General features: G+C 32.8%; 5 protein-coding genes and 1 long non-coding RNA gene across 13 annotated transcripts; 4 read left to right on the forward strand and 2 right to left on the reverse strand.

The window, feature by feature from the left end:
* The first annotated feature begins 9,208 nt into the window (after positions 1–9,208).
* LOC118031292 (MADS-box transcription factor 23) lies at positions 9,209–31,236 on the forward strand. 4 transcript variants are annotated; one of them, XR_004684505.2, is made up of 10 exons: positions 9,209–9,355; positions 9,529–9,731; positions 26,003–26,081; positions 27,778–27,839; positions 28,712–28,811; positions 28,903–28,944; positions 29,027–29,068; positions 29,244–29,392; positions 29,487–29,598; positions 30,512–31,236. XR_004684505.2 is itself a non-coding variant. In XM_035035657.2 (9 exons), exons 2-9 carry the CDS (start codon positions 9,550–9,552, stop codon positions 29,503–29,505), a joined length of 675 nt encoding a protein of 224 aa, XP_034891548.1. In that variant the 5' UTR covers positions 9,209–9,355; positions 9,529–9,549; the 3' UTR covers positions 29,506–29,746. The 4 variants fall into 4 exon arrangements, 3 of the variants coding, with proteins under 3 accessions (XP_034891548.1, XP_034891549.1, XP_034891547.1); XM_035035657.2 differs by lacking the exon at positions 30,512–31,236 and having other exon boundaries at positions 29,487–29,746; XM_035035658.2 differs by lacking the exon at positions 30,512–31,236 and having other exon boundaries at positions 29,490–29,746.
* On the reverse strand, positions 19,556–43,429 carry LOC118031293 (uncharacterized). 3 transcript variants are annotated; one of them, XR_012171278.1, is made up of 6 exons: positions 43,058–43,429; positions 38,750–42,710; positions 37,558–37,721; positions 28,075–28,598; positions 20,039–27,416; positions 19,556–19,955 (listed from the first exon to the last, which is right to left on the reverse strand). It is a non-coding gene; the product is annotated as an uncharacterized lncRNA (long non-coding RNA). The 3 variants fall into 3 exon arrangements; XR_012171277.1 differs by having other exon boundaries at positions 19,557–20,287; positions 20,927–27,416; positions 43,058–43,428; XR_012171279.1 differs by having other exon boundaries at positions 19,559–21,103; positions 23,488–27,416; positions 43,058–43,427.
* Positions 43,430–50,704: 7,275 nt separating this feature from the next.
* On the forward strand, positions 50,705–53,077 carry LOC118031294 (uncharacterized). Its single transcript, XM_073412725.1, has one exon. It carries the CDS (start codon positions 50,977–50,979, stop codon positions 52,750–52,752), a length of 1,776 nt encoding a protein of 591 aa, XP_073268826.1. The 5' UTR covers positions 50,705–50,976; the 3' UTR covers positions 52,753–53,077.
* A 4,799-nt stretch (positions 53,078–57,876) lies between these two features.
* LOC118031296 (oligopeptide transporter 2) lies at positions 57,877–61,405 on the reverse strand. 2 transcript variants are annotated; one of them, XM_073412523.1, is made up of 7 exons: positions 61,186–61,405; positions 60,814–61,068; positions 60,635–60,732; positions 59,532–60,095; positions 59,187–59,439; positions 58,824–59,006; positions 57,877–58,720 (listed from the first exon to the last, which is right to left on the reverse strand). In XM_073412523.1, the coding sequence occupies exons 1-7, from the start codon at positions 61,315–61,317 to the stop codon at positions 58,106–58,108; spliced, it is 2,100 nt and encodes a 699-aa protein (XP_073268624.1). In that variant the 5' UTR covers positions 61,318–61,405; the 3' UTR covers positions 57,877–58,105. The 2 variants fall into 2 exon arrangements, with proteins under 2 accessions (XP_073268624.1, XP_034891551.1); XM_035035660.1 differs by having other exon boundaries at positions 60,814–61,405.
* A 2,009-nt stretch (positions 61,406–63,414) lies between these two features.
* On the forward strand, positions 63,415–69,125 carry LOC118031297 (serine hydroxymethyltransferase, mitochondrial). 2 transcript variants are annotated; one of them, XM_035035662.2, is made up of 16 exons: positions 63,415–63,618; positions 63,712–63,762; positions 63,869–63,955; positions 64,033–64,154; positions 64,299–64,375; positions 65,121–65,245; positions 65,566–65,658; positions 66,352–66,444; positions 66,589–66,786; positions 66,987–67,091; positions 67,225–67,290; positions 67,423–67,500; positions 67,982–68,093; positions 68,190–68,300; positions 68,420–68,585; positions 68,872–69,125. In XM_035035662.2, exons 1-15 carry the CDS (start codon positions 63,532–63,534, stop codon positions 68,563–68,565), a joined length of 1,551 nt encoding a protein of 516 aa, XP_034891553.1. In that variant the 5' UTR covers positions 63,415–63,531; the 3' UTR covers positions 68,566–68,585; positions 68,872–69,125. The 2 variants fall into 2 exon arrangements, with proteins under 2 accessions (XP_034891553.1, XP_034891552.1); XM_035035661.2 differs by lacking the exon at positions 68,872–69,125 and having other exon boundaries at positions 68,420–68,839.
* Positions 69,126–70,299: 1,174 nt separating this feature from the next.
* On the forward strand, positions 70,300–71,770 carry LOC118031488 (putative pentatricopeptide repeat-containing protein At5g52630). The gene is made up of 2 exons (XM_035035921.1): positions 70,300–70,676; positions 71,329–71,770. The coding sequence occupies exons 1-2, from the start codon at positions 70,300–70,302 to the stop codon at positions 71,768–71,770; spliced, it is 819 nt and encodes a 272-aa protein (XP_034891812.1).
* Positions 71,771–72,089: the final 319 nt, after the last annotated feature.

The raw sequence follows: 72,089 nt of genomic DNA on the forward strand, positions 1-72,089 counted from the left end.
TTTTATGTATTGATGTTAAAAATAATTTTTAAAAAAAAATATTTCAATATATTTTCGAGTAAAAAACACTTTATAATACAAAATGAACTCTTAATTATAATGAATTATTAAGTGAAGTTAGTGGACTAACCAATTATAAAGAGGATAATATTATTATATTAAAAAATAGTAAGAATTAATTGATTTTCTCTCTCCTTATAATAATAATAGTAGTAGTATTAGTAACTATATTTTTTTTTATTTATGAGTCTTAAATTAAATCATAAACAACATCTATTAGTTATATATTTGTAAACCTAGTGCCCCTGCCCCTCCATCAAAGCCAGAACCTTGATTTTTATTTTACTAAAATTCAATACACAAATTTAGAGTGTTTATTTAATTTTTATCAAGACCTCCATTTGTAATTTAAAACGTTGCAGTGGTATTTGATATTGGACTTAGTATAGTTTTATATAGATGGAATTAACATATATTCTATTTTTCTTAGATAAATGATAATCACTATTAAAAAAAAGGGTTTATTTTTCAAGAAAAGAAAATATAAATGTAATTTGACATTTTAAATCAGATTATTAATAATTAATCAATTAATTACAAAATTTATTAATTTAGCTTTATATGTCAAAACCATTAACATTTATTAAGTTAATTCTTATCATATAACATAGACAAATATTAACATATATCATAATTAAAACTCAATTAAGTATTTATTAGGTTAAATCCCCACGTTCATAGTTTCAATATGACTTGAAGGGTTCCAACAACAACAATAACTATCAAAGTACAATCATATAAAATTCACAAACAACACTACTCCATTATCTTAAAATTTCATCTTTTATTATAAATAAAAATTTGAGGACTATCAATCACTGTCATGGAAGAAAAATATAACAAACATGTGATTTTCATGGTTATAGTCTCTCTTCTTTTTTTCGTTCTCATTTTCCACGTCTGTATTGTATGCATATATATATATATATATATATAAAGGAAATGATGGAGTTCTCACATGTATTTTTCTAAACAGGCAAAGTCAAGTAAGAAATTAAGAGAAATGGAAAACTGACATGGTTTTTTATAGAGCGGAGGGGGTAATATAGACATCAATGAGACTTATTACTTATAATGTATTTTTTAGAGTGGATAAATTGCTCCCTGAAAAAAGACAACACAGCTAATATCCAGGGGTGTTTTTTATTTTTTATATTTCTTGTACGATGTAATTACCGTGTAACTCCTAGGACCTATTTTTTTTTTTTTTTCTAAGGTCAAGGGGCATTTTAGGTTTTTTAAATTTCAGTTTTATTAGAATTATCTTATTGAGTCAGAGGTGCTCTAGTCTTCTTAAATTTTTTTTTTTTAAATTTGGTACCTCTCATGGCTTTTTGTAGTTTTTCACAATAACATCTAAAGCATCACACCACCTTTTACATAGTAGGCTAGTGTGTGTTGGCTTTTATGACACGGAGAAGCTTCTAATATATTTCTACTTCATCCCTTACTTTTTTCTCTCCTCCACCTCAAAACATATGCTGACCTTACAAAGTTGTAAAGTGACCCTCAATCATTTAATTATATCGAATTTAATTTATTATTTTTTTTAATTTTACCTCTTAATATTTGATTTTTTATATTTTTTTATCAAATTTGATCCTTATCATTTTGATTCTTGTTTATTTTTTATTTAATTTCTTTTATTGGATTTTATTTTTTGATTTAATCTCTAATTTTTTTATTTGAATTATTTTTTAAAAATTTGATCTCTATTCTTATAATTACAATTCTTTTTTATTTTGAGCTCTCTTCTTGATGCTTTTTTTTTTATCATGTTTTTAAAACCTAGCCCGAGAGTCAACCCCTATCATGTCCCAGGTCATAGGCTGGGTCGGAGAATCTGGGTTACTGAGGTTAATTGAATTTTTTATTGTGAAGGAAATAAAAATGACATTATTGTAATAAAAATAACGGCAAAAAACAATCAATAAGTGTTGACATGATTTATCATTAGTTAATCGCTTGATTTTTTATTTAGCTAAAATAAAATTGGTATTATTTTGATAAAAAAAATCAATGTAGAGAAAAAAAATACAATTATGATCCTTTTTTTTATTGGCCTTTCTTTGTTTTGGATTGTTTTTTTAGATTTTTTTTTCAATTTCATCCATTTCCATTTGATTTTGTTTTGTTTTTATATTAAATATGATACTCATTTTCTTGATTGTTGCTTTTTTATCCTTTTATTGTTTTTTTTTCCTTTCAATTTTTCCCCTCAATATTTTATTTCATTTCTCTCTCTCTCTCTCTCTTTTTCTAGATTTAGTTCTTATTTTTTAATTGCTCATTTTTAGCTATTTTCTTAATTTTTTTTATCTTTCAATTTTATTTGCAACATTTTCTACTATTTTTGTTTCTTTAATCTTAAAATAGTAATAAGATGATACTCTTATTAAAATAATGTATTAATATGCTTTATAGGAATAGTAAAGCACTGTACTCATTCTTTAACATTGCAGGCTAATGTGTAGTAAATATTAAGATGTATATCTTTTATTTCTTTAAATAAAAACAAGATTTTTAAAACATAACATCCCATCATCAAACGTTACTTCCACTAAAAATACTTTTAATTCACAACGCAGCATAATAATCAAAATACAGGACAACACATCGCAATACTGCTAAAATACTCTTTTAAGCTAGCAGCACACAATATTATCCAGGCGGTCCCGCCAACCCACCAAAACGGGACAGTGGGAGGAGACATGTTAGCAGTGGATTACTTTACTTATCCCATTCCATAGATATAAAAGAGAAGGTAAGAATGTCTTTTTGTTGAAAGGTTCGTTTCCTGATCTCACCACTCTTCCATCTCATAAAGGCCCCGAAGATGTGATTTTAAATTTTTCAGGAGGAAAGTTCCCAGGTTCGGGGGTATACGATAGCATGGTGTGTGATAATATAGCAGTAATTGTTTTTTGGAATAATTTTTGTTTGAAAATATATTTAAAAAAATTTATTTTTAATTTTAGTATATCAAAATATCTGAAAAATATATATATAAAAATATTAATTTAAATTAAAAAATACAAAAATAATCACAGCCCGAAGTAAGAATATTTTCCACAGCCGGGGCGATAAAGTAATGGAAGTCAGTGAGGGGAAGATCAACATTCTTTTTCTTGGTCTATGCACTGATATCATTTGGCTGATGATTGACACTTGTCCTCACTTTTAGTTGGAGGAATGGAAGCTCGTGTTTTTTTTATTCAGTAACCTCGATTATGGGCTAGTTAATCACAGGGACCCATTATTTTTTTAATTTCCTAGTACGGTTCAACCTCGTTGGCTGCTTCATCTTTATTCACGTGGGCTCGTCCAATGGGAAGCTTGGTTCAAGAACATGCAATCCCAAATCCCAGGCAACGTGATCTGTGTTTAATTAGACAGTTCACCAATTAATAACCCCACAAATAATATGCATTAGATTCTTAATCATTAAAGCGCTCGCTAATGATTCTCTTTCGAGTTAAGGAGAAATTAAAGAGAGATTCTGATGTTGCCATGGAGATCATAGCCACACACGATTTTGGGCGTTGGTCTCAAGCTGTTTGCCATTGGACAAAGGCGTGCGAAGAGAGCCCTCGATTGGCTAATGAATTTTGTCGCCTTCACGTGCGTGTTCCATCTAAGCAAATCAAATCTTGACAGCTGCTTGCTGGACTCTCGTGCGCCTGGAGGATTGCAAGATTTGCAGATTCAACATCGACGTCGATCAATTACACGTATTATTTATCCCAACTTAGAACTGTGCTCTGCAATTCTGCTTATCTAATTACCACCATCAGATTTCAGATAAAAAAAAAAAAAAAAACGAAATAGCCATGTGTTCTTGGCTTCGTGTGACTCTTTAAATCTGAACCATTGATGTATCCACGTGTTACGAACACAGCAGATCTTAATCTACTTGCAGCTGCATTGATGATATGCGCCCGGTCGTTTTTGAAAATTAGGACTAAAAACTTACACTACTGGATAGTAGTTATTATTTTTAAAACATTAATTTTTTTAAAAATAAAATAAAATTGATAACACTTTGTTATCGGGCATTGGACTGTTGACCAACTGTATCAAAATTAGAAATTAGTTGGACCACAATTTTTAGTAATAAATTAAAAAATTATTTTGGATATACTGTATTTCTCGGATTTTGAGAGACAGGGCCAATATCCTTCTCGTATTTTGCAAAATATAACCAAGAAATATTCAAATCCACACAAAAACTTGCTATGAGCCTACCAATCCATCATAAGTGGTATGCAGGCTCTGGTTCTATCTCGATTTAGCTTGATTTGAAATGCATACGAAGATTTGAAATCTTGCCATTCAAATTCGAATCACCTGCAGGCACTCGATGTCAATACTTTCACGAGAACGAAGAGGGATGTAAGATAATGTTCCTCCTCCTCCTCCTCCTCTTCTTTTTCTTTCTGGCCAATAACCTAGCTGGGGATTGTGGAAGTTATCTAATTATAAGACTAAAAAATATAATCTTGTTATATATCACTTATCTATTGGGGGTGAGTGAGTTTTAAATAAATATTTATTTACTCACAAGACTCCACTTTTCAGAGTTGTTTAAGTACTGATATTTTTTTTGAAAAATGCAGTGTACATCATGTTTCATGAAATTTAAATAAAAATTTTTTTTGCTTAAATTTATTTATTTTTACATTTTCATGTCGTTTAAATGTGCTAATGTCAAAAATAATTTTTTAAAAAAAATATCATTTTAATATATTTTTAAATAAAAAAATATTTTAAAAAAACAATCATTATTATATTTTTAAACATCCTTATATAAAAGACAATTATGTTTTCTTAAGTTAATGAGGAAAAGCGTTGACAAGTCTTGATTTATTATCAATAACTAAACAAGGATAAAAAATGATTATCAGAATGTGAAATCCAATGTTATTTTATTGTTTTTTTTTTAAAAAAATATATTCACATGATTTCTTTTAACTTATCAATCATAACTATAAAGGAACTTCCGGGAAAAAAAAAAAAAACTACAAGGGAGAGACGTTATGTGATTAGAATATAAATAGAAAAAAAAAGAAAAAGAAATAACTTCCAATATACAATGTTTAACTTGAGAAAGTTTCTTTCTCTGCCGGAAAGGAAAGTCGTTATGATAGCTGAGATGTACATTTAAGAAAAAGAATAGTTATTACGAGTTAATAATTTTAAAAATCTTTATGTTTAAATTTTAATAAATTCTTCTGAATATGTTAATATGAGGCGTGGTTTTAAAATTGTTCAAAGAAATAATTTCAATTGACCTCTAAATTATTCCAAATATACCTACCCTCCCAGCGAGAAAAAGTTCAGGCGTTGAAGGCTAAAATATATTTGATGGGCTTCAGATAACTTGAAAATTGGGTTGTCAGAACTACGATAGACAGAGAGAAAAAAAGAAAAAAAAACAAGAACACAGAGAATCAGCAATTTATATCTCTAATAATTCTTAGTTCTTACCAAAAAGAGAAGATCAGGTACCTTGGCTACATCAATTTTTGCTTGCACCTGCAGGCCACACGGTCTCCGATTTCTTAATTTGGAAAACCTCAAGAACAAGAGAAAAGGAAATCACTTTTTTCCTCTGCTCGTCGTCGCTTTTCACTGTCTAGATTTCCTGTCGACACGTGGTGACCCGACCGTAACTCCTCGTCAAAAAGATAAGCAGGGCCTTCAGCTTTTTTTTTTTTTTTTAAATGACGAGGATGTCCTGGCCCTACTAAAGGACATTGAGGAGGCTCAGTTGTCTTACCAGAGGAAAACATCATGTGTCATCTGAACAGTGTCCTTTATACGCGGCTTGTCTGGACTTGAATTGATGACTGTTTACTCACACTTGCACTGTACTGCAGGTTTGATTTCGAATTCTTTTGAATGTGTTTTTTTTTAAAAATAACTAACATGCAGCGAGTCGCTTGCTATACCCGAGACAAGAACGCGTCGGCTGCAATACTCTACTCCGCATTCAACCACCAATATCAAAATCCAGGGCGGAACCAGGGGAGGCAAGCAGGCGGGCCCTGCAAAATATTTTAATTTTTTATTTAATATTTAAATATAAAATGATATAATATTTTTATTTTAAATAAATAAATTTTTTAATAATATATTTTGTTATGTTAATTTTGACCTTTTCTATTAAATGCTACCAACTTCACCTCTATCAATATGATAATTAAAAATTCAGGAGGTAGAGTTTTTAAATTATTTTCATTAAAAACACTTAATAAATACTTTCAAAGCTTTTTAAAATCTTTCACTAACTTTAAAATATTCTAAAATCAATTAAATCTAAAAAATCAAAATGAAACTTGATTTTTTTTCATATATATTTACATGAAAACTTATAAACATCAAATTTTTTTATGAAATGGAACCTGTTGATATCAAGTTCGATCATTTTTATTGTTGGTATTGCAACAACCAATAATTTTTTTGTTTTTACTGTTTTTCCTTAATTTTCTCTCATTTGTTTTAAATTTTAAAACTAAAAATAAATCATATAAACTTTTAAATTAAAATAAAAATTATTATGGGGTTAGGGTTAATTATGTATTTTGAATATACATGAACGTTATTTAAATACTTTGCATTCAATAGAATGGATATATATAAGAAATAGGATTGTCACATGTGTTCGTAGCTATATCCTATATTCCTACATGCATTAATTTTAAGTTCCCGTTTGTTTACTGGAAAATAGTTTTATTTTAAAAAGTGAATTATTTTTTTGATATTTGATAGTATAATGAAAAATAAATTAGAAAACATTTTTCAGTATTTGGTTATGTCATGGAAAATAAGCTAGAAAATAACTTATTAATATTTTATTTTTTTCAAGTTTATTAAAATAATAATGAACAAATCTTACAAATTAAAAAGTTGAATGAGAATGAAATTGAAAAAATATATAACTTCACAAATTATTTTTAATAAAATAAAATAACAATCAAAATAATAGAGATCAAATATAAAAAATAAAAAAATAAAAAGATGAAGAAATTCAAAAAATAATAATTAACATTTCATAAATTATTTCAAATAAAACAAGTAACAATCAAAAGAATGAGGATCAAATTTGATAGATAAAAAATTTCAATTAAAAAATAATAAGGGAAAAGCAAATAACAATTATAAAAATGAGGACCAAAATTAATATAAGAATTAAATTTCAAGGGATGAAATTAAAAAATAAATATTCAAAACAAAATATATATAGTAATCAAAAGTTTGAGGATCAAATTTGATATAATCAATAAATAATATGATATTTTTAAATTTTTCACAACTTCCAGAAAGTGTTTTCTACTTAAAATAAAATGAAAACACTTTTCTTGAAACCAAGCCAATTTTTTTTACTGGAAATTATTTTTCATTGACTAACTTTTCTAATAACAAATAAACATAAAAAAATTTTAAAAATAATTTTTTAAAAAACTACTTTTTCAAAAACAAACACGGTCTAGGATTGATCAATACCGTGCCTGTAAAAATCTAACTCAATAACATTAACCAGGTATGAGATCAAAATAAATCACACACGTATTTTGTTTTGTAGTTATGTAAACCTTATTAAATATTTATTTGGTAATACAGGGTAATGATATTTTTTAACTAAAAATATATTAAAATAATATTTATTTATTTGTAACATAAACGCAAGAAACACAATAAAAATCTCTCTCTCTCTCTCTCTCTATATATATATATATATATATATATATTCAACATGAAAATAAACACTCCCTGTAGCTGTTAATTTTAGTGGGAGGTTGAAATCTTTATTTTAACATTATCCCTGTCAAGATAAAAGAAATAGCAGGGTGACAGCAAAAGTCACTGCTAGTAGCATAATAAGTGATTCTAAAACACTTTACTCGTCGTGTATCTATATAATACAGGATTTAAACTGTAATAGTCAATGAGAGAGCATCATTCAGCTGAATTTAATGAGTCCTAGCTAAAATTTTATAGCGTCTAAAGTGTGTCAAATCAAAATCATATAAAATTAGAACATAACTTATAAAAACTATAATTGTTTTAAAATTCCAATCTATTTACTGAAAAAGTAAATACATATGTGTGTGTGTATATAACAAATTTATCCTTATTTTTTATATATATGAACACGCATACGCACATATAATATAGTAATTAAAAGCTGATATTCAATGCGGTACATATTCCCAAGATAACGAATGTAATTTGTGAATTAATTTGAAGTCCTTGTTCAAATTCCCAACTTAATAGATTCTCTCTATTGTTTGTGGAAACATTAACATTTCCATTTGTTTATTGCAAGTGGCTACATTATTCACAGCTTAATTAAGAAATACTAGTAGCTCTTTATCTTTTTAATCCCCACGCAAAACATGATTAGTCACAATTTGGCAGCGAGTGAGCTGGTCCTACCTGTGGACAGTGACAGCCTCCTGTTACTCTAGCACCCCCCTCTCCAAAACCTTAAAAAAGCCACTTTGGGAATTTGGGGGACACAGTGGCCATTCCATAAATACAAAGGACAAGTTAATTTCCACTCCCACCAGGTGGTTTTAGATGACGAGCAAATTAACTTAATTATGACACGAAATTAATTCATTTGAACAACTTTTAAAATTTATTAAATCTTGTTTATTTTTTATTTAAAAAAAATCAATTTGTTTTTGTTTTCAAAATTAAAAAAAAAATATCAATTGCAAAATTAGACTCAGCTAACTAAAAAAACCTTACTATAAATTAAAAGTTTTCAAAACCAGCTAAAAGTTCATTAATTTATATTTGATTTATTTAGTTTTAGAAATTCTAAAATTGAACTGAACTGAATTAATCCATTTAATTTTTTAATTCAATTTAATTTGATTTAATTTTTTTTAAAAATTAATTTAATTAAGTTTTTTTAATTTAAATTAAATAATTTAAACCGATGCTGACCCCTCCTTTTATTTTAAAGAAAAACAACAAAAAAAACTCCCAAAATAGGATCCATGTATCCGTATGCAACACACGTCAATGATCCATACGTTAGACGGCTCTATTTTTTATTTCTTTTCTGAAGTCTCTCAGCTTCTAACTGGAACACGTGACCCAACAAAAAGAAAATGAAAATACCACTACCTGTCTTGTACACAAAACCAGTGGTATTTTAGGTCTTTAAATCAGCTTCCTGAAATAACTTTCCTTATATAGCCTCTTTGCTGATGTGCTCCCCTTCCCAAAACGACGTCTCTGAAACCTTACTTTGTCTCCATCAACACCCTCTCTTCTCCTAGTAAGATTTTCTTCTTCTTTCCTTTCCTTTTTATCCTCTCCTCTCTTCAAAGCTTTTTATTTTTTTCTATTTTTTGCTAAGACAAAACACACATATACGAAGAAAAAAAATTAAACGGATCGCTATCTTTCTTTTTGTCGTTGTTGATTATTGTACAATGATTTTAATATTAGGATCTTTTGGAAGTGAAGAAAATGGGGAGGGGGAAGATAGTGATAAGAAGGATTGACAACTCGACAAGCAGGCAAGTGACCTTCTCAAAGAGGAGGAATGGATTGTTGAAGAAAGCGAAAGAGCTGGCGATCCTTTGCGACGCAGAAGTTGGAGTCATGATCTTCTCTAGCACCGGCAAGCTCCATGATTTCTCCAGCTCCAGGTCAGATTTCAAGATCTCTTTGATATAAATATATATGTATATATTTGCTGTCTACTCTTACCACTTTTTTAATATTGTTTTTTTCGCGATAATGCAATGGTATTATCATCATCTGTATCTTTGATTTGTGTTTCTGATCAAGTTAGCTACTTAGGATTGTGATTTTATGAAGCTGCTTGTCGATTGATCCAAAAGTAGTTTTGTTAACCTGTGTCATCATGCGTTTTGTGATGTGTGCAACAGTGCTTTTATCTGTTTCCGAGTTTCCTTCTGTGGTTTTTTTTTTTTAGGAATATACATGTGCGACCATGAGAGATGTTAATGTTACTCAAATAGCACACTGCTCGGATAGCACTAGAAAATTGGAAATATTTTTAGTTCAAAGTTTCATGAGAAAAAAAAAATAATGATCATCACCTTCGTATCGAGGGTTTTATAATTGGCATTAACTGCTGTATTTGCCTTAAGTTAGACATATGAATCAACCTCTTCCCGTGTCAAAAGTTGCCGTGCTCGTCCGTTTAGGCTCTCAAGTTCGAAGTTCAAATCCGAGTTCTTGAGAGGATTGTGCGACTTGAAGGTTTTTCTTCCGAGGATTTGCTAAATGTTAATAAGCTTTATTCATGAATGTGCAACTAGAAAATAACTTTCTTTGCCAACTAGCGAACTAAGAGTTTATAGGCTCAATTAGTTTCTTAGCAATACCATAAGTTTTGGGATATTAACAATTACTTAAACTACTCGACCGTGCCTCCCCAGCTAACTCTACATCCCACCTTTCTTGATCAAGAAATTAGCTGTCTAAGCTTTTCCTAGTGAGAATAACATATATAAGATAAAGGAGATAAAGAATATTGTCAATCAATTTAGCTCCAAATGGCGAGATTATATAACCTTGCTAGCGGCATTAAGTGTAAATCTCGGAGAGATTTGGATTAACTAATCTAACGCGACTATCAACGAAGAAAAGCAATATATCATTGAATGGCGTCATGAGAAACAAATTTGAAAGTTCGAATTAAGTGAGAAAAGGGATACGCTGCTTTAGACTCTGGTTGTAGTACTTATTTTCTAGTCAAATGGACCTCTCCTCGTATGGAAATTTCGTAAGACCTCGTACAAAGGATCCTATTTTACAGAATAAAAGCACAATCCCCTAACAAAACTACGAATGGAGTGTTATGAGGCGTGCCCATTAAATGATTGTTGAGCCAAATGCTCGTGGTTCATTTGTGATGTAAGTGTAGTAGTTTGGATATACAAGTGATGTTGTCTCGAATGAAGTGTTGCTATATTGAGGTTAGCTCTTGGCAAATTTTCGTTTGATGTGTAGTATTTGATAAACAAATTTTCACCCGTGGTTTGATGGTGGTTCACGAGATGATGGTTGGCAATATAAAGAGTTGAAGAATCGACTTTGAAAATGGTTTTTCGCTCGAATGAACTTGACCAAAAGTGGAGATTATATGAAGTTTGTTGGCTTTATGTTATATTCTTATGAGATTTTTATTAGACTAGTCTTATTTTGAACACTGAAAAAGAGAAATATAAAAAAATATTTGTTTTTGTATTTTAAAAGTGTTTTTTAATTTTTTTTGTTTAAAATTATTTTTTACATCATTTTGATGTACTGATATTAAAAATAATCTTTTAAAAAATAAAAAATATATTATTTTAATACATTTTCAAATAAAAAAATATTTAAAAAAACAATTATAATCACATTTCTAACCCCCTAAAAGAAGAGAAAGGGATAACATGCAGTCATGCATTATATAAATGAATACTTGAGGCACACACATGAGTAGAATTTTTGGAATCTATAAAGAATAAATGTAGTATAGTGTTCATATGTATAATGGTCCCAAAAATTAAGATTGTTTGTTCAAGATTGTACATATCCATATATATAAACCCTTGCTTTCGAACCTCCGTGGTGCAAATATTCACGATGAGTGGTAGTAGAGTACTTGACAATTTGGCTGGAATAAATAGTGGCTTTGCATGGTTAGCTCCTATAGCTATCCAGTACATAACAATTTGAGAAGTAAGAGCAAAAGACGTTACGTTCCTTACCATAGTTTTTAAACCCGACCCGGAGAGTGACCCTGTCAAGAGACCGGATTCCGGGTTTCATGGGTCAACCCGGGTCAACCCCGAGTGGGTCTGTGTAGTTCAAAATAAAAAATAGAAAAGGGAGGCAATAATGAAAGGGTGGAGTGGGACCGGCAGAGCGTGGGAGAGGAATAAATCAACGACACTCTCACCTGATATGTTTTTCTTTATCTGCTCAAACCCGTGAGGAGCTTTAGAAACCACCGAGTTCTGCCCAGAAATCTTGACCCCGTGTTTTCTGCAAACCGTTCTAATTTGTGCCAGTATGGACTCTGGGCTGGACAGGGACTCTTGAGGCTGATGTTTATCCGACAAATCCATTCCTAGCAAGATCATTTTGCATGAATTCCTTGCAAACATCCCTGCAACTGCTTCATAGCCATCTCTATTGACATTGTTATTGAAGCCGGCTGTTAGTTCAGAAGGGTGCGAGCGTGTTTTGTACCATGAATGCATGAGAGGGATTTTGCCATGGACAGTTACAAAGGTGTCGCTGAAAGAAGTAGAGGCAAGAGAAAGAAGACGATCTCCATGAGACAGGAGCTCGCTTGAATACCAGGAAAGGAAGAAATCACCATATGGGGAGTCCCAAGACCCATATGGATTGGTTAAATATTGAAACTCTCCGACTCCAAGGATATTGCCATGACTTGCAAGCTGGCGATGAGAAGGAGATCACCAACGCCTACCCTCGAGATCTCCAAACTCAGATCGCGGACCCAACTCCAACCGGGTCTCGTCCGGGTTTGCCCGGGTCGCCTGGGTTTTGCCGAGTTGTTGCCTCAGACGGTTTTTTAGTAAACCCGGACCGGTCTAGCCACCAGGTCGACCCGCCGGGCCGGTCCGGGTTTAAAAACTATGTTCCTTACTATAATTAATGTATTGTTGGTTTCCGATTAATTCTAAAACACGTAATAAACAAGAAAAAGTAACTTTTTTAGGTTAGAACTATTGAGATGAGGATTAAGAGCAGCGAGAGGTGAAGGAACGTAAAATGCCTTTTGATTTTCCGTTCCTTCACTTTCTTATTTATATCAGTCGTTTGCCCACGTTATGGAGATAACAAGATTTTAGTTTTCAATTATTCATATATAATCAGAACATTTTTTTTCGTAAAAGAAGTGTACAAATCCACTGTTAATAAATTGTTTCGTAATTTTACTATATTATCTTAACTTTCTTTGTGTATTATCATAGTCTTTATATAATTATGTATATTTGAATAAAAATATCATTAGATCTCGCAGTTATAAAGATATTTAACCCAAAACATGTATAATATTTTTATAAGGTTTTTTCTATAGTTTTTAAACCCGACCCGGGGAGTGACCCGGCCAAGAGACTGGGTTCCGGGTTTCATGGGTCAACCCCGGGTGGGTCTGTGTAGTTCAAAATAAAAAATAGAAAAGGGAGCTAGGCAATAATGAAGGGGTGGAGTGGGACCGGCAGAGCGTGGGAGAGGAATAAATCAACGACACTCTCACCTGATATGTTTTTCTTTATCTGCTCAAACCCGTGAAGAGCTTTAGAAACCACCGAGTTTTGCCCAGAAATCTCAACCTCGTGTTTTCTGCAAACCGTTCTAATTTGTGCCAGTATAGACTCTGGGCTGGACAGGGACTTTTGAGGCTGATGTTTATCCGACAAATCCATTCCTGGCAAGATCATTTTGCATGAATTCCTTGCAAACATCTCTGCAACTGCTTCATAGCCATCTCTATTGACATTGTTATTGAAGCCGGCTGTTAGTTCAGAAGGGTGCAAGCGTGTTTTGTACCATGAATGCATGAGAGGGATTTTGCCATGGACAGTTACAAAGGTGTCGCTGAAAGAAGTAGAGGCAAGAGAGAGAAGACGATCTCCATGAGACAGGAGCTCGCTTGAATACCAGGAAAGGAAGAAATCACCATATGGGGAGTCCCAAGACCCATATGGATTGGTTAAATATTGAAACTCTCCGACTCCAAGGATATTGCCATGACTTGCAAGCTGGCGATGAGAAGGAGATCACTAACGCCTACCCTCGAGATCTCCAAACTCAGATCGCGGACCCGACTCCAACCGGGTCGCCCGGGTCATGGGTCGACCCGCCGGGTCGACCGAGTTTTGCCGGGTTGTTGCCTCAGATGGTTTTTTAGTAAACCCGGACCGGTCCAGCCACCGGGTCGACCCGCCGGGCCAGTCCGGGTTTAAAAACTATGGTTTTTTCCCCATACTTTGTATCAATTTCAAAATCTCATTTTATTGATTGAAATTAAGTTTATAAAATTTTTTATCCTGAAACAAAAATCAAAGGGTAATGATCTTTTAATAACTATATAATATATTTTATTTTCTCCATGCATACCAAATTTAAATTCTTAGTCGTTCTTAATTTTTTAAGGAAACACTATTATATCATTTAATTTCATAGTCTTATTAAAAAAGGAGCTTAGATAAAAAATATGAAGGAATTAAATAATAGTAAACTCCTATGTCATCACAAATTCTTTAACAACTTGAAGGGCCTTGATATAGATTGATCTTGGTTATGAAATAGATGAGTTTTTTCATTTTTTTTTAAATTTTATATTTTACCAAAAAATATTCAACATGCATCTTAAATGAAAGGTACGAGTTTTATATTTATTTAAGAAAAAAGAATGTACAATAAACCTATATTATGATATTATGATTAAAAGCAAAGTTGTTAGAATTACGAGTTAACTTGTAAAATCGAGTCAATATGTATTTACCATGTAAAATCATTTTAAAAATTCAAAAAATTGATAAAGTTAGATTGAAATTGTTCGATAAAATCGATGAATTTGTGATTTTAATACCAATTTTATGTTTTAATTGAAAATATCATTATAGATCTAGAAACAAATTCCACATCCTTTCCTCCTCCGCTGCCTGTATATATCTTTGCCCTGCCTTCATGGAACCAACCAAGCTCACACACCATCACAATGACCTCAGAGAAGAAGTTACAAACCCAATAAGGGAAATCATGGTCCAAAAGTTGGTCCTCAACATCTCCGTCGGTCAAAGTGGAGATAGTCTCACTTGTGCCACCAAGGTGCTCGAACAACTCAGTGGCCAAACCTCTTTTTTCTCCAAAGTTAGGTATACTGCATGCGAGATCTTTTTCGGATTAGGCGTAATGAGAAGATTGCTTGATATGTGACTCTGAGGGGAAACAAGGCTATGCAGCTGCTTAAGAGTGGGTTGAAGGTGAAGGCGTACGAGCTTTTGAGGTGGAGCTTTAGTGACACTAGTTGCTTCGGTTTCGACATCCAAGAGCACATTAATCGATCTTGGCATCAAGTATGAACCTTCCACGGGTATATATGCCGGTCTTGACTTCTATGTGGTTTTGGAATGTCCATCCTTAAATAATAATAAAAAAAAAAACACTTTAAGATATTTGATAATATACTAAACTGTGTTTTTTTTATTGTAGAATTCACTAAAAAATTGAGTTTAAAATATAATTTTAAAAAAAATAGTTTTTACATGCTTTTGTAATTAAATTTCGTAAAACTTTGTTTGTTTTTGCGTTTCAAAAGCGCTTTAAAAAATATATTTTTTTAACTTTAAATTAATATTTCTTTTGTGTTTTCAGATCATTTAATGTGTTGATATCAAAAATAATTTTTTTTAAAAAAAAATATTTTGATGCATTTTTAAGTAAAAAACACTTTGAAAAGCAACTACAACCACATCACTTCTAAATATTTTATATATGTTTTTTGATATACATAAACTTCAACCATAATTTATACCAAACACATATCTAAATCCAACTAATCACACATAACTTTATTTTTTGTAAGACCAAAAGTACAAAAATTACATCAAAAACAAACTCACTAGTCACGTTATGATGCCATATCTCTCTCTTATCTATAGAACGAAGAGGCTGGATGGGGACTGGATTTGGCTCTTAAAACACGTGCAGAATCATGAAAACTCTGATCATATTGCATGTGGATGGCGTCTAAAAAATTATCCACTTGAAATGAACTAACCATTATTAGTTAAGAAAGAATGTCAGGCCTCGAACCTCAATTTACAGGCCAAGTTGATACATTTGTTAACAGGTATATAGCACAAAGTCATTGTCTCAGTAAATTTGCAGTGTACAATGATCTCAATAAATAATCATTTATTTTTGTGTTTAAATAGTGTTTTTTATTTTTCAAATTAGGTTTTTTTTATAATTTTATATTGTTTTAATTTGCTGATTTAAAAAATATTTGTAAAAATAACAAGTTAGGAAATTTCTTCCATTCTCTTTCTTTAATTGTCAAGGATCTATCTAAAAGAGCAATCCATTAAAAAATACAGTCACCCGAATTTCCAAATGATGACGTTTGGGGAAGTTCAATAGCCATGTGTTTTACATGGCGTCTTTTTAATAGGATAAATCCAGTTATGTTTTTCAGACATTTTCACCCGTTGATGTAAATCTGAAATAATGATAAAACTAAAACTAGGTTTTTTTCAAGAAGGGTGTGGTGAGAGATTTTTGGAAAAACACAAGGACAAATTGACATACTCTTAAAAATGTTTTTCAAGATAAATATACTTTCAAAAAGCAATTAAAAGCATCAACTTACTCGCAAATTATCTAATCTGAGTTAAGGCAGAATTGTCTATGATTGAGTAAAAGTAGACTTGGTCAATTCTGGTCAATCACGCGACTCAAGAAGAGTACTGCTCTGCTGTTAGGAGAGGGGTAGGATACAAAGATAAGGTTATGTATGCATCCATACATTTAATAAAATTTCCTAAATAAATGTAATTAATTAAAACATGTTCTAATGGCAGCTAAACCATTTCCTCAAAGGGAGTTCTTGAGTTCCAATCTGGAATCTCGAAGCCTCTTAATTGACAGCCATTTCTTACATTGAACTCTCCCTTTCCTTTTCTTTCATTTCTTTTTACTTTCCTGCAATTTTAACATTTGCGATCATTTAATTGAATCTTCTTCTCTCTCGAGAATGCATTGCTGCATGCCATCTTATTATCTGGTGATTTTCCTTGAATGCAGCAAAATCTCAATAAATGTTCTTCATGTGAAGAATAATTAATCGTTATGCTGGTCTGCTACAAAGAGATGGATATATAGATTATAATATAGTGGACCCTTTGATCTTTGTTCAGTGACTTTAAGATTTTCAAATTGTTAATGCAAATATTGTTGAATGTTGCACTGTGAGCTAACAATTATATATATATATATATATTCTTCTCTCTTTTTTTTCATTTTTTTTTTTTTTTGTCTTGGAACCATTTTTCGGTTGGCCGGGAGAACAATATTAGCGTGTTGCGAATTCCAATTTTTTAGTGTACAATTTTAGTCCACGCCAGCCGACTTGGTCGCCTTGCTAATGTTTTCTTAACATAGATACGTATACATACACACACACACATACATACATATATACAAGCAACCATTTAAAAAGGTTGGAAACCATTACCAAAAAAGAAAAAGGAAAGCAACCAATATGATCATCCTCACAAGAAAACATTGTAATTAACAAGAGTTCTTTTATATATATGAAAATGGTTAGAAAGTGAACTGAAAACAGTATAAATATTATTTTAATATATTTTTAAATAAAAAATATTTTAAAAAATTATTATATTAAACACTATCAAATCTAATCAAATGTGATGAACAGCTAGACACGGATTTTGTCAAATGTAAGATAGCAGCAAGTTAGTAATTTGCAAAGAGAGTGAAGAATTAGAATAGACGAAAAATGAATCATTTACTATATCGGTATTCAACTAGCTAAAACCAAAGGAAGATAGGAATACATACAAAGAATGTAATATATATATATATATATAGCAGTGTTTTTTCCCCTCAGAAAGCAATGTGTTTTTTATTTAAATGCAAATGATGAGAAAGAAATTAAATGCCCGTACATTATTACCACTTGGGATGCCGACCTCCACCAAGGAAGCCCTAGCTCCTCACCATCACGGCCCAGTGTCATATTCACTAAACCTAGACCTAGTCTTATAATAGATGTTATGAAGTCTTATGAGAGATGATATTTGAAAGCTCTTTAGATGGGATTAGACTCCTCTCTCTTAAGTTAGGAGTGACATGACATATGATGGAAAAACCCGAATCATTGGTTTGAATTTCAATAATTAGGATTTGATACTATTTCCTCACCATTTTACCATTTTTCTTTTCGGTTCTCCCTTTATTTTTTTACTCCTTTGATACTTACCATACATTAATTAGTTAGAGTCGAACATTTTATAAGCTTTAACCACAATCTTTCTCAAAAAAGTCTTCTACGAAAATTCTCACCGAGTACAAGGACAAAAAAAAAAAATTAAGTTCCGCATGTAACAATTCCTTTTGAGGTACAAATTATACAACAATCATATAAGTAATCGTCTTTTGAGAAAAATAAATTTTTATTTACTTTTTATTTTGAAAATATAAAAATTTATTTTAAAACTATTCAAAAATACATTTATTATATGTTTATATTTTTATTTTTTCAACTAAATAAATTTTATCTATGAGATATTTATTTTATGTGCAAATAGTATGTGTGAGAATCTAAAATTTTATTTAGTGAATTTTTATCTTTACAAAACAAGAAGCATAAAAAGATATCCTCCTTATTGTTATTATCTATATATCTTTTATATATCAAAACAATAATCAATCGTTAACATAAACCTAACATTATTGGTGGCATACTTATAAGAACATGATTTGTGTGCTAACGGCTCCGAGTTACTCAATTACATACCAATGACTCTACAATGGTAAGTATTTATCTTATAAGTCTTGGGGTTTTAGGGTGTCAAAGAGTGTAATAACGGTTACTTTTTAAAATATTTTTCACTTGAAAATACATCAAAATCATATTTATTTTTATTTAAAAAAATTATTTTTAATATCAATACATTAAAACGATCTAAAAACATAAAAAAATATTAAACAAAAACAAATTTCAAATTTTACTCAACCATTATTTGGAATGCAATACCAAACAAGTACTTAATCTCTTTAAAACAAAAGGCATGTTATGGCCAAAACTCACAAAACCTATAGGCCAAAATCAAGGACTTGACGTAGAACAATACATTTTATAAGGAGACATCCTTTGTAAACAAACTAACAAAACCTCTAAGCATCATCCTACTAGCGAATATCTCAATATTAGGTAGTTAATTCTTTAAAATCTTGAGTTTTTACCCTTAGAATATTTCAGATACCTTCACGACTACTTGATTAAGTATAAAGTGTCCACTAATTGACGTGTATTCTCAAGATATTTTTCTAGAGACCACCATGGGAGTCATAGTTAAAATCATAATATTATCATTAATATAAATTAATATATCTAGCAATTGGAGCGAAATCTTAGAATTAAAAGAAAAAATATACTTAATTTCCACTTTAATCTTAGGATTTGAAATCAAACTTTTCGACTAGCAACCCATAAAAATAAATATCTTTTCGCTTTCACTCAATTGAGAAATACAGAGCTTTAGTAAGTGTCAAGACACCATTAATACAAGCTTTCGCCTAGAAAATGTTTTATTACCCTCTATCAACATGATATTGTATTGTCTTTTTATAATAAGTTTTTATTTACTAACAACTCTAAGTCATTTAATGTTGTTAGAAATTAAGGATTGATCAATGAAATCAAAGTGATTCCCCCCCCCGCAACATATTTCATTGATCAATTCTTAATTTTAAACAACAGAGAGTTGGTAAAAAATAAAAATTTACAATGCTGTATTATATTAGCAGAGGGATCCAATAAACATTTTCTACTAATAGAGATAAGAATTATATCAAAATCCCTTTATTAATATCACAATAGAAATACTCGTCAAGACTATTTTGCATTATTTCAAGGTTGTCAACTCACGAGTTAACTCGTTTTACATCCAATTTTACGAGTTAACTTGTATATACCATGTACAATCGGGTTAGAAACTCGAAAATCAGCAAACTCGATCAAACTCGCTCAACTCGATAAACTCAAACCGAGTTTGAGCTTGACAAACTCTTCAACGTTCTGTTGATCTCTGTGTTCATCTTAAACTCTTCTCCATCCTCAGCCATGCACTCTGCTATAGACCCTTTGTTATAGATCTCTTGAAAAGTAATATACACAAACATCAATTAAGAATGCAAGACAGAAGAAAAACACCTTGAAGCTCCAAAGAAGATCACTGGAAGCAACACGATTCCAGCTATCAGAGATGACGATGCATCGTGCCACGCTGTGTGCATCGAGGTTGTTCAAAACCCTCAACATCAAGTCCCTACCAAGCAGATGCAATGGGTCTTGACAAAAGGGAAGACCTCCTTCCTCTCTCATCTTCTTTCTTTTCCTTTCCCATTCCTTTCCCTTGTCCATTTCCTTACTTTGGTTCTCCTATAATTCTTGATTGTTGGTCTGTGCCATCGAAGTGGAAGAAGAAAAAGAAGAAGGAATGTGAATCATATTTGTATTTTTTCTTTCTAGTAAGGTTTTATGTTTTTTTTGTTATCATGTTGTGAGATTGGGATTCTGCCCAATCTCGGTGATTTACATTGCTTTGTAAATAAAAACATCAATTAGGAAGGAAAGACAGAAGAAAAATACTGTGGATTGACTTTGTGAGTAAAGTCATAGAAATTGATCCTTAATTATTTTTTAAGTTTTAATCAATTTTTTAAAATTGTTTTAATGTATTGTTATTAAAAATATATTTTAAAAAATAAAAAATATATATTATTTTAATACATTTCAAAGTTAAACACTTTAAAAAATAATATTTATCATATTATTAAATAATCGCTAAACCCCACACTAAGTTATTATTTATTACTTGACTGAAATTGTTAATATATAATTAATTAAAATATTTTATTTATGATTTTATGATTCGAGTTTAAAATCCGAATTTATATTATATATTCCGTGTCATATTAAAAAAGTATTTTGACAACCTTGTATTATTTTACAATTTGATAACACAGAAAAATCAGCCAGTCAGAAATGTTTTTCCTATCAATTTGTGAATTTAGTTACTCTTGAGAAAAGTAGTTTCACCTTATGGGAATGGAGAGTATTTTATAAGGAGATTCAAATGTCTTGTTAACACCACCCATCCATTTCCTTGCCATCATCACCACTGTTATGGCCTCCAATGTCACTGACTCTTCAATTCACTAGGTATCCTGCAAGCATGCTACCATTGCCTCCTTGTCATCGTGCTTGTTGCAATTGCTGCAGTAATTACTATTACTATTATCACTACCTTCTCATCGAAACCAAACCAATACTAATATCGCCACCATCACCTTCATCTCACCAAAATTCATTAGCTAATTATGGTACTTCAAACCCGATGTTTGAATTGTCAAGCAGTCAATTTGTAATTGGTCTAAATCAAACCTCTATGGCATCTCTTTGCTTGAAGTCCCTCTGGCCCTTTAAAATTGTGTTTCGGGATGGAAAACTTGAAAACATAAATTATGAACTATTTAAAAGCATGATGTTCCCACTTATTCGTAAGCTTAGAACACATAGATTAAAGTTTAAAGTTTAAACATGCACTATAAATCAGTAATTATTACATGAAGAGATTTACACAAAGGTTTCACAAGCCTTGACACCTTAAGACCTTGCTTGTAACCAACTAACAGAATAAGGTTTATTGTCAGTGCTCTCAAAATATGCACGATATCATGATAATAGAGGTAAAGTCAGAAAAAACAGAACACAAATTATGTCGTCAACTATGATAGGTAAAGTCAGAAAATACGGAACGCAAATGATGTCGTCAACAATAATGAGATGAAAAATGTTAAGGAAATCAATCTATTCGTATACAACTAAAGGTCTGCCAATAACGACAACTCTTTTTTCGATTCTTTGGTGCTCATTAAACCTGGAGTTACTCAGCATGGGTCGCCATATCTACCTAAGTGTGAGCAAGATTAGAATGCAGTTCATTTGTTACTATGCTCGGTAACTTTAGGATGAAAAAGAGTTTTAAGGAAAATTATTTATTTCCTTAGTTATTTTTATTCATATTAGTATTTTTATTATTTTGCCTACTTAGTTTAGAAATTTTGATTTTTTATTCGGTTTAAACTTAAAACTAGTATAAATAAAGTTTCTTAGCTTGTATTTCAATAGCCTACTTGGTATAGTGAATTATTGAAAAATATAAATTTTGAATTAGAGTTTTAATTTACTTTAGTTGAAATTGTGTGTTGTTAAACAATCATGATGGTTGAAAAAGATGATCACAGAATATGACATGTTTGTGTAGAAGGGGATGAGATCCATCTTTGAAAAAAAGACTTTTCAGGAACTAGTAGTAACTAGTAGTAGAAGAAGACATGTAGAGATAAATTACAAAATTAACTCGTTGATTGGCAATGATAAAGTTGCATAAGCAAATTGAAGAATTATACCGTTAATTAGAGAAGATGAAGAAGAAAAAACTAGGAGATCAAGAGGAGAGTGATCATGAATCTATCCAATTTTGAGAACCTATTTCATATACGAGAGTAAAGGAGGCAACCTTTTTATCGTGATGGATATTTTGGAGATTTTGATGATCAAGTTTATAATAAGATAGATGTGGATTGATATTCTCTAGTAATTTATGATGTTTAATTTAAGAATTATATAAATAATAATAGCACAAATAATGACGGTAATGGCGGCAATGATATCATCAATGGTGTCTTATTGATAAGTTAGAGGTTGGTAGCAAAGAAAACATAGAAAATGCTTTAAAAAGCAATTGTTGATTTAGGTTATGTTGATTCTTTTGATTATAAGTTTCTTATTATCACAAAAATAAATTTGTTCAAGAGTTATACAATCTCAATACATGTTGATGAAGCAAATTTGAGATAATGCATATGCAACTCATTAATTGAGAAGCTAATGGAAGATAAATAATTTATCAATTGTTGTTTTTAATACAAATTTTAACAAGAACGGATTGATGTTGATACCTAAAATGGTTATGCATTTGAAATGAAAAAAGAAACGAGGTTGGGGAATCTTTATTGGATGTTCATAAGATTGAAGTAAAAACAATTTGAACTCGAAAATAAATTCTTTCCATTTCAGGAAAGCAGATGCAAGAATATTTTTTGGAAAAAATATTTGGTATTCAGTTTAGGCTTAATACTAGTAGTATAAATATGGCCACTTAGCTTGTATTTCAATAAACTAAGTGATTGTGAATGAGAAGATTTTTAGACTTATAGTTGTTTGTTTGGAACAGAACGAGAGAGTTAATTGGTTTTCCCAAAACCACTTGATTAAAGTAGACGTGATTAATTTCGGGTAAGAGCGAGGACTAAACTGCAAATCTAGAGCTAGGGTACCTTAAAACTGCAAATCTAGAAAATATAGTTACTACTGTACCTCGTCTGGTAGGATAGGACCCAAAAAAAAGGCAATTATAAAACAATTAACACGTTTATCAACGCATAGCATATACAGCTTTCATATGAACTTAGATTTTGGGCCCTAATTTTAACGCAACTAATATTCATCCAAAAAATATGATCAGATGCAGTCACTGCCTGCAAGAACATTTGGCAGGAAAAGAAAGCAAAACTAGAAACAAAGAATAGACGCACCTTTGCATGAGATCAGACAATTTCTCATGCTTTATATAGACATTTGAAGAGAATGGCTTAATTGTCTTCTATCCATTTTCCTGTCACTAAGAAAACTGGAAGATAAGATGATAACATGTTATAGGACATGCATGGCAAACAGCTTGAAATTCAAGGTTTTGTGAATGTTCCTTTGTAACCCTGATCCTGATGTTAAAATTCAGTCAAAGGTCCTTTGTTTACAAATACTCAACTGCAAGTCCATACATAATGCATGACAAAACTGTTACAACTGAAACATTCATGCATGATGCATTAGAGAAACAAATGTGTTATGACCAGCCATCTACTTGCCTGATAATAAATGCCAGTTTTCTACATAGTACATACTGTGTGCGAAATGAATTTTCCTATTAAAATGTAATACAGATAAGGTTCTAACACGGAAACAAAAAGCATCGAGCTGGGATTAAGTTCCTTTCACCAAATTATCAATAAAAAAACATACCTATTCTAACAAACCAAAAGGTAGGGCTAGTGTAACATCTTCAAATGAATATGGGAAGCCAACGTGTTTTTGATAAGTTTAAGATAGCAGAAGCTAACAGCACGTTTAGACAGACTGAAAATCCTGTGGACAGCTGCAACCTCTCCAGAAATAAATAGTTGCAACCCAGCATCAACCACTAGACTATTCACTACAGCTTTGGTGACTTGGCACCTTTACTTTGGAGGTTATTTGACTTCTTACTTTGTAATCCTGTCTTACTAATACAGTCTAATTTAATTCTGTTTATTTATCCAGCCCCAAGTTTCTCACCTGTGTCTTCATCCACTACTGGTTTGGCCTTGGACTTAATTCAGGGAATATTATAGATATAAGATGACATGCTATAGTTGCACCTATGCATCACTATGATCTAACAAACAAGATGAGATTACAGATTACTACTTTTACCTTGGTTTTGTGGGTGGGTGGTGTCATTCATTAGATTCACGGATCACTTCTGTTACCATTTCTCAGTCACATCTGACACTTTTGCTCAACTCAAAACTATCAAGACCTGATAGAAAATCATTTCAGCCTCATATATAGTGGTTTATCGATCACCTTGATGAAGGCATCAATCATCCTGATAAAGATTGCTGGTAAGGGTATTAAAGATTGACCAGAAAGTTGTTTTAAGACATCAATCACCCTGATGAAGACATTTCAAGGGGAAGCAATATATAGAACTGATGCTAAGATAATTTCGTTATCATGAAGCAACAAAATTGTCACGAAGGGATCGGTACTCTAAATGAAGCTCCAGAAACTTTTCAGATGCAGTTGTGGCAGCGTTTGGGAACAAAGCCTCCTACTACTTTGGAAAAAGCTCAGGAATAGCTTTTAGCAGGAAGCAAAATGAGTGTTGCCCAAAAAACCCTGCTGTTTTACTGTGAAAGCAGCAAAAATTCATAACCTCGTGCATCCCCGCAAAGGAGTGAAAGCTGCCCATTATTAAGCAGTTTGAAAGATGACCTTTCTTCTTGTGAATGGGTGAAGTGAACAGTTCAAAAAGTTGAAAACTTGGAATTCTATCTATTGTTTATGTGTCAAAAAATGATAGATGCACATTTTCAGATGTCAGTTCCATACCGTCTGCCAACAGATATTTCCTTCTTTCATCTCTCCTTAAAATTGTCTCGCACCAGCCCTACATCTCACAAAAGCCCTATAAATTTTATTGCACCAAAACCCACCTGATTCGAACTCCTAAAGATGTCGCAGCTTTTCCAAGTAAGGTAGAGAACCATAAACTTCTGACTTTCACCCAAGTAACATGCAAAAGATTAGAATTTAAGTTCCAAACTTACCAAGAATTGCACGTTTATGCTTTCTGCACAACCATATGAAGAATAATTCCAGGTAGTTTGTTATAACTCATTCAGGCATGATTCGCAATGGTGTCAGTTGAACACGATTCTCAATAGTGTCGGATGAAGGAAAAATAATGAGGGAAGACAATGCCATAGGAAGTGAGCTTCCTTTTCACATCCCAGTAAAGAATGCATGGTTAAAAGTGACTTTATATCTCCCAACATGAAATATCATAAAGATTGAAAACTTATCTTCGAGACCCTGCATCAAATAAAATAAAGATTGGAAACTTATATTTGAGATGGTGCTCCACTGAAAAACATTCTCATTCTGCCGGAGAATGTAATATGATTCTCAAGAATGTAATATCATTTAAGAAACTCAATCTGAAGGTAAGTTTTCAATCCTTATGATATTTCAAGTTGAGAGATCTAACGTCTTGCGGACTTGAGTTTCTTAAATGATATTACATTTGCAGCTTAAACTCCTATAGTCAGGACAACTCAAATGACTTCTGGAAAAGATATAAATGATATAGTTTAAATGTGTGCATTCTGTTTCATTGAGAAACTATCCTTTTAGTGATTCCATGCATTTTGTTCTTAAATGTTATCAGAAAGCATTCACATAGAGCATGACACACATCCCTGATGCAATATGAACCTTCTCTTGCAGCATGAAATCAGTCATTGAAAGATACAACAAATCAAAAGACGAGCATCATCAAATGGGCAACCCAACCTCTGAAGTCAAGGTATTTCAGAAACCCATTTTCATTTTATTTTGCGACTTTGGGAAAAATTTGATTTGTCGTATTATTTTTCCACATTTGCATATAAAATTTAGTTATACATCAAAACGAACATGTTAAATTAAATTTACTACTTGTAGTGGAACAGCTTACACATCTCTAGTTTTTAAAGCATTGCATTTTTGTCAAAGATAGCTCCAGATACCTTACTAGGAATCACCATGTGGAACTTTGCCTTTTCTGCTTTAAACAATGCTGTTACACGAGCAGCATGGATTTTTTTGGCGCTTGTTACAGCTAAAAGATACTGCATCTAACAATTCTGCATTTCAGCTAAAAGTTTCCACCTATTGGACGAGCTATACTTACTAACATAACATTATGACACCGAAGGGTTGAGATATTTTGTTTTATAAAATGTGTGTTAATAACGTAAGAAAATCTTAATGTTTCTGATCATTTACCAGCAGGATGTGCTAATAAACATGGACTTATGAATGGAAATCTAACTAAATAAATTATCCGGCATAATGTGGCAATAAAGAAGGGAAATGAAGATACAATTTGTACAGACTACAGATAAGCTGTGCCACATCTAGGACTTGGCCTTTAATATGAATTCAGAAAGGCATAAGAGCCCCTTGAACATGCAAGTATAAAATTGGTATGGCAAAATGTTGCAAATGACAAAACCAGTATAATTCCTAATTCTAATACTGCTGAAGGAAATGGCATATCAAGTGTTTGAATCCACAATGATTTAGGAATGAGAAACAGAAACCAATTAATATTCCTTGACTGGATTCTGATATTTAAAGCACATGATAAATATAAAAAGTTAGACAACGGCAATGGTTCTGCCAGTTAATAGCTGAATGAAAATCCTATCTACTATAGATATCCTCAAATTCAAAAGCAGCAGATAATGACTGGCAAGATTGTGCAACACAATTAACAAATTACTTGCATTTGAAGCAACATAATAACACATATCATAGGTTAATAAGAGAGCATGCATAATGAAGTTGTTTCTACCACAGAAATGTATTTCATTAAGCTTCAAAGTGTAGACAGGAAATCATCTGTGTTATTGTTCTAAATTAGCAGGATAAACTGAAACTAAAAAAACAAATATATGTCAACTAACATGTCATGTCTTCAGGATCCAGCAAAGCACGGCCCAATTGAATAAATAAATACGCATATTATAAAGCATAAGAACTCAACACAACCAAGCCTTATTGATTCATTCAAGCTTTAAGGTGTAGCATCATATCTTACACTGGACCTCTGCTAACCGCAACTGTCCTCCTTTATCTGCAATGGGATTGGGACCATCTGTGTGCAGATAAAATTCACAAGACATTTTATCAGTAGCAAGAAAATACATGTCGTCTTGAAGCACATCATAGTCTACTAAAAATGCTTTCTAGTTTTGTCAAGATAAAAGTAGAGCTACATGGAGATTAGAGAGGGGGTGGTATTCAGACATGAAAAAGAAAAAATATGGTGTATTGAATCATAATCACTATATGGCGATTAGACAGTGGTTATCAGAATGAAAAGGATGATTTTTTTTATCCCTTTTTCTTCAGACGTGTTCTCATAACAGCAGAAGGCAATTACTCTTCATTTTAGTGAATGCATGTTAACCACGAAAGTTAGTAATTCCACTAAATTGTGCATTATATTTTGCTAGTTCTGGCAAAGGGAGGCAGCAGTGTTGAGACAGCAACTGCAAACCTTGCAAGAAAATCATCGGTATGATCCATTCCCTTCAAACAATAGTGTTTTATATGAGAAAAATGAACATAAAGACTGAAAATAGAATAATTGCGACAGATCAAATATAAAAAACTGAAACTTTCAAAGGAGCATGCTATTATTTAAGTCAGACACTTGCAGGTGGTACTAGTGTCCATGTGATCACTAACAATTTAGACACAAACACAAAAAAAATCAATTGTGTCGCACTGGAAAAGTTCATCTCGGTCACCTCTAAGAAATGTCAGCATTGTGCATCAGGAGCAAAAGGGGCCACAAGAAGGCAGCAACCATACACCCTCTCCTAAAAGTATTCCAGTAGTGCTAGTCAGGTTTATGACCCCAAGAAATTTATCGCAGAGTTAACCCAAAGACTTTCAAGCCAAGTCACATTTACAAGCATTTTTTAAATTCTTGTTATCGAACAAGATTAAAGCATCTGCATGAACACATACCTATAAATACCTCTAGTATCACGTCTACAGTTGAACAAGTCATTTCTCCAATTATCTTTTGCCCATCTATTTCTTCCTATTAATATCTTCTTTTTTCATCAGGAAAAGAATGAAAAGCATTCTAGAGTCATTTCTCCAATGTGAATAAACTACCTCTAGCCATCGATACCCCAAAACTAAGGGTCACTCCAAAATATATATACAACTAAAAACAAAGACTAACAGTAAATCTTACCAGAACATAAAAGGAAGCATCCAAGATAGCTAATGCTGTTGGAAAAAATCCTTAAGGAACAGAATACTGTAAAAAGATTAAATGGATCATTGCTTCTCAGTATAAGCGTCACTGGCAAAGTTTACAATGTCCTAGACAAAAGTTTAAAACCTAACTGCATTTCCATGTGATGATAACAGGCAAATGATGGGCGAACAACTTTCTGGCTTAAGCATAACAGATTTGCAGAATTTGGAGAACCAATTGGAAATGAGTCTTCAGGGTGTTCGCATGAAAAAGGTTTGAAATTCGTACAACCACACTGTGCAGTCTTTCAATTTCCATAAAGTGGAACACATCCATCTCACTGAACTGATATTGACTTCATCAGGACCAAATTTTAATGGATCAAATACAAGAACTAAATAGAAAGGTAAACCTGTAAATAAAGGCTACCGACTTGCTTTGTAAAGTTTTTTAATTCAAATAGCTAAACTTTGATATATCTGTTGCAGGGCAACCTCATTCACCAAGAAAATGTTGAACTCTATCAGAAGGTAAACTATTTCGTCACGAAAATCAAGAATTGTATAAATTAGAAGTTTGAGTAAGCAGTAACTTATAAGATCCTTGCAACTTATTGATTCAAACCGTCACTACCTTAGTCCTGAATCAAATTGCAAGGCGTTTCATTCCACCCTCGTGTACCCTCAACTTATTTTCACATCCCAGGTCTATGGAACAAGGGACGTAAACAGAGCAAACAGAATTTCCCTTCTCACAAATGGTCTGGCCATCGGAGAGGAATCACATGTACCTGTCCATCTCCAGCTTAGCCAGCCACAACAACAAAACCATGATACACCAGCTACAAAGTTGGGGTACAATTTCCTCCACATCACAAGTATTTAAATATGATTATCAATTACTTTACCAGAGTCTTTGATGCCAAACTTTTGTCCCCCATAACTGCAGCAGACTACAACTGCATTAGCGAAGATGAGGGATGCATCCTCACTGGGAATGGATGTTGTGTCATTTTGATGACCCATAAATTACAAGATCATGCTTCTATTATTGCATTATGGTATGTAAGCCTAACCATTCAAGAAACATACTTTGGTTTGACATTACCAATGGTAAAAACTTTCACACTGCTTGATGATCAAGACAGCTATTATGTAAAAAATGAGATAATGGTAATAAAGAGAAGTGACATTGTGCTGCATTTTTAACACATTTTTTAAAAAGATCTTAAATCTTAAAAAAATGGGTGAGTAGAATAAGAAGTCAAACATAATACCATAAGCAATCGCATGTAGGATATCATTTGGTGGCACTCCAAATAACAATACTACCATGCATGTACTTCAGGAAAAATAGCAATATGCTGACAGAAAAGCAAAACTATAGAAGCATATTTAAAAAAATACTTCAGAAATATACGGACATATACTGCATACTAATTTTGATTTCAACTAAGTTTTAATTTAAAAAATCAAAGACTGGAATTGTATGTATAATAGTCCACCTTCTTCATTTCCTATGCTTGTTGTATACAGAATTGAAAGAACTGATAAAAGCATATTGCTTGTGTTAGTATGTTTAACAAGTATTTAACAAGCATATACAATTTAAAGAACTGATCACAACACAACTCACTTTCTATAGAATAAAAAGGTTCCAGACAGATTACCACAACGCATTCAAAGACAAAATACGCTTTGTTGGTCAAAGAAACATACAGAGGAGAAAATAAAAGGAACGTGTCAACAAGCCCATGATAACAGGAAGGAGGGGGCGCAGGCGATGCATCAATGCACATTTCTAATATTAAAAGTAGTGCTACTGCAACTAGACTAGATAAAACCTAGGAAGTTTTTGTGAGCCATTAATAGCAAAACTAAATCGTACAGTTAAATGTGGAAAAAAAATATATGCTGTTTGTTATTCCTAAAATAAAGCATTCTGTACAATACTAACTACACTTACGGTGCCAGTGTCAATGACAGAAAAATTCAAAGCGATTCCAAGATACCAAAACCCTCAAATGTGACAGGATATGCACCTCGATTATATGCCTGGTTTTGGACATACAAAACCCATATGACCACTGTGGAAGGAGCATTAATTGGTCAGCTAGAAGAAGTCTTTCGAGTTGGAATCTGATGCATGCCAAATATGAAAGAGCAGCTGGAGCCTGGCTAGTTGGAATCTGATGCGTGCAGTTCAGTTTTTTAAGAAAGTTTGCAGCAGAGAAAACAGGTTTTCCTTCCAAATGACCTACAACTGTGCATGAACATCCAGTTCTTGGAATAAATAGGAAAATAAGATTTCAAAAACAACTTGATGGTAGTTAACTCCCTTGTGAACAGGTATTAAAGATTCAGGTCTGTTCTCATCCAGGACAAAAATGAATTTAAGAATAAGAGTGTGAGCTCTTGATTTCTAGACCTTAATTTTTAAAGGGTCTTTATTATTTTTATAAGTATTCTTCACTTCAAAATATTTCAGCAGTTCATTCTCAAAAAATCTATATCGATGGATATCCAAAATTTTCCATGCAACTAACAAATAATGGTCTAAAAATAGTTATTTGGAAGGTTTACATCCTATTCATCTCTAAACAATGAAAAGGAGAAATAAAATAGAGACACAAAGATCGTTAGAGTTGCATTTGGCCAGAAAACGTGCTAATACCTGGAGGGAAAATTTTTGAGAAAGAGTTGATGAAATTGAATGCATGTTAAATCACCTTCTGATAAGAAATCAGAAAATTATCTGGCACGGCAAGAAATTTTTCACTATTCACTGTACAATAATTATACTTTTATGTTAAAAACTTGGTGAACTCTCAGAAAAAATCAACAGATTAAGAAAATAAAAAATCGATAAGTCCCAATATACAATAGATGATGAATTTTGGTGTAAAGAGAGAGTATTTGTAATGGGAACTATAAAAGGCTAGTGAGAACAAGAAGAAGAATGCAAGAGTTGGATACTAGGAGCATAAGAGAACAGGTGGAGGATAGGAAAACAAAACTGTGTCAATATTTATGATTATGGTTTTGTGGCTGGTTTCATATACGGTGATGATTGTAAAATGCAATACAGTCAAGAATCTATCACTTAATATGCGCCTGGTTATGTATGTACAAGTATTTCTCTCTATAAAATAAATTTAAAATTTCTCAATATAGAAACAATAAATAATTAGTGGATAATAAAATCCATCTATTAGCACATGTTTTTCAAAATTGGGAGACTATATCCGTGCTTGACATTCATAGCATCTTGGACTCCAATATATTTCATAAAATTCCTTCACTTTATCCAAGACTTGAAGTTTCCAAGCATCACGCTAGTGTTAGTGTCAAACATTTGATTCTTTACTCGATAGAAAATAAGAAGACAAAGTAACATAAGATATCAATTGTTTGAGAATGCAACAATCTGTGAACATTTGTCAAAACTTTTCAAGTTGAGGGGGATCATACTTGGCTTTATCCCTAAAAAAGATTAAAACAACATTTTGAGGTGTTTGCTTAAATGTATACAATCACATGGTGGTTTCTGGACTTTTGGAACAAACAGCTAAACAAACAATTCCAAGAATCCAATTTACTTCAATAAAATTAAAAAGAAAAACATTTACATAGGAAAGGTAGTTAACTGTGATGTTGTGTTGTGTAACAAAGCAATGAAAAGTGTTCGGTAAAAATTGTGATGTTGTGTTATGAATAAATTTATTATTTGTACTATTTGAATTAAAATGAATATAAAAGACATAAACATATTATAAGGTTTTTTTAGTAGCTAAATTAATAAAAAGAAAATCGACACTGTCATTTTAAAGTTGAAATATCATTTAATATAATTTTTACACATGTATCCATTTCAATTTATTATTCTTATAAAATGAATTTATTTATATATGTTTAAGATAAAATAAAATAAAATCTAAGTTGCTTTAATTGAAAATCATAGCACTTATAGTTATGGATATAAGTAGGGGTAAGCAAAAAAACCGGAAAACCGATTTAACCGAGAAAACCAAACCGAACTGGTAAAAAAAACCGATTGAACCGGTTAAAATATTTAGGAAAATGTCCAGTTCGGTTCGGTTTAGGAATGAAAAAAAAAAATCAAGCGCTCCAAGCCGCGGCCTGTCTCCTCCCCTTACTTTCCCCTCTTAGCTGACCATTTATTTGCTTTCCCTTTCACAATTCACACAGCCGCCCCCTCCTTTCCAACCTTTTCAATTTTAATTCACATTGACACAATCACCCCCTCCGATCACCCCGACTGCCATTAACAGCCGCCTCCTCTTCACCAGTCAACAAGCTTAGGCTATTCTCGGACGACCATTCTTCGCATCTCGAAAAGAATGGCAAACTTAAGCAAAACCTTAGAAAAAGGGGAGAGGATTGTGACTCCCAGCAGATGACCTAACAGTACCCATAAAAAATTCATTCAGATTTGGGCTGGTTATACCCCCCAAGACGAAGTCGCTGTCTACCAATCCAAAGGGGACCTGATATGCTCTTCTTTGATATGGAGAATCATGGGTTTGGTTCCATTCTCTTAAATTTTTTGCTATGTGTGTATGTGGATGAAGAAAGATTGATATGGGTTGGTTTTTTTTATTATAATGTGTGACACAGTGGAGAAAGGAAATGCAGACTCAGGAAGATCTTCCGAGTTATGATCATGTTGTTCCTACAAAGCCAAAAACTAATTTTGTTGAAAAGAATGAAAGAAAGAAGAAAAAGTGGCTTTAGAAAAATAACCATAGGTTTTTCCGGTTTTGGATCTCAAAAACCGGACCCAAACCGAACCGAAACCGGTCGGTTTGGACCAGTTCTGGTTCGGTTTGGGTCCCTTTTTTTTTCCTTCTGGTTTGGTTGTTTTTTAAGGGTAAAAACCGAATCGAACCGAAAATGATCACCCATAAATATAAGATTGAGAATGTGAAATAATAATACTTAAAACAAAATATGGACTCTTGATGATTTGGTAATTTAAAAATAATTTAAGGTTATTTTTATCTTTTTCAAAAAACAAAGGACCTTCCATCTCAAAAAGCATTTTCCCATGCTTTTTAAAGATTCTTTTGAGATAGAATCAAATATACATTATAAGTGGAATCACCTTCTACTCCCTAAAGTTAAATAATGAAAGTTATTTATTTGTTTGAAACTTTTAACTAGGGTAAAAGCTACAAATAGCAGCCAAACAAGCTATTTATCTTCAAGATGAGGCAATGAGAGTGTAGTACAATTCATTGATATACCTTATTATGGCTTTAATTGGGATAAAGGAAAGAAAAGATGAGGAATGTTTTAAGAGCAAGAGAAGAGAAAACAAGTGAAGGTAGCAACATGTTCGTGCTTCATCCCTTTGTTTGGATTCATGGGCGAGGAAAATGGATAATACATCTTCCCCTTATTTGGTTATAAAATTATAGTTTGCACCCTTTGATCGAGAGGGTCAAGGAGATTGTAAAATGATGGAAAAAAACCCTTTTCTTTTCACCGTCAAATAATTGCCTTTCATTCCCTTATAAAAAAGCATCCAAGATTTTTATTAAAAAAAAAATCCTAAAAACCGTCAAAGATTTTGCCACTCTCCCCTTGAGAGCCTTCTTTTATAACCATAATGTTGCATAAACCAATAACAGAATCAAAGCTAAAACAGGAATTGTTGTAGTTAGAAGGAAGGCCTTAAATAACCCTAAATGGGTGAACCTTATATAAGTTGACTTCACAACATAATAAGTTCTAAAAGAGTTTGAAAATAAATTTGATAATATAAAAGAAATGTTAACTATATCCAATTCAAAGGAAGACATTGAGTTTCATACTCAAAACTAAGCCCTAAACAAAATTAGGCCCATATACTATAAAATATCAATAACCAAAAGTAAATAAAATGTCTTAAAAACAAGGTCAAAGCTATTTACTCATTTAAGATTTTATGCACAATTCATTAAAAAAATGAATAGGAATAAAACGGTAAATTGGTAAGATTAAATTAATTTTATAAAGTAATTATATTTTTTTATATTGAGTTAAATTTTCAGGTCAATCGGGGTTCAAGAAGGTCTTGCAATACAGGTTAGCAAATACAATATGAATTTTGTTATTTGTTACCTTTTGACCTGTAATTTTTCTATTTGGAGATGATTTTTTTCTTCATAATGCAAGAATGTTCAGCGGCTTATTTTTTGGAGTTTCTTAGTTCTACAATGATCTTTTGATGGGCAATAACATAGTTTCCAAGTGTGACCAAAATTTCTTAATGTTTCAAAATCTTTTTCTTATAAAAATTCCTTATTTATCCTAGCTATATAAGAAAACGAGGGCTGAAGTATTTAATGTTAGTCAAATATGGGCTAGCATTATTTAAAGCCATATTAATTATAGGATTCCCATTATATACTAATTATATAGTTGTATATATGGTTTCCATATTTAGCTAGGTTGGAGCTGGAAATCAGCCTTGTAATAAGGGATGTATTGTGTGCTATTTGGTTTTATATAAAGGAAAGGATTCTTTATTAAGAGGCATTCAGGCAAAACTCATTGTTTATGTCTTGGTATCAAAGCCTAAACATTCAAATTAAGGTTGTCTTATTCTATAGTTACTGTAAAGAGGATTGGAATTGTTGAGTTTTTGCTATGGGAGTGGTCTGGGATCATGCCATTACTCTATTTTGGCTTTCGGCAAATTTTGTAGCCTTTTTTAGTTGTCGATGCAATCTTAGAAGGTTTTGTTGTTGGTATCTAGTGTCAAAGTGGTTTTGGCTTTTTCAGGTTGTTATCTACTATGTTTGAACTTAATTTTATTTTGGTGATTTGTTGTTGTTTTGGTGATTTAGACTTGCTGTTTAATTACTAGACTTTGGACTTGTTATTTTTTGTATCACGACCACTAGTAATTAAGAGTCTTTTAGGGTGAAATTTACAAGCAAGAATTATTTTGCCTGTGAATTCCAATTTCATTTTTAATTTGTTATGGGAAAAGAGTTATGAGACCACATAGATGGAGGTGATATGACTCCTACTGAAGATTTAAAGTCGATTTAGTGAAAAATCAAAGATGCTTGAATCATGACTAGGATGTTAGCCTTTGTTGACCTATTGATTATTCTAAATTTGAGGTTGTATAAGACTACTAAAAGTATGTGAGAATATATGAAGAAAGTCTATAGTCAAAACAAATTTCATACCATTAAAATCTTGGCTTGTTGATTTTGATGCATCTAATCATATGACTAGTTTTGCTAGCTTTTCACAATATTCAACCATTTACAGGATCATTATAAATTATAATTTCTAATGATAATCGGCTATTAATTCATGATGTTGGAGATGTTAATTCCTCTGTTAGAGATGTATTTATATCTTGTGAACTTTCCACTAATCTTATATCAGTAGGCCAGTTGGTTGATGATGATTGATATTTTTTTTCTTGTTATGATTGTCATGTGCAGGATCAGGTGTCAGAGAAGATACTCGTGAAGGGGGCCTAAAGTTGGACGATTGTTTTTTCTACACTTTTCCATTCCTCCAATTATTTCTATTGCATGTATTATTATAAACTAAAAGTGAAATATAGACGTCTAGGTCATCCTAACTATGTTGCCTTATCTCAATTAATAAACTTTGGTTTTTTAGGCAATAAAGATCAATTTTAATCCCATATTTCTCTTGATTGTCGAAGTAGATAAACAACCAAAGAAAGTTGAAATTCAAGTTTGGATAGAAACCTTGATCAATAGATAACTTTGAATCTAAAAACTGAAGGTATTAAAAAATAAACTTGAATCCGTTGATTCTAAAGAATTAAAAACCCAAAGTATGCGAAAACACCACAAGGTTAGTTATACCTTAATAAGTAAAATTTGTTCTTTGTCACAATAAATAGAAGTGTTGCATTACGCAAAACACAAGTTTATTCAAAACATCATGGTTGTTGAATCTTTTACATAAAAAAATAATTTATCCTTCTAAATAACCATAATGGACTATAAATTCAAGGCTCAAACCAAAGCCCAACAAAAACTAAAGCTTATAACACTTATTAAATCCTAAACAATTACTAATGAGCTGTCTGAACCAAAATTATAGTAAAAGTTTAAACTAAAACAAAAATAAGACCAAAATAATGAAAATAACACAAAACTTAATAATAAATATAGTTCTTCATAAAACGAGCTTAAATAGCCCAAAGCAAACAAAGTAATCTGCTATTAAATGATAAAAAACAATGAGTTTTGTCTGAATGCTTCTTAATAGAACCAAATAGCATAATACATCCCTACTTATAAGGTTGATTTTCAGCTCAGACTTGGATAAATATGGAAACTAGATGTACAACTATATAATTAGTATACAATTAGAATTATATAATTAATGTGATCTTAAATAATGCTAACCCATATCCAACTGGATTTGCCTCTTAAATTGTTGTTGGTCAATCAAGAATATCATTTTGCCAACCAAAAATTGATGACATTGTCGGGTTATAATCTTGGTAAATATATCAGCAAGTTAAAGATCAGTGGAAACATGTGAAAGAGTGATGATTCAGGTATCTACGACTTCCTGAATAGAATGACAGTCCACTTCATTATGCTTCGTACGTTAATGAAAAACAGGATTGGCCACAATCTAAATGACACTCATTTTGTCTCCATGAATTGGAGGGGTTGAGCTAAGAGAAGCCAAACTTAGCTAGCAAACCTTTTAGAACAAGCAGCAAACATAACACGATATTCGAGTTATGTAAGGGATTTGGATATGTGTGCCTACTTCTTACTATTTCAAGAGATCAAGTAATCATCAAGAAACATACATCATCCAGTAACAGAGCGATAAGTATCAGGACATTCAACCTAATCAAGATCACCGAACGATGCAAGGCGTGGAGAAGTACCGATAAGAAAGAACAACCCACGACTAGATGAGCCTTTAAGATATCAAATGATATGACAAACAACAATTAGATGTAGATGACATGAAGATTGCATAAACTGACTAACCTGTTAAATCGTAAAAGAGATATCAGGTTATGTTATTGTCAAATAATTCATGCTCCCAACGAGTTGTCGAAACATGGTAGGATCAGAAAAGAGGTTACATTCCTCACGATGATATTTCATGTTAACCTCCAAAGAAGTATCCACGGAGGAAGTTTCCTGAAGACCTGCCAAAGTAATCAAATACCGCGTATATTTATGTTGATTTAGGAATATACTGGAGGGATCGGTGTGAACCTTTAACCTCAAGAAGTATATAAGCGGACAAAGATCCTTCATATGAAACGAGGCCTAAAGATGCCGCTATAGTCGGGTTTTCAAAGACAAAATTTGTTCCAATAATAACAATATCATCAACATAGACAGAGAAAAACAATACTCGTAGATGTCTTGCAAATAAATAAGGACGAGTCATACTTGCTTTGCTGAAAAGAAAACTAAAGCAAGGTGGCTTGAAATTTGTCAAACCATGCTCGAGAAACCTGTTTCAGTTCATATAAAGAGTGGTTCAACTTACAGATATCCGAGGAAGTGTTGGAGAGCAAACCAAAAGGTAGTGTCATATAAACTTTCTTTTTTAGATCACCATGAGAAAGGTGTTTTTGACATTCATTTGATGAAGCGACTAACATTCAGAAGTAGCATTTGAAATAACATTTCGTACGATAACTGTCTTAACAACTTAAGAAAAAAATCTCCTTATAGTTCACCCAATACTCATTTTTGTAAACAAGAACTAGTCGTGCTTTATATCAATCCAAAGTCCCATCCAATCGAAGTTTGATAGAGTAAACCCACTTAGAACTGTAGGGTGTTTGAGAGTGTGGTTGTTGTTGCTTTTCAAAGTGCTTTTCACTTAGAAAAGCATGCCAATAATATTTTTTTTATTTTTTTAAAATTATTTTTGAGATCAGCATATCAAAATGATTTGAAAACATCAAAAACATATTAATTTAAAGTAAAATAAAAAATAAAAAATTTTTAAATTTTTTCAGAAGTACTTTTGAAAAGCACTCCCAAACAGGCTAGCTTCAATGAACAACATCCTAGGTATGATTGTCCTTAAAAGCGTGAAGCTCATCTACCATGGTCTCTTGCCAACATTATGCTTAATTGCCTCGGAATAACATGTAGGAATTGGAATAGATGAAAAAGTAGCATAAAAGGATATAATGATATAGGAGAAAATCAATACCGATTAGAAGGATGAGAGAATGACAAGGAATAAGGATAGAATCCAGCTCAATCACGAAAAGCATTGTCTGAACAAGATTAAATGTTGAGTCGAGATCATGAAGAGACAAAATTAGGCATCGTTGTTCATGCACAAATCTAGGCATGAATTGTTTAGGAGTAGAAAAAAAGTCATCAAAGCATGGAAAAACAAGCATCCCAAGCACAAATGCAACATGAGTGGAAAATAAATATTGATTTTCAAAGAAAACCATATGACGAGATATAGAAAATCTATTAAAGCATGAATCATAGCAAACATAACCTTTGTGGAAAATACTGTAACCTATAAAAGCACATCTAATAGATTGGGCATACAGTTTATTGCGTTTATGAGAAGACAAATGAACAAACCAAACACAATCAAAGGTATCCATGTCAAGATAACGAGGATGTTGCTAATTAAAAATGATAATAAGGAGTCTAATTTAAAAATAATAGAGGGTATTTTATTAATTAGATGGATTGTCGTGGATAAAGCTTCAACCTAAAATTTAGGAAGAATAAAAGATTCAAGAATTAAATGTACAGGTAACATTTAGCATATGATGAATTTTATGTTTAACAACACCATTTTATTAAGGTGTAGAAGGACATGAATGTTCGAAGACATTGTTTTTTGGTTAAGAAACTCATGAAATTCATAAGACATATTCCCCACTAAATTAGACCTTAATCAACAAGAATTGAAGTGTTATATCACTTCTAAATCTTCAAGAAGTCACTGAAGAGAAGAGATTTAATTGGTTGACTCTTATCCTAGTTCATCACAAAAGCCTATAACTATGACCCAAACTATTAAAATATAGTTTGATTATTAACAATATACTAAAAGGCGTGGGCAAAGCACTGTAGCTTCCCCACGCCTTTCACTTATTAATATATTATTATATTATAATTATATATTATAATTATAATTATATTATATAACTTTTTTTATTTTTTTTTAATGAATTTTTTTTGTTTGATTTAGTTTAATAATGTTAAATTTTTTTTATTTAGTTATCAGATTTTCATAATACGAATCCCGGGTTTAATGAGTTAACCTGGTTTGACGAGTTAACCCATATTTTTTTTAATTAATTTTTTTCATTTAGTTTAGTTTGTTAATGTTAAATTTCTATTTATTTAATTATTAGACTTTCATGACACGTATCCTAGGCTTGATGGGTTAACTTTGTTTGATGGTTTAATCCAGTTAATTATGGGTAAACCCGTTAATTTTTTTTTTTTATTTAGTTATCAAACTTTCATGGCACAAATTCCAGGTTTTACGGATAACCTGATTTAAAGAATTAACCTAATTAATTCATTTTTTTTTCTTTTTCTTCATTAGTTTTTTTCTTTTTTTTTTTTCTTTTTAATTATCATATTTTTATGACACGACCTTATAGCCAAATCCACATCCAATATTCTTGGGTCCGGTGTTGCAGCTAGGCTCACTTAAATTTGGGTCATGCAAGTTTAATGTTATTATTAATATTACTCTTAGGTCAGATATTGTAACCAAACCCAAGACTCTTGGGTATAGCTTTGTAGAAAAACCCAAGACTTTTAAATCTTAATTTTTTTTTTATATTTTTTATGCAAAAAAAAATGACCCGCGGCATCGCGCGAGTCATGTAACTAGTATATATATATATATATATATATATATATATATATAGAGAGAGAGAGAGAGAGAGAAGAAGATGACATTAAAAAATAGTAATCGTGGTGGTATAATAACTAAAATATTAACAAAATTGAAGTTGAAACAAAAGAAAATTAAGCTTCAGAAAATTTGATAGGTTGATAAAAAATAAAAAAAAAATTTTAAAAAATAACTATAACATCTTGTTATATTATTTAAAACCTTAAATCCTTGTAAAAAACAGGATGGGTATTGGCTTGAAAAGCCCAAACCCAAAAACTAGTTTTATTCGAACTCAGCTTATTCAAGCCCACCTCTCAAGGGGTTTAGGCTCAGGTCAACCCCTTGGAAACCCACCAACTCGAGTCCATAATAACTCAAGGCTAAGCTTAGTCCTTAAACACACTTTATCTTTGTGTATTCGATTTAGCTTGCCCATGCTTACTTTATCTAAAAACGCATTTAAAACATTTATCCTGCATTTCATCTTCTACATTTAATACATACCACACATAGTTTTAAAGTTACATCCCTCTTATATTTGTTCTAATTTAAATATTAAAGATCCTCTAGAATACATAAAAGACTTGTTTTACAAGATTTCATGAATGATTGGTCCAATTTTTCAACTCCAGCCTATAAAGCCCATCAACTAGCTCTTAATCCTTTGAAGTTTGCTTCAAACTTCATAAAAAAAGATTCACTTCACATTACTTTTAATAAATTAAATACTCAACATTAATGTAAATAGATGAAAATAAACTACTTTTAAAGGTGAATTGTGCATCAATTATACTATATTTTATACTCTTGCACGCATCGGAACTCCTCGTTTTGAGCATCCTAGGTACGCTTTACATGTTTTTGGTCTTCACGTTTGGTCTCGTACCATACATAATGAAAGATCAAAAAATTTATACACCTTGTAATCTTGAACACAATTAGTACGTCATAAAAAACAAGATTGGTTTGCACTTTCATATTATTATTATATTCTGGTTTAAGGTTCGTTATTAGGGTGTGATAGTCATAGTTATTTTTATTTTGAGAAAGATGGGACGTTTAAAATAGTAAAATAGTTATACAGTTAAAGGAAATAAAAAACATATGTTATGGCAAGGGAAGCATAAAAAAAGCAATACAAATTCATAATAAAAAGATTGGCTAGTTATCCAAAATACTAATAAATTTATACTATTTACCACACTTATAAAATTAATTGCTTAATGTCAAAGAACCATCTCAACTCAATAGTTTAAGCTGTTAGGTGAGGCTCAATATATGATTTATATTATTCTCTAACACACACCCTCAAGTAAAAGCCCTTTGGGCTTGAAACTTGCACAGGCCCACATTACCTTGTGCTTAATTTTATCAAATAAATGGGAATGGTGAGATTCGAACTCCTAACCGCTTGGTCATTAAAGCTCTGATACCATGTCAAAGAACCATAAACTATTAGGTTGAGATAGTTCTTTGACATGGTATCAGAGCTTTAATGACCAAGCGGTCATGAGTTTGAATCTCACCATCACCATTTATTTGATAAAATTAAGCACAAGGTAATGTGGGTCTGTGCAAGTTTCAAGCCCAAAAGGCTTTCACTTGAGGGGTGTGTTAGAGAATAATATAAATAATATCTTGAGCCTCACCTAACACTTAAGAGACTGTTTTATAGTTTCAAAAATTAATTGGTTTGATATGCTAATATTAAAAATAAATTTTAAAAAATAAAATAATATTATTTCAATTAATTTTCAAACAAAAAAGAATTAAAAAAATAACTATTATTACAATAACAAACAAACAAACAGAATCTAAAAATAATAATGTAGACCTATTAACTTTACACCTCAAACATTTTAGTAGAACGCAAAAACAGAAGGGAACAACTGTCTAAGACTGTATTTTATGTGATTTCCATTACAAACTTGATAGTAAGGAATCAAATATTACCTTACGGAATTGACCATTCATAAACACACCGATTATCCAGCAAATTAGAAGTCATAAAATAAAGTAAAACGATAAGACATCCGATGAAGCTAACAACCATGTCCAAATTAACTTTTTACACTATGAAATGGATACATCTCAATGGTACAGAATCAATCATTTATAAAAACTATAATCAAATTAAAGCAGCAACACAACAGTTCAAACTTCAAAAGTGAACTTTGCTAAACACTGTACGAACACCGGCAAAAAGAACATAATTCTTGAGTACTTACCTCAAAGCGAAAAGCATCAGGCGCTTCCATCCAGCTCCGTTGCTACTCTAAAATATCTTCTGCAAATGTTCCAAAATATCAAAAAATAAAATAAAAATAAAGGGTATGCACCAGTCAAAACGCAAAATGCTACTCGATTATGGTGAAAAAAAGATGAAACAAAATCATAATTTTTCGTTTAACTGCCGATATAATATCATCAGAAACGAAAACACAAACTTAGGGTTTGCAATGCGTATGTAATTAATGGTGTCAATAGTTTAGGTCTTTTGCTTATATTGCTTGGAGTTTCTCATCAACCAAACGGATCGACACATTCTGTTGATCCGATACAACATATACCGAAGGCAACATTGAAAAATCACAGATAAGAACAAAATTAATAATAATTTAAACGGCAACTTACTTTGAAGAAAGCAGCATTTAATCGTAAATGTAAAGCTTACAAAGGCTACAGATAGTTTAGAAAAGCCAACTGAACAGTCTAGATTGGAAGAGGAAAGATATTAAAATCAGAAGAAAAAAAAAAAGATTAAAGGCAAATCTGTGGGAGAATCGGAGGGAAACAATTAAGAGAAACATGAAGGAGATTCTAAGAAATCTGCTTCGTTTAAGGAGACATGAGAATTTGTGTGGAAGAAGAGTGAGGACCCTAGAGAGAAACGTTAGTAGCGAGAGAGAGAGAGAGAGAGAGAGAGATGGGAGGAGCAGGGGGGAGCACGAAAATATCTGTGGAATAAGAAAACATTTTATAGTGTGAGGTAATAGTAGAGTAGATTAGGGATGCCCCCACCCGATCTGTCATGTAATCAAATAATCCGGTACTATTTACATTCTTTTTTTTTCTTCTAAAAATAAAAATAAAATAAAAACAAATTCAAATATATTAAGGTTCGGATGCTCCTAGGCTTTTTTTTTTTTTTTTTTTAACTGTGACCAGCGCATTGGTTTGCTATTCAGTCCGCTTCTCTTCTCGGCGCCTTATATGATGTGCACGAGGCGAGGTATAATCCAATGTAATCAAATATTATTTTATTTTTTGTGATGATTTGAAAACTTGCGTTATTAAACTGAGATTATAAGAAATTTAAGTGATAAATTAATTTTTAACGAGAATATTTATATTTTAATAGAAACTTGAATACAAAATTACATAAAATAAAGGTGTTTAAATCAATAGTTTGAGATAAATTTAAAATATATGATGATTCAATAAAAGATTAACAAATGATATAAATAACTAAATAAGTATATGCTGTTTTTATTAAGTACTTTTACAGGACATTACAATTAGTTTTGATTCAAAACTATTAATAAATTAAATATTTGTTTATCGATTACACAAAAGAAACTCAAGGCATATGAAAATCTTATTTATATTAAATTTCAACATTATTGTATATATTTGATATACTAAATTTTCAATTTTTTATATGAAAAAATTGATTTTATTTTTATTATTTGAGTGTGGGAAATTTTAAATCTTTTTATTTAATTTTTTTAGATTTAAATATTTTTTAAAAAAAATCACACAATCAAACATATAATAATTAAATACACGTGGAAGTGAGATTGAAAGATGATGAATACACATAATATTTTGAATAGTTAAAGAATGGATTAAAAATTATATTTTTTCATTAATTTCTTTTCTAATTTTGAATTATAAGATAATTTTGAGTATTTTTTTTTAGAGTTAAAAAATCATTATAGACTTGGAATTTATATTTTTAAATAGAAAATTAAAAAAATACTTTATTTCTAGATTCTATGAAAATTTTCTAATCGTGCTTCCCTTTCTGAATATAGGATTAAAAAAATGAATTTTTTATTTGTAGGATCAAAAACATTAAAAGAAAAGAAAGATAAAAAATGCAAGCCAACGCCAACAGTCAAGAGCCTTAACTATGAAGCCGCTGTTTTCAAGCCGTTTAGAGAAGCGTGTAGCTGACGCAGGTAGGCAATTCAAGTGCCAAAGCGAAAGATAAATGGGCAAACAACCGAAATTACGTGTCACGCTTGTAATCAGCCACGATGATCAAGTACATCTCATGAAGGATTAGGTCGTACAGTGTCTCTCTGAACTAATAAAAAAAGAACACGTTGCTGTCCTAACCTCTAATTTAGTTTTTTAAAAAATTCGAATCTTATAGGCTCATGTTTCCATTCTTTCTTTTGTAGGTATCGGGCACTCTACCGCCTGTCACAGACACGTGTCCACCAGTATACTTTTGTTCTATTATTCGACCTTATTTTTTGCATTAAAATATCCTAAAGGGCATGAGATATTTTGTGATTCGAGCAAAGTGAGGTTACTCCCTGTACCCCGTAGTCCAGATGTTTTGCAAGGATGAAGTGAAAAGAAGGGTGCTTTTTTTCTTTCTTCTAGAGAAACCTGTCATCCATTAAAAAAGATAAGGACAGGTACGTGTATATCATATTTATTTTTGTCACGTGAATATCAAAATATACTGCAACTACCTATTTCATCTTATCTCCGTTTGAATATTTTGTTTTTTTAAAAAAAAATACAGGTTTTTTCAATATTTTTTTAAATCCTAATTATATATATATATATATATATAATTAAATAAATAAATTGAGAGTTATTTGTGCTTATAAATAATAATAATAATAATAATAATAATAATAATAATAATAATCATTAATGATAACTAAAAAAAATCAAAAAAAAATCAAGAAATAGATGTAAATTAAGATGTATGAACTAAAAACACATGTTATTTGTTATTTTGTGTTTAATAATTTTGTTTTTATAATTAATTTTTATTTAATCAAATGATAATAAAAATAGATACACGTATAAAATTGATTAAATAAAATAAAAATATATATATATTATATAAGATTGCGCATATTAGAAAAACAATATTATTTTATAGAAAAACTAAATGATATTTAACCAAATAATAAAATAAAAAATTAAGAGATAAATATAAATGCGAATATTTGATCTTAAATTCAATTATATTTAATAACATTGTTTATTAGAACAAATATTTTATTTAACAAAGCAACAATAAAAAAAAAATCCATAAAAAGAGTGAGTTAATAAAATTAAAGAGAGAACAAAATTTAGGTTTCACATAAAAAATGCCTTCTGAATCATGGAAAAAAAAATGTATTGGTAAACTAAATAAAAATTAAAATATATTTTATTTTATTAAAAAAATCTCAAAAAAAAAAATCAATGAGAATCCAACACTTAAAGATGAAGTTAGAAAGGAAAAAAAAACCAAAGAAACAAAAAAAAAACTAGAAAAAGTTTTCTAGGGGGCTAAAATTTTGAGTTTGACTAAATTTGCCCATAAAATTTAAATTTTACTAGTTTTATAGGGGTGTATTGTAACATATATATATATATATATATATATATATATATATATATATATATATTAAAGGCATGAGTGGTTCATGTACAAGAACTTAAAAAATGTTAAATAAATAGTTAAAAAATCAAGAAAATAGGTATTACTTTAAATAAATATTAAAAAAGATATTAATAAAAAAAAAAAGGGTTAGACATTGTTAAGCCTGACTCATTTTGTAGGGACAGGTCCGCACACGTGTGCCCTTATATTTTTATTTGGTAATGGGACAAACAACATTTCATTCACCTTTAAATTTTTTGAATAAAAAAAAACACACATAGAAGGTGTGTCACTTGTTTTTTCCCCAAATTTCAAACAAAAAGTTTATATATGGCTCCAAGCTCGTATATGGCCTAAAAAATAAAAAATAAAAACTAAAATCAACCCAAAATTATAAAAATATCTTGAGATCAAATCTACCATATAAGGTAAATTGAATGGCTAAGAAAAACTCCCCTCTTTAAATGGAACTTGTTGACACCAAAATTAATTTTTTTATGGTAAAAAACTTTATCTCTATCATCAAAATCTATCCACTTTATCTCTCCTCACTCAAATTATAGACTAAAAAATAAGAAAAATAAAATTTTGAACTAAAAGTATGTTTTTAAAAAATCAAAGGACCGAAACTTTATAATATGAAAAATATGAGGACTAGAGTGAACTGTTTATGCCACCTTTTAATTGCCCTCCATCTCCTTCATGTTTTTTCACTTTAACCTTGTTTCTTTCAATATTTTCCTTGTTCAACAAATTTGAAGTAATTAGGCTTCAATTTAGCCCCCAACAATTGCAATTAGTTAAAAATAAATTTTAAGGACTAAAATGAAAAGAAAAAAAATGATCAAGTGGGTCCAAAGTGAAATGCAATAGTGTGAATAATGTTTTTTTTATTTTTTACAGTAAAAAAATTAGTAAACCACTACAACCCAAAAAAAAATACTTCAAACAATTTTAAACCCCTAACCTCAATTCCCTCTCTCTCCTTGTAGCTATCATTCACACCCACCATTTTCAATAGCCATTCCCCTACCCCTCAATCTTAAAACACCTACACATCAACCAGGAGACCACTCACCTTATTTTCCATTGTTAGTTAGGTGTTTTTTCCTCTACCCGTAGGTCTTTCACCAAGATTTGATCATTATCGCCACAACCAATCACCATCGTTACCCATATTCAACACTTAGATGTGTATTACACATTTACTTTCTGTCAATTTAATATAATTTGTGTTAGTTATTGATTTAAAAAATATTAGAGTTTGGAATTAGGGATTTTTAATTAACTATCAAATATATTGATTTGAGTTTTAATTATGTTGTTTTTAAAGAAAATCAATTATTTTATGTTGTTTTCAAATGTCAATTAAGGTTATAGTTAGGGTTTTTAAATTAGGAGTTTGGTTGAGTTAAATATAAAATATGTTATTTAGCTATGAAATACATCAAGTGGGTTGATAAATTTGTTATTATATTTTTATTTATAGGTTTTCAATGATTATGTTATCACTAAGGTTTTGTTGATAAATTATATGTCTTGATTAACCATATACTATTTTGATAATTTAGGATTGAGTTTTGTTGTGGTGTTTGACAAAATGTTTAACAATATTTAAATGCTATGCTTCTATGGTGGTACCATTATCAATATCAATAATGGTAGCACTTATAATGAAGAAAGTATTGAGTTCTTAATTGTTATATTAGATATGTCTCTTAACAAGCTATATAGAATATTATGTGATTGATTCAGTTGGAATATGTTGGGAATTGAAGTTGAGATTACTTAGAGGATAAGGCAAATCAGGTTTAGTTTATCTTGTTATGTCGGTGTACCCATTAATAATGGTTAAAGTGTGAATTGAATGTTTGGGTTTTCAAGTATTAATGAAGAATATGCAAGAGCTCTACTTTAATAATATACATATATGAGGAATGTTATCTAGTATGGAGTTGACTTAGGTTCCAAATAACATTCAAGGAACCACAAAAATATCACGGGCAATTGATCTATCTATATTAGGTGGTAATGAAAAGAACCAAACGTCGACATAATAAATTGTTAATATAGAACCCTAGTTGAATATAAAATCTGCTTCATGTTATTATGAAGATTTTGAATAAAGTATGAATGAAGATGACCATCACATTAATATAGATGGGGAAGAGGGTAAAATGAGAATGTTGTGGTAGTTGAGCCACTAAATTAATTTGTGACCCCTAATACTCTTGAATTCAAGGTTGTGAGTGGACATATCCAATATGGATATAATAACTAGGTTATAAGTCATATGCATTCATGCTTATCGGGTGATGAATTAAAGATTGGACAAACATTCATAGACAAATATGAATGTATTGTTAAGATGATATTTTAAGAATTTATTGTAGTACAAGGCTCACCATTCAATTAAAACTTATATGCAGTTGCAATGCATTTAAGAACCAACATGTAGATAATATTTACATAGAAAATATCATCAAATGTCTAATTAATAAGGGATATCAAAGTTGAAAAAACTATAAACATATAGAAACCTACTTGTTTTACAATGTTATCGTCAGTTTGACTCGTATCTTAAAACTAAGATGATGTTAATAATTGTAAAAGCTAATATAAGCATAAGGGTTACACATATTGAAGTTATTATAGAGATATTGTAAACTCCGTATAAAAGTACTAAAATAAATAATAATAGAGGAGTGAAAATTAATTTGATTGGCTAAGTTAACTTTGAATTAAATGAAAGGAAACTTGTGACTGTCAATGTTCAAATAATGAGGACTTGGGCTAATAATGTAATAAGTGAAAAATTGATAAAATAAATAGAATAATTAACATTTCTAAGGCCACGGTGGCCGGCCAAACGAGGGAAGAGGAAAAAAGGAAAAATTATGAGAAAAACCGTGAAAAAATCTTCCCACGAACATAAAACATAAAAGAGAGCTAAATTAATTGATCAATGCGTGTTAGAAGGAGACTGGGCAAGTAAAATTGAATAACAAGAAGGAATTCTTCCTAGGAGGTCACGACATTGAGGAGAAAAATAAGGAAGAAATAGGAGGGTTTTCTAAGCTTTTAATCCTTCATTTTCTTTATATAGGAAGGTAATAAACTCGCCTAAATTGCTTACTTTGTGAGGTTTTGTGTGGGGTGAAATATTGATAATGATTTTTATATTAGGGTGTTTGAATTGTGGATGATTAATGATGATAAACATGAATAATTAAGGGGTAAGAGTTTAATTTTATAAATTAATAGAAGATGTTAATCATACCATGGTTAGTACTATAAACCAATGCATATAAAAATAGTGTTATGGATAATTGAGATGTATCAAGTGTATTTTGTGGAATTGTGTTGATTGGATTGAATGATAAAAGAAATATGATTAATTTGAGTTATTATAAAAGAAAAGAAAAAATCCATCCATTTATGTATAATCACGTGCTTATTCTCTTTATCTCCCATCCATCTCTCTTTTTTTTATTATTTCATATAGGGGTTATTATTTTCAATTCGATTTAATTTTTATTAAAAATAAGAAATCAAATCGATTTTTTTTTAAAAAAAACCGAAACGGGTTTAAACCAACCGGTTTCAGTTTAATTTTTTAGGACAAAAACCGGTTCAAACCGGTTTGGTTTGGCTTTTTCGATTTGGCTTGGTTTTTTCCAGCTTGGCTCGAGTTTTTTCAGTTTGGATTCAGTTCGGTTTTTTCGATTTCAATCTTATAAAACCCAAACCGAACTGAATCGGTCGATTCTTCAAAATATTAATTAGTTTAATCAGTTTTTTTTTCATGATTTAGTTTTTGCGATTTTTTTTTTTATTTTCTCAGTTTAATCGATTTTTTAGTTTTTTGGCCCAACCCTAACTTCATGCTAGGATTACATTGTACTCTTTATAACTATAACTTTAAACATTAATTTTCTTCTTCCTTTTCTATCAATTTTTTTTTCTAGTGTTGATTTTCTTTGAATATATAACGTGTCTTTCAAAAATAGTAATTCAAGTGCTTGTTCTCTCTACCCTCGCCATCTTTCACTCATTTCTTGCTTTATGTGATAAATTACATCATACTCGTTATAACTATAACTGTAAACATTATTTTTCCCTTTTCTAGCATTGTTTTTTTCCTTTTTCTAGTGTTAATTTTATTTGTATATATTGCTGTTGCTGCCGTCTTTTCATATTCTTTTTTTTAATGAAATTATGTTATTTTTTATTACTTTGTAATGTAATTTATTAACGTGGACCGATATTTATTTGTCATGTGCTCGCTTTGAATTTATTGTACGCAAGCACTCTTCGCTCAATTATCATCTGTCACCTCATTAACCAATAAAATATTGACAAACTACTTTAATTCAAATTTGATGTTTCAAGTTAACGGATTTGGATGGAAAGGCCGATTCTCCGAGCCCAAACCTTGAGGACCCGATTGCCTTAATCAGAATCATTGGGTTACACGTGCCAAAGATGCAATTCCTCATGGACTAGGAGAAATGCCGTTAAACCGAAGAAGATAAACACGTTAAAATGACGGGCTGTAACCCGCAGGCCTGCCATCCTTTTTCATTGGACCCTTGAAAATCCGGAACCCTTTTTCTCTTATCCCAATCCACCTAAATAAATTCCAGGCCTAATAAGACGACGAAAAACATTTTCCATCTTTCACACGCATATTCGCATGCGGAACCCAGAAGAAGACACAAACTGGATAAGCAGCAACAAGCGGCGGACACAAAACCTTCTTACCAAAAACATTGTAACTCTCGCGGTAAGCTCCTTATCGTCTCATTCCAAATTCGCCTCAACCTTTGAAAGCACTGTATAAAGTTCATTTTTATCTGGGTTCTCGAACTTGTTTTGTTCGTAGCATGAGTTTTTGAGTTTTATTGGTTGTTCTATACTAGTAGTTCAGGTTATGGATTTGATAGTACCTACAAGTCATACCCATGAAGGGCTTCGCTCATTTCAGTACTTCAATAGATACACCACTAGAAGAAGTAGCTTCGCTGGAGCTAGAATTAGGGGTAATGATGGTTCAAGCAGGAAAGTCCATGTGGGGTTTAGAAAGTTAAGGAAGAGTAGGGTTTTTGCCGTTTCGGGAGTCGAAACTTTTCGTTGCAATGGTAAATTGCAAAATCTCGACAAGCCTTTAAACGGGCATATGGGAAATGGACACGTTTCTTCGAGTTCTATTGAGGAATTTGAGAGCAATAATCATCTTCGTAAATTGGTCAGAAATGGGGAATTAGAAGAGGGTTTTAGGTTTCTTGAAAACATGGTCTATCGTGGGGAGATTCCGGATATAATTGCTTCCACGAGCCTAATTCGAGGATTTTGTAAGATTGGAAAGACTAGGAAGGCGACTCGGATCATGGAGATAATAGAGGATTCTGGAGCGGTTCCAGATGTTATAACTTATAATGTATTGATTAGTGGGTATTGCAAGGCGGGGGAGATTGATAATGCTTTAAGGGTTTTGGACCGGATGAGTGTTGCCCCAGATGTTGTTACATATAATACGATCTTGCGTACCTTGTGTGATAGTGGGAAGTTGAAGCAAGCAATGGAAGTTCTTGATCGACAGCTGGAAAAGGAGTGTTATCCAGATGTGATTACATACACTATACTGATTGAGGCGACTTGTGCAGAAAGTGGGGTTGGACAGGCCATGAAGCTCTTAGATGAGATGCGAAGCAGAGGATGCAAACCGGATGTGGTTACATATAATGTTCTTGTCAATGGGATGTGCAAGGAAGGGAGATTGGACGAAGCTATCAAGTTCTTAAACAGCATGCCATCATATGGATCCCAGCCTAATGTCATTACTCATAATATTATTTTGCGTAGCATGTGTAGCACAGGCAGGTGGATGGATGCAGAGAAACTACTGACTGAAATGGTTCGTAAAGGTTGTTCTCCCAGTGTTGTTACTTTCAATATCTTAATTAATTTCTTGTGCCGTAAGGGTTTACTAGGTCGAGCAATTGACATATTGGAGAAGATGCCAACGCATGGATGCACTCCAAATTCCTTAAGCTACAATCCGTTGCTCCATGGCTTTTGCAAAGAAAAGAAGATGGACAGGGCAATTCAGTATTTGGAGATAATGGTGTCTAGAGGCTGCTATCCTGATATTGTGACCTATAATACTATGCTCACAGCTTTATGTAAAGATGGGAAGGTTGATGCTGCAGTTGAGCTACTTAATCAGCTAAGTAGTAAAGGGTGCTCACCTGTTTTAATCACCTACAATACTGTGATTGATGGGCTCTCAAAGGTGGGGAAAACAGATCAAGCTGTAGAACTACTGCATGAGATGCGTGGAAAGGGTTTGAAGCCTGATGTCATCACTTATTCCTCACTTATTGCTGGGCTTAGTAGAGAAGGAAAGGTTGAAGAAGCAATCAAGTTTTTTCATGATGTGGAAGGATTTGGGGTCAAACCCAATGCTTTCACCTACAACTCTATCATGTTTGGACTTTGCAAGGCTCAACAGACTGATCGTGCAATTGACTTCCTGGCTTATATGATATCTAAGGGATGTAAACCCACTGAAGTTTCATACACCATTCTCATTGAAGGCATAGCTAATGAAGGTTTAGCTAAGGAGGCTTTGGAGTTGTTAAACGAGCTGTGCTCAAGAGGAGTTGTCAAGAAAAGCTCAGCAGAACAGGTGGTAGTCAGGCTGTAGCTTGCAATTTGTGTCATCTGTTGCACTGGATGACTGGTCTCTAATGTTACCTTGATTTCATGAGCCTCACTCTTTCTCAATTAATTATTTTCAGGAGCTCATCTCTTGCTTGAATTTGCAATTCACAATAAGCAAATCCAAGTTCAGTTTTGTTAGTCTCTGTAGCCCTTGTCCCCCAGTTCATTTGGTCTTGGGTGTGCTCCATGATTCTGATGAATGTTCAGTCTATCCTTGTTTGAGCTGCAAGTAATACTTATTCGAGCTTGCTCTCTTCTTCAGCTTGCACTTGAAATCTTTTATTAATATGATGGTGTTTTTCATAGTATTAACTTGTGAGATGCATCTCTCCCCTTTTGTCTGGAGATAGAGGGATGATGAGTTCTGGGTAAAAAAGTTCCAGAAAAAACTGAGATTGTGGTGATTATGAATGCATCACGATTGAACTTCGTACACGATTGAAGTTGAACAATGGGCTTGCATGATTGTTCAAACTGATCATGCTGCCATCAGCTTTCATATACAGTTATACCGACAAATCTCCTTTTGCTTAATTCTTATAATCTGTTTATTTATACGTGGGCATTATCATTTTGGTTCTTCACATGATTTTGTGGTTTTTGCCTCTCCTGTAAAACCGTAATGTTACTTCCTTTTGAAACATCCGAGCATGAAAAATCTTTGGACCATACGCTTCCCAAAACACCGACATTGTTTGCAAAGGTGAAGTCATTACGCAACGGGGAATTAGATATTTGCCTTTCGTTGGTGCTCTCCGTGGCCATTGAAGATGGTTGGGATTTTTTGCCCATTCTTATCGCCTTGCTGTTTGCAAGTAATCAGCAGCAGTGCATTTGACTTCAAACAGCTTCTGGCACTCTTTGTTACGAAAATGGATCTTTCCATAAGATTACTCGCACATCTTATGATTCTGGACATTCCTGCTACACTCAAGAACAACCAGAGCCATCATCATGATAAAGTGAGTGTTTGAGAGCCATCATGATAAATTGCGAGTGTTTGAAAATATGGTTGTATTTATTTTTTATTTTTTAATTAAAAATTAATTTTTTTTTTATGTTTTGTATCGTTTTAATACACAGATCTCAAAATTAATTTTTTTAAAAATAAAAAAACATCATTTTAATATAATATAAAAAACACTTTAAAAAACCAACTATAATTATTAGTTGGCTGTATCGCAAAAACACACTTTAATTGAGTGCGGTTTGTATCTTTTGGATCGTTTTGATATGCTGATATCAAAAATGATTTTTAAAAAATAAAAAAATATTATTTACATGCTTTTCGACACGAAAAGCTATTTGAAAAGCAACCGCTATCACACTTCCCAAACACAATGATCAGAAATAAGCTTTTTAATATGGAATAAAGTGGTCCTTCAGCAGGATGGAAAGGGGAAACAGATTTTTAAAACAAAAACAAGGCGGTGAGGAACCAATGGATGGTGATAGGACAGGTGCCTGCTAAGAGGACGAGCCTGACGTGTGCTGTAGTTGTATATGCCGTCTGAATCCCACATAAAAAGATAATCACCAGAAAAATTAAAAAAGAAGAATAAAAAAGAAGCAAGATAATAACAAGAATTGAAAGGAGCAGAATTGTTAGGGCAAGTGATTTCAGTAATGCATCCTGAATATTTCTTTACATAAGCTTCCGATATTCCTGCTCCATCGAACAATCTCGTGGCCTGCACAAACAGAGTTCCAAAAACAAAAAATAATCTTACATAACATTCTTGCGGAATAGACATATAGAAAAACATCAACCATTTTTGACTTTTGATTAAAAAAAATCATTAGAAATAACTTCTGACTCGTGTCATGATACGATTCCCTGTTGAAAATATAAATCTTCAGAGAATCACGGTTCACAGGTTTAAGCAAAGAGGCAGTAGGTAGGGAAATTGTCAGGAATAACTGCCAATTATAACTTACAATATATAAGTTGGTAGATTTCATTTAATTTGTCCTGCAAATTTTTGCCCATACTATATATAGCTTCTTCCCGCACAGGGTCTCAGAAATTTATAACTAGAAATCAAGTCATATTGACAAATCGTTTCTTGATCCTCCAACATCAACCCTTCCCTTCTTTATGCTATTGTTTCCACTTTTTCCCTTAAAAACAAAAGGAAACTTGTTCACACGATCTTGTGAAATCTTCTCCACCACACACACAAAATCCCTAACAAAAAAAGTGGAGAGAGGGGAGGACACGGACACGCAAAAGAACAGAGCCCACAATCATTCAGAAAGAATAATATTAATTTCATCGTCGTTTCGAAGGAAGAAAAGCTGCACTGATGGAGAGGACTTTGTCTCCTAGAAATATAGAAGAAGAAGGGCCGCTGTCATGTTGGGGTCGTCTCAAGTACCTGAAGTATCCATGGACTAAAAGAAGAATAACCAGCAACACCACAACGTCTCCAGGACAGAAGAGTAGTGCTATAGGTTGCAATATAACAGCAACTCTCACGAGAAACAAAAGAAAACCAAAAGTCCCAGCTGGAAGGCGTTTTAGGTACTCCCCCTTAAGCTATGCTCAAAATTTTGACGATGGTAGCTGGGACAATGATGATATCGAAGATGATGAATATCCCGGGTTCTCTTCAAGGTTTGCTCCGCCTCCATCAAGATCACTTGAAGAAGATAAAAGACAGAGCGCTGGTTGACAGAATTTCTTCCGAGAAAGTTGGTGTACTGGTATTATGCTGAATAAGCCTAATTCTTCTTGAACGATGTTTTAAACTCTTTTTTTATTCAGTAAAGAAAATAGCATTATACAACTAACCTTCATATTTCATTAGAGTATCCGTCTGCATTGATATAACATAGTACATGGACTGGATACAGTTTTTTGTATATTTGAAGGAAACGGAGATGATGCCACTTAACGAATATGCCTTCAAGTTTTTGGACTCTTAACATCTCTGCATTCAAGTTATTGCTTTTTGATGCTAAAAAAAATTGATGGTATTGATTTATTTTGTGTGGAAGTTTCGTTCAGAGATGTGCATTTATTTTTGTAAGCTGTCGGGATAAATAGACATCAGTTCTGGCTTTCATATTCAAATCGGTAAATTGTTCTTCCGAGACTAAGCTTAGGTTAATGGCTGAAGTTGAATTCGAACTCTGGGATGGGCCTGTCCTCACCAAATTGATCCTGTAAAGACCAAGAAAGAGAGGAATCCCGACTGTTCTCCTATGCAAAGTCTACCTCGGACCCGTTAATTAGTCGTTGGGCTGCTTGGCCTAATTGAGATTTTAGAAGGAACTTGGAAAAGGTGGAGTTATGTATCCGTCTGTCCGCCTGGCTGTAGTTTGGTACAAAATCTTTAACTATTAAGTAAAGGGTGTCAAAAACATATTTTTAGCATGATATGAAAATATAAAATAAAATCGGATCATAAAAATAGATTATAAAATTATAAAATTATATATAAAAAAAAATTATATATAATTTAAGCATCTTAAAATACATGGTTCAAATAAAAATTTATATATAATTTAAGCATTTTAAAATACATGATTCAAATAAAAATCATACATAATTTAAGTAATTTGTCATTAACTAATAATTAAAATACACAATCCATTTTTATAATCCGATTTTATTTTGTATTTTATGTGCCATGTTAAAAATGCATTTTTGACAACTAGATTCTAGTAGTTAGCTAAATTATTCAATTTTCTTATAACGGTAATTCAATATAATCAACTCAAAACTTAACAAAAGAATAAAAAGTCTTCAGTTAGATTGCTAGAAAAATCCAAAACCAAAGCAATAATAATCATAAGACTTGCAGCACCAAACCTAGCTAGTTTTAGAATTATATAGTCTACTTTTAATAAACTGTATGATGATCAGCAACCAGCATTCTGGTTTCTGCAATACCATTTAAACCTCCTCGGTAGTTGTTATTTGATGATCAGCTAGAGATAGAACTTATGAGCTCTACTAAAGAATAACCATCTATAGATAGCACAACCAAACGTTTTAAGTTTGGAACCAAGTCACGCAACACCATTTAAAAACTCTTTTAAGACCTAAGTTGAACACGATCCTGTGAAAAAATAAGGGGAAAAGCTCTTTTTCAAAAAACCCAACCAAGTTCCAGAAAAACACAATTCCTTCACACAAACACAGAAAACAACATGGTCTTCCATACAAGCCATATTACCCCCAACCTTAGCTACCATCCATCACCTTAAACACTCAGACTTTAACAAACTAACCTGGTTTTCACCTATAATGTTACTTTGAAAACTTCTCAAGTTGGGTCGATTACCATAAGGTCGAAGACCGTTTCAGAAAACAGGGCAAAGTTATTAAGTTGTTTGTTTTCCAGAAAACAAATCAAGCAGGAAAGCATTTTGGCTTTGCCACCATCCTCTCGAATCTGTCAGACAAAACTCTGCTAAAATGTTTAAATGATATATGGTTTGACTCCTACAAACATGTGGCTAAGCACAGAAGAAAAGATGAAGTGATGAAACAGAAACCAGTGGGAACATGGAAACAAATATCCAAGCATAACAGATTTGAGAGACTCGAGACTGGAGGCCGGAGAGGCAGAGACAATCAGATCAAAGACAAATGAAATAAAGAAAAAAATGGGTGTTTTGAGAGAAAGAAAGAGAGCAAAAGGCGTTGCTGGTGATAGTCTGCTTTTGCTAGGGTTGAGATTTAAGAATCAGAGAATGAATCCTCAATTCATTGCTTATCATCGGGTATGTCTTGGTCTAGAAGAAAGGGAGTGTAGTATAGTTTGTCTTTCCCACTCATTGGCTGCTCGTCTTAACAATGTGAGATTTGGGGAAAGGGGATCTGGGAATTTTTGGGAGACAAACGGGATGAAGAGGAGAGGACTGAGAAGAGTGGATAGGTTTTGTTAATTTTGTCAAACTCGGCAAACTCGGTCCGAGTTTATCAAGTTTGACCGAATTTAACCGTTTCTGAGTGTTTTACCTGATTTTACATAGTATATTTATGTTAACTCGTAAAATTCTATAATTTTATGAGTTAATATCGCGAGTTTAATAATCATGTAGCCAGCTTATGCAATGGCTGGCAAGGAGGATAGAAGCAAAGAGCCAAAAAAAATAAAAATAAAAATGATTTGCTAATGTCTAATAAATCTAAGAAGTCAACATGCTCAATAAGCGTTCACCTTAGCATAAGTACAATTGGTGAACCCTCCTAAGTTTGTCGAGCCATGACCAAGATTTTCTTAAACATGACCAACACTTCCAAACCTGAAAAATTTTATTCGTCCTTTTTTTTTTTTCTTGACCTTTCAAACGAAGCAGCTTGGAGTAACAACTTAACTGAACTAATAAACAGGACACCCATCAACAATAACACCTTTGGCAGTTGGGCAGGTAGCAAGGGGACAGTGCTCGCCAGCAGCACCCCACCAGTTTAGGCTGATCTCCTTCATTGTCAGACTGAAGTACAGAAGAACTCCCATGAAAGCCAAACCAGCATCCAAGGCAGCAGAAAGAACATAGTTGTACCTCTGCCACCAAACCTTGTGGAACTTAAAGATGAAGTAATTGAAAGTTATTGCAACCACAATCCAGCAATTGAAGTTTACTGTTGTGGCTGGTGGCATTGCAGCTGTTGATCCCAAAAGTACAGGAAGATTAATTAATTTAATCCATTTCTGCTTGGGGAAAAGTCTGTGTAGCCCCCATACCAGAACAGGTCCTAGCACTCCTCCAAGGAAGAACCAATTGAGTGCTGTGTAGTTTCCAAGTCGACCAAAGATTCGAGCAGGTCCAATCAAACCCCAAATGACAGATGCATCATAGAAAACTCGATCGCCAGGACATGTCCATGGACTGTTTGGAGGGAGTAGCTCGTCCTGGCATATGTTCTCAATGCCAGTCAGCAGCCACCATGCCACTGCAGTGTTCAGTGTTCCATTTATTAGAGTACCTATGCACTTTATAGAAGCAGCGAACAGGCATACATGAAAGAGTCAAGACAAGATACTATTTGGAAAAATACAACAAGTCAACATATAAACAGTCAAGCATAAGAGATACCTGCACTACAAACATAGATCGTGGTGGAATCTTCATGTAGTGACCTAGCTTGAAATCGCTGAGAAAGGAAACAGCTTGAGTCATGCTTATATACCCATAGGTTTTGAAGCAGACGTTGGCTATTGGTCTACCAGGGTAAATTAGACCCATAATGTACTCTGTGATGATGTTTAACCCTGGTGTCTGGCAATAGAAGGGGAATAACAGCAATGATGTTAGTTATCAAATGAGTAAACAGCAAGAAATTAAATTGCCTTCATATTTGAATTTAGAAGCATGCAGGAAAAATGTAAAATTGGTATCCTAATAATGCGATTATCCTGAGAAAAAAAGGGTATTTATTAAAAGAGTAAAGATGAGTACCTGATTTGTTGTGGCAGTTATGACACTAACTGGAAGCGTAAAAATCAAAGCGAGGCCCGACGCAAAGATGAGCGCCCACCACGGCATTTGGACTTGGTCTTTCATTACAATGCACAGTACGAGAGAAAGTAAAAAAGACAGCACTAGCGTCAGGTGGAACCACCAGCCAGGAATGTCCTCATACCTCTTCATTAATCTTGTGTGAACATCCATCTTTCCCTTGTAAGAAGCTCGAAACTGTTGCCATATTTCCCTGTTGGAATAGTCAATCAAATCATATCCCAGTAAATATCTAATGACTGCAATTCTGGCAACCCTAATCAAGGCACTAAATCCTTTACTTACTTTCCATTAAACACGAGCACATGCGTGAGGGTGGACATAATGGCAGCAAAACCAATCCCATACGTCAGCGAAAAGAACACACTCAAATTTATGTTTCCTTGCCTCTGAAATGCGGCCACATCTAGCTCAAAGTTGTTGTCAACTATGGCAGATACGTTATACACGTGTCCTTTATTGTCGAATAAATGTGAGGAGAAAATTGGAAACGTCTTTGCATTGTAGATATTAAAACGCCAGTATGCTATTGGCAGTACTACGTACATAAATGCAGCGTATCCCACAAGGACATTGACAACGGCAAAGAAGGGGGTGATAAGTGGGCTGCCAATGAACGAGGCTATGACAGACCAGTCAAGTCCGAAAGCTCCAATACCAAGTCCTCTCATTCCTGAGCCAAGCTGCTGGGCTGTTACTGACTTGGGGAATGCCCAGCAGACCCACGAAATGGTTCCAATGGCCGGGAAAAGGTATCCAGGAAACACATACCATGAGAAGCTACAGATTAGAGCGATCAAGAAGAATTTCCCTCGTGACATGCGGCTGTTATCTTTCTCATGCAGAGCCCTGCAAAATGTAAGGTAATAGCAATAGGCAATGACTAAGATTTAATCCTGTTTCAAGAATTGAAATTGAGGAGCTTAAAGAGGCAGAGCATGAACAACTAGTATCGATGGTTAATTGCTCCAGTTTCAGCTTTATTGTTAACAGAAGTGCTATACAGTGACACCAGAACAATTCTAAATTTTGTAAGTTCAGAGAACAATTCCATTGTGATGAGCTTAAATAATTTCTCTCTCTACATTATTGTAACGAGCTTGTACATTTTTTTATACAGCCAAAAAAAGAAAAGAAAAGAGGGATTCAATTTTCCTCCAGTCAGCTTGGATTTGAAAGCAGGGCACTCGTTAGTTTCCTTTTCTTTTTCATTGCCATTGTCGTGGTCCTGATTGATGATAAATAATATAGAAAGGGCTCATTTAGCCACCCCCACATTAAATAATGGAATTCTCTAAAGTAGAGAAGGCAAACATGGGCAATCATGTTCCTAATCTCACCCTTGATGCTTCCTGGAGAAAAAAATGATCACCAGGACATAATATTACCTGAAGAGAGAAACTTGCATAAGACTAAGCGGCCACCACATCTCTGCTGGATCCACTACATACTTCCTCATGATCCCAGCCCATCCATACCCCAGCATCTTCATATCATTCACATTGCAAAAACAACACATCTCAGCCACAACCATACACAGAAATAAAATAATAAATAAATAAATTACCTGAGTAGTTAAAACAAGAATCCAACTAGCCAAAAACGATATCTTCCTTTTATAGAAAGCCATAATTATATCGATAATACCAACGGCATAGGCAGTTGAGCTCCCCACATTAGCAAAAATGGAAATAAGCACATGCTCTTTAACATTAAAAGGCCCAGGATTAAGCGAAAACTCGCGACCACCAAATCCAGGAACCCTGAACTTGGTAGTAGGCAAGGTTTTGGCCATGAAGCGACCAATAGGGAGAGTCACAACCTGTACCGATATCATAGATATTGTGAGAGGTTCGGTCCGGTAGGAAAAGAAAGTATTCAGAAAAGATAGAATAATGCATGAGGCTATTCCAAGGAACCACATCCGAAAGGTCCATACTGGAAGGGTATGATCGTCGCGTGTTGGGACAGTTAGACGGACCTCCTCAATGGGAGACACGCCGTCGTCTTCTTCAATATTTTCGTTCATGTTCGGGTTTTGGGGTTTTCCTTCTATTTCAAGAGAACCCATTGGTAGGCGAAGGTATCCGAGAGTGAGAGGGAGAGGTAGTTTTCTATCTGGAGTGGATCCAGGGAAGGGGGGGGTTTGTTTTGGCACGTCAGGTTCTGTTTCTAACAGAATTGGCGTGCTATGCATTTACTTTTAAAGCCCCTGCCCTTGCCCCTGGAGAATCGTTCACTCAACTCAACTCAAGTACTCAACTCAACTCAACTCTAGCTAGTGGTTTAGCTATTTCAATTTTGAATATATATATTTTTAATTTTTTTTAACTTTTAATTGCTTTAGCTGTTACGTTCTATAAACGGAGCTTTCTTTGTCCATTGAGAAAATTTATTTCTTTTTCACCTCTTCTACTTTTAAATTATTCTTTAAATATCCATATTTCATAGATGACTACCTAACAACATCAAATCTTAAACATTATAAAAATTATACTAAAAAAATCTTATTACATATCTTCACAATTATTAATAATTAAACTCTAATAACAAGTTAAAAGATGTTACTCTTTGAACATAAATTCCTTAAGTTGCCTAACAACTTAAATTGTCAGCATAAACTCCATAGCTTAAAATCCATTAACCCCTCTACTTTAATCCTTTACATGTCCAGAGAAAAAAAAAAAAGAAAAAAAAAGAAGAGTAAACTAACCACATCTTAACAACTAAAGCATGGTATACACTACTAGGTCAAACAAAAATTTCATTTCTTTATTTTTAAAGGATAGTTCAATTATTCAGGTATTGGATTTGCTTCTTAATAGTTATAAGTTTGAGTCTCTCGAGACCATTAAAAATTTACATGATTGTTAAATTTAGGGCCCGTGAAATTAGTTGAGATACAGACAATTTGATTCGGACACCAACATTAATAATAAAAAAATGAATTTCATCTTAGAATATAATAATAATAAAACAACTTAAAATAATTTTAAAAATATTAATAATTCATCAATAATAAAACATGTTATAAAATTAGTTATTAAAACATGCTTTAACTTATAATTCAATTTTATAAATCTTAAATCAAATTGCTAGGTCATGTTAAACTTATAATCAAGTCATTAGTGGACTATTCTCGATCAACTATTATAATCGTGGGAAGTATATTGTCAATTATTATAATCCATTGAAAAGCCATTAGAACTATTTCTAGTTGAGATGACCCCACTCACCTTAGTTCATTACTTCATTCATAGCCTTGACTGTTTTTTGTAAGATAAGAAGTTAGTTTGATAAGCAAGGAATTAGTCTTTGATATATGTTTAGGAAGCTTGGCTGCGTAACGGTCCTAATAATAATACGGCACTTTTACGTAGATAAGATTAATAATAAGATATTGAGCTATGCTCATTTACGTATATAGTAAGTTTTAAAAATATATTTAAATTAACTCATCCAGCTAAACTACACATACGCTGATACACACACACACACTAAAAGTTCATTCTGTATGACTTTGAATTAATTATAGCTTTTAACTTTAAGTCATAATTTTAAAGTTAGGTTTTTAATAAATGTTTAAGACAAAATTAAGGAGTTAAACTAATTTTATTAAGTAAAAATATATTTGGTAAAGATGACTTAAAATTTATTTTTTAAGATGAAGAAATATTGTATTTCTAAGTTAAAAATTAATTTTTTTTTAATTTTTTTATTATAGCAAAGTTTTAACTCTAAGTCTTGTATAATAAAATCTTGTTTTAAAGTAAAAACTATTTCTAAATAAACATATTCATGACTTTCTCTAGAGTCAAAACCTTATTAATAAATTAAGTTAATTTGTAAGAAATCATACTGAATTTGTGAAAAGTTTGACTCGTTTTAATTTTAAATTTTAACAGCTAAGTAGCAGATAATTTTGGAAATGAAGCCAAGGATGAGTCAGGGTCTGCCTTCTAAAACGACATGCAAAATCACATAGGAACAACACGTCGGCCAGTATTTTAAATGACAAGTTTTTTGAACTACCAGCGAAATGCTTAAGCCACAGAGATTCCTAGATCTGGGAGGACGACCCCTCCCAGCATTTTTTGTATTTTTCCTACATTAAAAAATAAAACAGATTCCAAGTCATCAGTCATCACCAACCGCACTCTCACCAACCCAAAAAAAAATTAAAAAAAGAAAAAGAAAATGGCCTCTAATAGAATTGAAATAGAAATCGCAACACTAGCAGCGGTGACAGAGCGTCCTCTAATAGAAAAACATAACAATTATAGCAATGGCCATTGCTCTTCGCAGGCTCTCTTCCTCCCTCAGGAACCCAATCAAACCTTACCTCAATGGCGGTTCTCTCTATTACAACATGGTATCTATTGTTTTGTTTCGCGCCATGGCTTAATTGAGCAAGACTCATCTCTTTTTCTTTCAATCTGATTCATTTCGATTTGATTTTCGACAGTCTTCTTTGCCTCATAAAGCTCTGTCCGACGAAGACACAGCTCGCGCCAATGTAAGCCATCATTTTCTCTTGAGATCTCGGTTTAACCGGATCTCCTATTGTTCTTGTTAATTGATAGTAGTAGTAGTAGTAGTAATAATAATAATAATAATTTCAGTGGATAAAGCAATTGAATGCTCCGTTAGAGGAAATCGATCCGGAAATTGCTGACATCATCGAACTCGAGAAAGCAAGGCAATGGAAGGTAAAATAATCTTGTTAGCTTCTTAATTGATTTTACACTGCTAGGTAATGATTGGGGATATTCATGTCATTTTGTAGGGATTGGAACTCATTCCTTCAGAGAATTTCACGTCGGTGTCGGTGATGCAAGCGGTTGGTTCGGTTATGACCAATAAATACAGTGAAGGGTACCCGGGGGCTAGATATTATGGAGGAAATGAGTATGTGAATAATCGGATCAATCAACTTCATGTTGTTGTTGTTCCATTTCCATATCTGGAATCGTTGTTCGTTTCGTGTGGCTACCTTGCTTTGTTAGAGAAATGTACCTACGTTATTTAATGTTTGAGGTTTTTTCTGATTAGGTACATTGACATGGCTGAGACGTTATGTCAGAAGCGTGCATTAGAAGCTTTTGGGTTGGATCCTCAAAAATGGGGAGGTAAGTGAAATGGTTCATATGTCTAAATTTTGACATTGCAAGATGAAGTTTCACTGACTATTTGTTCATATATTTTATCCTTCTTGTTGTCCTTTATATATTATTTTGAACACTCGAACATCTTTATACATTCTGGTTTGGTGCTTTAGACTGTATGATAAGGCATTTCCTTAGCTTGGCATAGTAGGAAAATCTAAAAAAAATGCGATGGCTGCTCAAGCATTATATTTTGAAGTTTTAATGGGTGCAACGAGTGGATTTCTTGGAAACTTTTCTGGTGTCTGGCAAAATAATATAGAAATTGGTTAATTTCACCAAAAAAAAAAACGATCAGGAAACTCAGGAGAGAAGAAAGCCCCATAAAAAGGGGTGAAGTAAGTAGGAAATACTGTCGTTGTTTAGCTGCTAGCATAAAGTGAAATTCATTGCACTGACAACATCCAGGCAGGTATGGGTGGCAAAATGCCCAGCAAACCTTGTTGGTTTTCTTCTGATTGAAGTTAATTCACCATGCATACCTTTTTTATCATTTTCTTGCTGATAGGCGTATTATGATGTATAGCTAACACCCACTTTACTGGTTGTAAAAGGGATATTTATGCTAAACTGAAACGAACAGAAAGAATGTTTTAAATTTGTGTATATATGGATTTTTACTTTCTTCCCTGTTATCATATTTAATTATGTGATGCAATCTTCATTGTAAGCGCTTTGTTAAAGACAGCACATGCCTTATTTATTGCAGTCAACGTGCAGTCACTATCTGGATCCCCTGCTAACTTTCAAGTTTACACGGCACTGCTGAAACCTCATGAGAGAATCATGGCACTTGATCTGCCACATGGTGGGCATCTTTCACATGGTTATCAGGTGCTTATAGCATAACTTGGACTATTTACTGAAGTTCTTGTAACTTTTCCTGCTCTTACTTTGAAGATTTTTCTGTTGTCTTTCAATGTTTAAATGGTGTCCTTTAAAATTCACCCAGAAAACATGGCATTTGCAGTTCTAAACTGATTCAATTGCTATCATTGTCTTGTACAAACTATGGCACCATCTTGCATTTAGAATTTTGGTTTGTTCTGGTTATTTGAAGCGTTTCTGCTATTTTTATGTGGAATTATAATTAGAATTGTTGACTCATAAACCATTATGTGAATTATCCTATTATTCTCTTCGCCATCTTGCAGACTGACACAAAGAAGATATCTGCTGTATCCATATTTTTTGAGACAATGCCATACAGATTGAATGAGAGTACAGGCTATGTGGACTATGATCAGGTGCCCTTTTTTTCCTTATCTTTGAGGAAGTTCTCACTTCAATAGATATGAATTCTAACACTGGAGTGCTACTTGTGTTAGTTGGGGTTGATTGCATATTTATTCATGATTTATTAATGTGACGAGCTTGTTCTCAGGAAAAGAATGCATGGCTACTGTCATTTTTTTTAATCTTTTACTTGCTATAAATAATTAGCAAAACTGCTTAATTGTCATATATAAATGAAACAATACAGTTATTGTAGATTATTTTAAAAATTCCTGTTCTTTCAACAACTGTTCTGCAGTTTGTTGAGCATAGTGTTTGAGTTTTAGGTTTACCCCAACCCATCACTTAAAACATGCTTTCAGTGCTCACATATTACTAAGATGGTTAGAGTGTTGAAAATTTCTTTCAGGACTATAATTTCAAGCACTAGATTTAGTGTTTTGCAGGAGACTCAAAATGTTGACTTCAGGAATTGACAATGTTGTAAAATTCAAAATGGTTACTGTTTTAGTTTTTCTAGCTGTAAGAATTGTAACATCAAAACAAGACTTGAAAGTTATTTGTCTGTAGTTGATTAGTTGGGCTTCTTATTTTGGTTAGGAGTTTGCTACATTCTTTTAATTTCTCTATTTTTCGCATTAAGAAAAGTGAAATTTCAATTCGGTCTTTAAGGGACTGACTTATGAATATTAAAATGCTTGCAGCTGGAGAAAAGTGCCACACTCTTTAGACCAAAACTTATAGTTGCTGGTGCAAGTGCTTATGCTCGCCTTTATGACTATGCACGTATCCGTAAGGTAAACTCCCCTAAAGTGGATGGCACAACTGCAATTGTTGTTGTTACATATCATTTAAACTTCTATCATACTTACTGTTTGGAGATTAGGATTAGAATTTATTGCCCCTAAACATTGAGATTTTCAGTTCTGATGGATTGGCAGGTCTGTGACAAGCAAAAGGCAGTTTTGTTGGCTGATATGGCACACATTAGTGGGCTTGTTGCAGCAGGTGTTATTCCATCTCCTTTCGAATATGCAGATGTCGTTACAACCACCACGCACAAGTCACTTCGAGGTCCACGGGGGGCTATGATCTTCTTCAGGAAGGGGGTGAAAGAAATTAACAAACAAGGGAAAGAAGTGAGTCCAGATTTCAAATAAGAGGGGAGGATGACTATTATGGTCAACTTAAAATAGATTAATTAATCATTCAACTTGGCTCTTCCTGTTTGCATGCAATCATCTTTTCAAGTCTTTCATTATATAAAGACCTACAGTATACAAGTGCTAAAATAGAACACCTACAGTATATAAACTAATAATTGAATTTCATCCCACAGGTGATGTATGACTATGAAGACAAAATCAATCAGGCAGTCTTTCCTGGACTTCAAGGTGGTCCACACAATCATACCATATCTGGTTTAGCGGTTGCACTAAAGCAGGTCAGCTCCCCACAGATCACTCCCTATGACTACTTTACTAGTTAAAATGATGCATGATTGCATCTAGAAATTCTTAGAATCATTTTGGCCAGGCTTCCTGATGATTTGGACCCTTGAAAATCATTGATTCTAGGCGAGAACTCCAGAGTACAAGGCCTACCAAGAGCAAGTTCTCAGCAACTGTTCAAAATTTGCTCAGGTACCATGAAGAGTTCTTAACGTTTCATTGGTTCAGATTGGCCATAGCTGTGCTTATTTTTTAAACAAGTGCGCGCTGTATCTCATTATCTTATCAGAGTGATTTAGCAATAGTAATCTATTGTATTTGCAGAGCTTGATAGAGAAGGGCTATGAACTGGTATCTGGTGGCACTGAGAACCATCTAGTCCTGGTGAATTTAAGAAACAAGGTATGAGGAATGGATTTCTTTATCTGATTAAATAATGTACCTCGTAATTGTGTATTTTAAACAGGGAATTCATATTACAACTATGGTGATGCTTATGCATGTTGGACACATCCCTATGACAAGTTTCCATGTTTAACTCGAGAGAATTTCATCTGAAACCGTCAGTAAATTTAGGAAAAATGTTGACTGTGAAGCTTAATGATTTGATATAGAAACACTCTCGGATAAACCTTTCTGCAGGGAGGTTTTTTTTTTCTTATCAAAAAATGAATGGATGAAGAAATTTTTGAATCCTGATTCTGACAAGAATATTGATGCCATGAAATCAAAAACTTCAAATGCCTTGGAAGAATTATAATTTTCCAAACTTAAGAAACCTAGTTGAAATCGGTCTGGATTCCTTTTGCATGGGCTCGGCTTGAAACCATTTTTAGCACAAAAAAGCGAATCGATACTTTATTCTGAAAATTTTGTTTGACAGGGTATTGATGGATCAAGAGTTGAAAAGGTTCTGGAATTAGTCCACATTGCAGCTAATAAAAACACTGTTCCTGGAGATGTATCTGCCATGGTTCCTGGTGGAATTCGTATGGGTAAGGTGTTCCTCATGTGTTCGTCCATCTTGTAGTTACTGATTGTTGATTATGTGCTTCAGTTTTCTTAGAACCCCTTGCTTTTTGGTGCTCCAGGAACCCCGGCTCTCACTTCAAGGGGTTTTATTGAGAGAGATTTTGTGAAAGTAGCTGAATTCTTCAATGCTGCTGTGAAGTTGGCCTTGAAGATCAAGGCAGATGCACAAGGTCCTTTACTATCCTCTCTCAAATTCAAATTGGATTTTTTTTTAATGATAAATGCATGGTCCAGAGTCGTATACTCCATGGTTATACGCTGATAGCGACTTATGATGCTGCAAATTCAGGTACAAAGTTGAAGGATTTTGTAGCAGCCATGAAGTCAGATGGACATCAATCTGAGATTGCAAGGCTCCGTCATGATGTTGAAGAGTATGCAAAGCAATTCCCTACAGTTGGATTTGAGAAGGAAACAATGAAATACAAGGACTAAGAAGGCTCTAATGGTGCAAGGTGTGTGGATTCTTGAAACCATATGTCAAGAATGGTCATGACTGCTTGAATAAAGGCATTGTAAACCGCTTTCTTCGTACATGGTCACGATGCCCCAACAGAAGTCATGTATACCACGCAGATCTAAATTTCAATGAATGCATGAAAGTTGATAGGCATATGATGTGTCGTTTTATCTCCCAATGTCTTCAAACAATGTCACATTCTATTAGTATATTTGACATCAACATTATCAATTACATCGAGATTCTACATCTTCATCGTTGCCTTAAATTTCTCTCTGCAGATATATCGATTGCCTGAACCCGCCGTGTTTTTAATTTCAAAGTGAGCAAAGAAGACATGAATGCGTTTTAAATCAAAGGATCTTGTCGGACTGCCCTCTACTAATTCAAGATGAAATTATTGTTGTTTATTTGGTCGCGCAACACCGAGAAGATGCAGAAACAAAACATGAGAGGAATGAACGTTTTGTGTTACAAATGCGAATAATCATACATATATATGCAAGCATTTATACATTTCTCTTTTATTATAATATATACATTCTATAACATTATAGACATGTATACATATAATATCTATAATTTCATTATTTAATGCATGTATACGTGTGTGTGTGTGTGTGTGTTTTATTTTATGTTAAATAATAAATATTATTCGGACAATGAGTTTTTAAAATCCAATGAATTGATATTCTAGAAGAATAATAAATAGGGTATGTATATTTATTTGGATATTAGTTATAAAGATACTAGAAACATGTTATGTGAATACCCACTACCATTCATACGAGCGATGGCCTAGCTCCAATAAGCTAATTCTTATTAGTAATAAAACCCAACAAACGATTGAAATCGTCGGCATCAAAAGTTTTTTTTTTAAAATCGAGAATATCCTAGGGAGCCTAATATTAGGAAATTTCACTCATTAAGTGTCTGGTAGGGCAATAGATGGTTTGGTCGAGGAGAAGTCGTGCCGTCATTGTCGAAGGAGATAATCTATGAAGAAATCTACCATTTATTTTATTTTATAAAAAAAATCTAATTCATTAAGTATTTACTATTTAGTTAGCATGGCTCTTATTTTTTAATGACAAGTGTTTATGTTGCTTCAAAGTGTTTTCATTGCTGATTTTTTCTCTAAACTTCTTCTTCCTGGTTTTCGGTATTATCCGTGTGCAGGGTGGAAATATTCAAACTCTTTCTTCCTTAGTTGTACTTAATCAAAAGAAACAGAGCCCGTATGCATGTACGTACGTCAAACAACATCTTTCCGTCTCTTCAATTCTTTGCTGTACTGTTGGTGAATGGAAATACTTTTTACTTGCTTTTCATTAAGAGCTAAATTAATAATATTCTTTGGATCCAAATGCTTGAAAATGTGGTTTGGATGTGTTTTAGTTACTGACTAAATACTTGGCTTTGGCTTTCCTATTCTCACTCTTGCTGACACTGAGCTGCATCTGTAAATCTTAGAGCCCTAACATTTCGTTTCACAGAAGTTCTATAAACACCCGATTGGATGCAAACTTTGAACCATTTAAGCCTTTGGAATTTCACGAAGCGCTCTCATTGATGAAAAGAGTGCAAACAAATTTATTCCTTATTTTGTTCCTCGTTTACAACATTGCATGGACAAGGTTTCAGTCCCAGAGACTGAAATTGTTCAAGCCCACATGATAGAGACTGGAACCCATCAATAGTTTTTTGTGATGTCGTTTCTTGTTATTGTTTATGCTAAATGTGGGGTGATGGTGAATGCTAGAAAAGTTTTTGATACTTTGCCTAGAAGTAATGTTGTCGTGTGGATAACTTTAATCACTGGTTATGTTCAAAATTCACAACCTAAGGTGGCTGTTGCGGTTTTGGGAGATGTGTTCTTTTCCTTCAAATTTCACTCTATCAATTGCTTTGAATGCCCGTTCTTCTTTGAAGTCTATTGCATTGGGGAGACAGTTCCATGCCTTCATTCATTAAATACCGGATCAGTCATGACCCCAGAATTGGAAATGCTCTTTGTTGTTTGTGCTCAGAATTTGGCAGCTTGGAATCTTCGGTCAAAGCATTTCGCGAGACAGGAGAAAAGGATGTAATTTCCTGGACTATGATTATATCTGCTTGTGGTGACAATGTCAGAGCAGGAATTAAGACTTTTCATTGAAATGCTTCTTGAGAATGTCGAACCGACGCTAACTAGTGTGTTAAGCTTGTGCAGCACAATATAATCTTTGGATCCGAGGGTGCAGGTTCATTCATCGAGCACTATACTTGGCCATGAATCAAACCTGCACGCATCTCAATTCTCTCATACATTTTTACCTTAAATGTGGATGCATTGATGAGGTGAAGAATTTGTTTGATGGAATGGAATACAAGAACTTGATTACGTGGAATACAATGATTGCAGGTCATGCACAAGCAATGGATCGTCCAAAGGATAATTTTTCAGCACAGCACTCAGCATGTATTTGATGTTGAATCTCTCCCGCAGGAAACCTGATCTATTCACCTTGTCGAGTATCTTAACAGCACGCAGTAGGTTGGCAGCCTTAGAGCTGGGGGAACAAATACATGCCCGGACTATGAAATGGGTAGTTTTTATCAGATGTAGTTGCTGGAACTGCACTTGTGGTTATGTTCGATAAGTATGGGAGCATTGAAAGGACGAGAAAAGCTTTTCTGGAGATCTCTAAAAGAACTTTGATATCCTGGACTAGTATATGATCACAAGTTTCACACAGCTGGGTGCAGCTTTTTGAAGACATGAGGCTAGCTAGATTCAGACCAAACCAGATTCCTTGTGTGGGCACTCTGGCTGCTTGTAGCCATGCTGGAATTGTCGACGAAGCAAATGAATATTTCGAGATGATGCAAAAGGAGTACAAAATTAAGCCTGCAATGGTCCATTATGGATACTTGGTTGGCATGTTTGTGAGGCTGGGTTGGCTAGATGAAGCTTTTGATATCATCAAGAGAAAGGATGTAGAACCAAACGAGTTCATAAGGTTGCTCTTGATTGCAGGGTGTAGGAAGCATGGGAATGCAGAACTGGGTTTTTATGCCGCTGAATTGTTACTCAAACTCAAGCCCAAAAATACTGAAACTTATGTCATGTTGCTAGATATGCACATCTCTGCTGAGAGGTGGGAGGATGTTTCTATATTTGAGAAAATTGATGAATGAGGAGAAAATCGGAAAGTTAAAGAACTGGATTAGGATCAGCATTAAGGGAGAGGTTCCAAAAAAAAAAAAAAAAAACTGGCCCCACAATTTGTCACGACCCAAATCCCGGATCCGTGACCGGCAACGTAGGAGCGGTGTCGAAAGGACACCTCACCTACGCTAAGCCTCAGAACGAACATATCAAAAGAACAATTTGTTCCAAAATACGCAGCGGCTCATAATATTCAGAAATATTATATTATTCAAATACTGATGAAACCGAAAGATAGTTATTAAAACAAAAATAATAATTCATAATACTCATTACATTGTCAAAATC

This window comes from Populus alba, chromosome 11 (assembly GCF_005239225.2).
Source record: "Populus alba chromosome 11, ASM523922v2, whole genome shotgun sequence".
Lineage (NCBI taxonomy): Eukaryota > Viridiplantae > Streptophyta > Magnoliopsida > Malpighiales > Salicaceae > Populus > Populus alba.

Coding starts and splice junctions, on each gene's coding strand:
- LOC118031292 (XM_035035656.2), top strand. CDS start 9,550: ATGGGGAGGGGGAAGATAGTGATAAGAAGGATTGACAACTCGACAAGC. Junction 9,732..26,002: donor CATGATTTCTCCAGCTCCAG/GTCAGATTTCAA, acceptor CTTCTCTTGCAG/CATGAAATCAGTCATTGAAA. Junction 28,812..28,902: donor AGGGTGTTCGCATGAAAAAG/GTTTGAAATTCG, acceptor TGACTTCATCAG/GACCAAATTTTAATGGATCA.
- LOC118031294 (XM_073412725.1), top strand. CDS start 50,977: ATGGATTTGATAGTACCTACAAGTCATACCCATGAAGGGCTTCGCTCA.
- LOC118031296 (XM_035035660.1), bottom strand. CDS start 61,317: ATGGGTTCTCTTGAAATAGAAGGAAAACCCCAAAACCCGAACATGAAC. Junction 60,733..60,813: donor TTCTTGTTTTAACTACTCAG/GTAATTTATTTA, acceptor AATGATATGAAG/ATGCTGGGGTATGGATGGGC. Junction 60,096..60,634: donor ATGCAAGTTTCTCTCTTCAG/GTAATATTATGT, acceptor TACATTTTGCAG/GGCTCTGCATGAGAAAGATA.
- LOC118031297 (XM_035035662.2), top strand. CDS start 63,532: ATGGCCATTGCTCTTCGCAGGCTCTCTTCCTCCCTCAGGAACCCAATC. Junction 63,763..63,868: donor AAGACACAGCTCGCGCCAAT/GTAAGCCATCAT, acceptor TAATAATTTCAG/TGGATAAAGCAATTGAATGC. Junction 65,659..66,351: donor GCTATGTGGACTATGATCAG/GTGCCCTTTTTT, acceptor AAATGCTTGCAG/CTGGAGAAAAGTGCCACACT.
- LOC118031488 (XM_035035921.1), top strand. CDS start 70,300: ATGTCGTTTCTTGTTATTGTTTATGCTAAATGTGGGGTGATGGTGAAT. Junction 70,677..71,328: donor GCGAGACAGGAGAAAAGGAT/GTAATTTCCTGG, acceptor AGTTTCACACAG/CTGGGTGCAGCTTTTTGAAG.